The sequence below is a fragment of the Rhinoraja longicauda genome, chromosome 19, assembly GCF_053455715.1.
Source record: "Rhinoraja longicauda isolate Sanriku21f chromosome 19, sRhiLon1.1, whole genome shotgun sequence".
NCBI classification, from domain to species: Eukaryota; Metazoa; Chordata; class Chondrichthyes; order Rajiformes; family Arhynchobatidae; genus Rhinoraja; species Rhinoraja longicauda.
This window is the reverse complement of record NC_135971.1, coordinates 41343712-41415800: the sequence shown is the minus strand read 5'-3', so window position 1 is coordinate 41415800 and position 72089 is coordinate 41343712. Positions and strand designations below refer to the sequence as shown.

The 72089-nt window shown below is 45.0% G+C and overlaps 1 protein-coding gene across 1 annotated transcript; it reads left to right on the top strand.

The window, feature by feature from the left end:
- Window positions 1-22255: 22255 nt before the first annotated feature.
- Window positions 22256-60319, top strand: LOC144602798 (class I histocompatibility antigen, F10 alpha chain-like). The gene is made up of 6 exons (XM_078415925.1): window positions 22256-22352; window positions 40511-40771; window positions 43956-44231; window positions 47042-47308; window positions 50803-50910; window positions 56938-60319. The coding sequence occupies exons 1-6, from the start codon at window positions 22301-22303 to the stop codon at window positions 56976-56978; spliced, it is 1005 nt and encodes a 334-aa protein (XP_078272051.1). The 5' UTR covers window positions 22256-22300; the 3' UTR covers window positions 56979-60319.
- Window positions 60320-72089: the final 11770 nt, after the last annotated feature.

Here is a 72089-nt window from a genome sequence, read left to right as displayed (position 1 = left end):
CGTGGATCGGGGTTGGGGGCAATCCTTGATTCAGGTAGGCTGCAAGTTCCTGGGATTGGGATAATCGCCCGTGTGTGGGTGGGGGGTAATTCTCTGGGTTGGAGTAGGGGCATCTTGCAATGCTCAGCATTGGGATTGGGATAGCATTGGGATAAATCAATCCCTGATTTACATAGGATGCTCATTACTGGGAATGAGATCAAAATTGCCCGTGTGTGGGTGAGGGATAATTCCCTGGGTTTAGGGGAGGTGCATCTTGCGATATTCCACATTGGGATAGGGAACAATCCCTAATTTAGAAAGGATGGATATTTCTGGCATTGCAATAATAATTGCCCGTGTGCAGGTGGGATAATTCCCTGGGTTGGGGGGAGGGGCATCCTGCAATGCTCAGCATTGGGAGGGATATCTGCGGGATGGAAGATCGTAATAAATCCCTGATTTCAGCAGATGAAAATTCCTGGGATTGGGATAATAATCGCCCTTGTGCAGGTATGGTGGTAATACGCGAGTTCGGTATCTCAACTGCGCATGCCCAGGTCATAGGTCACTCGTGCTAAACATTCTCGCCGGCTGAGCTGCTGCGCGTATACGGACCTGCTTTTCATCCGTATTTTCCAGTTTTGCTTCTTCAAGTAAACACAATGCTGCTTTCAAAACTATTAACTAGGCGTATTTACGGTTAATTTGTACAAAACTACGTTGATTTTGTTGTTTTATTGCTTTGTGCTTCGGTGAGTGAGCAAAGCCATGCCAATTTTTGTTTGCATTGTAACTTGTACGGTATGTAATGGGCATGCTTACAGGACTCTATTTGACTTAACATATGATTGACTTTATTATATATTTTGTTTTATATGTTACTGGGCAAAGCCATGCACATTTGTGCAACTTTGGGCTGTGGGAGTACCACGTATCACCTGAATAAGTGGATGCAGAATGTGTGTGACAGCCACAACTGTCAATTTGCAAAGGGAAACTGTTTCTGCCCACCTCCCTTCAAACACTAGGAAAAAAACTACAGTTGCTAGTTTAAATCGAAGGTAGACACAAAATGCTGGAGTAACTCAGCGGGTCAAGTAGCACCTCAGGAGAGAAGGAATGGGTAATGATTCGGGTAAAGACCCTTTTTCAGAAGTCTGAAGCGAGATACCTAACTCGCTTATTCTCCAGACTTCTGAAGTAGCATCTCGACACAAAACGTCACCCATTCTTTCTCTCCTGAGATGATGGCTGACCCACTGAGTTACACCAGCATTTTGTGTCTACCTTCGATTTAAACCAGCATCTGCAGTTTATTTTCCTCGAGTTTGAAGGCAGGTGGGCAGAAACAGTTTCCTGTTGCAAATTGACAGTTGTGGCTGTCACACACATTCTGCATCCACTTATTCAGGTGATACGTACTACTCCCAGTCCAAAGTTGCACAAATAGACAATAGACAATAGACAATAGACAATAGGTGCAGGAGTAGGCCATTCAGCCCTTCGAGCCAGCACCGCCATTCAATGCGATCATGGCTGATCACTCTCAATCAGTACCCCGTTCCTGCCTTCTCCCCATACCCCTTCACTCCGCTATCCTTAAAAGCTCTATCCAGCTCTCTCCTGAAAGCATCCAACGAACTGGCCTCCACTGCCTTCTGAGGCAGAGAATTCCACACCTTCACCACTCTCTGACTGAAAAAGTTCTTCCTCATCTCCGTTCTAAATGGCCTACCCCTTATTCTTAAACTGTGGCCCCTTGTTCTGGACTCCCCCAACATTGGGAACATGTTTCCTGCCATGTGTCCAATCCCCTAATTATCTTATATGTTTCAATAAGATCCCCCCTCATCCTTCTAAATTCCAGTGTATACAAGCCTAATTGCTCCAGCCTTTCAACATACGACAGTCCCGCCATTCCGGGAATTAACCTAGTGAACCTACGCTGCACGCCCTCAATAGCAAGAATATCCTTCCTCAAATTTGGAGACCAAAACTGCACACAGTACTCCAGGTGCGGTCTCACCAGGGCCCGGTACAACTGGCTTTGCCAGTAACATATAAAACAAAATAAATAACAAGGTCAATCATATGTTAATTCGAATAGGGTCCTTTAAGCATGTCCATTACATACTGGTACAAGTTACAATGTAAAAGAAATTGTCATGATCTCGCTCACTCACCGAAGCATAAAGCAATAAAACCAACAAAATCATCATAGTTTTGTACAAATTAACCATATATACACCTAGTTAAGTTTTGAAAGCAGTATTTTCTTACCTTGAAGAAGCAAACCTGGAAAACACCGATGAAACGCAGGTCTGTATACACACAGCAGCTCGGCCAGCGAGAATGTTTAGCACAAATGACCTATGACCTGGGCATGTGCAGTCGAGATACCGAACTCGCTTATTCTCCAGGTTTGCACTGGGAGCATCCTGCAAGGACCTGCATTTGGAGGGAAATCCCCGGGATGGGAGATCTGGGGGGGGGGGGAGGGGCAATCCCTGATTTAGATAGGATGGAAATTCGTGGCATTGGAATAATAACCACCCATGTGCGGTTGGTGGGATAATTCCCCAGGTTTGGGGAAGGGGGCATCTTGCAATGTTCAACATCGGGATAGGGGGTCGGGATCAATCCCTGATTTAGATAGGATACAAATTCATGGGATTGGGATGTAAATGCCCGTGTATGTGTGGGGGATAATTCCCTGGGTTTGGGGTCGGGGTGTCTTGCAATGTTCAACATCGGGATAGGGGGTCGAGATCAATCCCTGATTTAGATAGGATACAAATTCATGGGATTGGGATGTAAATGTCCGTGTATGTGTGGGGGGATAATTCCCTGGGTTTGGGTTCGGGGCGTCGTGCAATGCTCAGTATTGGGATGGAAATCCGCGGGATAGTAGATTGGGATCAATCCCTGAATGAGGTTGATGCAAATCCCTGTGATTGGGATGAAACTGCCCGTGTGGGGGGGGTTAATGAATGGGGACGGGGGGGGGGGGCGGCTGCAGCTCCAGCTCCAGCCCGGTGGTCGCGGTGCAGGATTGGGACGATCCCGGATCCCTGGGCCCAGGGATGGGGTTTCCCGCGTATTTAGCGGCGTCTGACGCGCAGCCGCGGCCCCGGCGCTTTGTGGCGGCTCCGCTCCGCTCCGCTCCGGGCCCGGTCCGAGGTTGGCGCATGCGCTGCCGGCACACGGGCACCGCTCTCAGAGCCCCCGGGTCACCTACCGGTCAACACTGAGCGGCCCCGCCCCCCCCCGCTCTCTCTCTGGGTCACTCTCCGCCCCCACCCCTCGACATCCGTGTCCGGGCCGCCCGGTCTCCACTCTCCGGCCGCTCCACATGCGCACTGCCGCCGGCCGCCCTGCACATGCGCACTGCCGCCGCCCGCACGTCCCCGGCCGCCCTGCACATGCGCACTGCCGCCGCCCGCCCCCGGCCCGACCTGTCATGCGCACTGCCACCGCCCGCGCGTCCCCAGCCGCCATGCACATGCGCACTGCCGCGGCAACTGGTCGGCGCCGGGCACTTTCTCGCTCCCGTTGCATTGTGGGAGATCTCGCCGCCATTGCTACCCGGTCGCCGCCCCGCCGTGACCGCTGAAACCCGACGCCGAATCACTCCCAAGATAGACACGAAAGCCTGGAGGAACTCAGCGGGACCGGCAGCATCTCTGGATAGAAGGAATTGGGTGACGTTTCGGGTCGATGCCCTTTTTCAAACTCCCTCTCGTTTTAGTGTTTTTAGTTTCGTTTAAAGATACAGCGCGGAAACAGGCCCTTCGGCCCACCGAATCCATGCCGATCACCCGTACACCAGTTCTGTTCTGCACACTCGGGACGTGAGTCAAGAGTGTTTTATTCTCTAATGAACCAATTAGAACAATGAAATTCTTACTTGCAGCAGCACAACACAATATGTAAACATAGTACTCTGTAAACAATGTTATAAACAAAAGGAAAAGATTACGTTTTGAGTTGGGTCTGAGAAAGGGTCCTGAACGTCTTTGGAATGTGGAAGGAAAGAAGAGCACCCGGAGAAAACCCATGCGATCAAAGGGAGAACGAGCAAACTCCATACAGAGAGCACCCATATTCAGGATCGATTCCATGTCCCCGGCACTTTTAGGCAGCAACTTTACGGCCACTGTGCTGCCCCATAGTCTTGAACTGAATTAAAACATTGCTGTCAAGGGGGACATAGCGTGACTTAGATATTTAAGACTGAAAATGAATAGTTTATTATTTTTAGTAACCAAAGTTACCAACATTTAATTTTTTGAAATCAAGATATAGTGGCACTGCTGGTAGAATTGCTGCCTCACACCCAGAGATCTGTGTGCGATCCTGGAGAAGTGTCTCGACCCGAAACGTCACCCATTCCTTCTCTCCTAGATGCTGCCTGACCTGCTGAGCTACTCCAGCATTTTGTGATACCTGTCCTTGGGCACTGTCTGTGTTGAATTTGCACATTCTCCCTGCAAGCGTACAGGCTTCCTCCCACATCCCATAGACAAATTGGGTTTGTATGTTAATTTGTCTCTGTAAAATTGCCTCGAATGTGTAGGGAGCGGGTGAGGAAAGTGGGATAACAGAACCAGTGTGAATGGGCGATCGATGGTCAGCATGGACTTGGTGGGCCGAAGGGCCTGTTTCCATGCTAAATCTCCAATGGAAATATGCAAGAGACCAAAGTATGAAGATGCACTGAAAACCTAGAGGCCTGAAAGATAAGAGGAGGTAGCGTGAATGGTGAAATTCATGTTTCTTTTTCATTTACTCTGTTGATCACAGGTTAGCTGTATAAATCGCAAACTGGTTCCTGATTTGATTTTTGATTCTGGCAGTGAATGCCACATGCAAAATTTTAAAAAACAGCGTAAAAATTCCCCCACCCTCATCACCCAGTTCCTTTTTACTCCTCCATCCACTCATCTCCCACCCTTCCCAATTCTAAGTCAACCATTTTTATGCCCCCATCCTTGTTCATGCCAGCCCTGGTTCTACATTTTGTGCGCCATTCGCATCATTTTGTCTTCTGTATTCATAACCTCCAACTAACTCACCTGCCAATTAATCCCTCCTCACCTGGATAGACAAAAAATGCTGGAGTAACTCAGTGGGTCAGGCAGCATCGCTGGAGAACATGGATGGGTGACAGAACATGGATTGGACCGATCCAGGATGGGGAGGAATCTGCCTACAGATGGGAAGTGACACAGCTGGCATCTTGGTGCCATCGCAACAACCTGGAACTCAATGCTCTTAAGACAGTGTAACTAATTGTAGACTTTTGATGAGATCCCCCTCCCCTACACCCACTCACAATCAACAACACCACAATCACATCTGTGGTATTTATTCACAAAATGCTGGAGTAACTCAGCAGGTCAGGCAGCATCTCAGGAGAGAAGGAATGGGCGTCGTTTCGGGTCGATACCCTTCTTCAGACGCTCCTGAGAGCATCTCCTGAGATGCTGCCTGACCTGCTGAGTTATTCCAGCATTTTGTGAATAAATACCTTCGATTTGTACCAGCATCAGCGGTTATTTTCTTATCACATCTGTGGAGTCATTTAAGTTCCTTGGAACCATCATCTCCAGGGACATTAAATGGGTGGGGGGGGGGGCACCATCGACTCCACAGTCAAAAAGGCCCAACAGAGGATGTACTTCCTGCAGCAACTGAGGAAACACAATCTGCCACAGGCAATGATGGTCCAATTCTACACTGCTATCATTGAGTCTGTCCTCACCTCCTCCATCATGGTCTGGTTTGGCTCAGCCACCAAGTGCGACATCTGGAGGCTGCAACGGATCGTTCGCTCAGCTGAGCTTGTTGGCTGCAACCTTCCCCCCCATTGACGAACTGTGCAGTGCAAGGGCCAGGAAGCGAGCAGGTAAGATGATCTCTGACCCCTCTCACCCTGGCCACAAAATCTTTGAAGCACTTCCCTCTGGAAGGCGACTCCGGACTGTCAATGCAGCCACAGCCAGACATTAAAACAGCTTTTTTTGCACGAATAGTTGTTCTACTCAATAACCAAAGTCTGTAGTCTCTTTTTTTGCTCTGGTTTATTTTCACTTACATGTTTAGACCATAATATTGTATCTGTACTGTTTCGATGTGTTTATGCTTCATTCTTAATTGTTAAATGTATGTTTGTATTGTCATTTGTGAGCGGAGCACCAAGGCACATTCCTTGGAAATGCACATACTGGGCAAAGGAACTTATTCATTCATTCAGGACTTCGGACTGATCATCAGGGTCAGCCGATCACTTCCTAGCTCTTATCCCATCCCTTACCCTCAAATCTTTCTATCAGCTATCTCCACTCTATGCCATCGCTCTGAAGAAGGATCCTGACCTGAAACGTGATTTGTCCTCTACTTAAACAGATGCTGCCTGATCCAATGTTCCTCCAGCAGTTGTTTTTTAAAAATCTTTGCTTTGGACACTGGTTAGGATCTTGACCCCACTCATCGCCTATTCCTTTTCTCCAGAGATGCTGCCTGACCCATTGAGTTACTCCAGCTTTGTGTGTCTGTCTTCAGATTCCAAAGCCCTGCCTTGAACATTTACATGATTCAGGATGGCCCATTTCCTTTCTTTATTAAAAAATAAAATATATTCAGAAAGATATGAAAAAAAGAAATCCAAAATTGTACATGGGGTTTTATATTCACAATCTTTATCCATCTGTACATGGTGCTATCGGCTTAATAGATTCTATTATGACAATGCACCAATGTCACTCATGTGGCCTCTGAAAAGTACCCTGATATGTTTTGTGGGACTCTACCCCGCATTATCTAATATTGGCAGGGTGTGAAGGGCTCCAACCTGCAACATCGCTTGCCCATTCTCTCCACAGATGCTGCCTGACCCACTTTGATACTCAAGCACTTTGTGTTTCACTCAGGGTTCCAGATATGCAGTTCTCTGTGTCTCCTTAGATACCAGCCCTCCCCTACAAAGCCTTTGCATTGACTGCATGAACCAGGCCACTTAAACAAACTGGAGGAACAGCAGCTCATATTCCCCTTGGGTAGCTTTTAAACCAACAGTATGGACATTGAATTGTCCATTTTCAGTCAATCTCCAACTAACCCCCCCTTCCACACACCCTCTGTCTCTCCCATACCCTCTGTCTCTCCCATACCCTCTGTCTCTCCCATACCCTCTGTCTCTCCCATACCCCCTGTCTCTCCCATACCCCCTGTCTCTCCCATATCCCCTCCCCTCCCATGTACCCCATTGGACTCCCATCTATTTTTCCACACCCCTCTCCCCACCTGCTACATTCCTCCCTCCAGCTTCAGGGTCATATCAGGGTCAGTACAGGAGAAGTGGGCCATAGTCCTGTGCTGGACTGTCCAGTTTCCTCTGCTTGCCGGCCTGGTCTGAAGCGGGGTCTCAGCCCAACCCGTCACCCCTTCCTCCTCTCCAGAGGAGATGCTGCCTGTCCCGCTGAGTTACTCCAGCATTTTGTGTCCATCTTCTGCTCCATCAATGTCCGGCACGTGACGCCCGGCCCCGCCCCGAATCATCGCTGAATGGGCACCACGTGACGCCCCACCCCGTCATGAATGGAGATCACGTGACCCTCCCGCCCCAACCAATGAGGGAGCTAGTGGCACCTGCCGGCCCCGCCCACACAAATTAACCGACGTCACGTGACGTTCCCTACCCGTCACTGGATGGAGGATCACGTGACGTCCCCGCCTCGTGCCTGGGTGGAGGGCCAGGTGACGTCCCCGCCCCGTCATCAGCGCGGCCGCCACGTGACGCGACGCGCCGCCATCTTGCCGCCGCGGGCACGAGGCCGGTGGAGGGGGAGCGACGGCCGCCGGGAAGCTGCAGGTTTCAGCGCCGCTCCTGTCCGTCCGTCCGTCTGCGGGTCCGGGCCCGGCCGCGGGTCCAAGCGGCTGTGAGAAACAGGATGATTAAACCACCAGAAACAGGATACTGGAACAACCATTCTACCAAGGACAGGGCTATTAAACTGTCAGGGGTAGAGACAGGCTGGGTGATTGAACTGCCACCGAGTTCGTTGGAGCACTGAGAGTGTGGTACGGGGATAGAGGCAGGCTGGATAAAGGGCCATAAATTTAGGAGAGTGTCTAAGCAACAGGGATGGGTTGAAATGGGTTGTGAAGGTAACTAAGGGTCATGTGGATAACTACTGCGCTTGCTCAACGAGGTAAATGAATATTGCAAATACGCCCCTGAGTGGGGAACTGCCAATTACAATGCACATACAATGTATGATCTGGGGGGGGGGGTACCTGGGGGCGGTACAGAAGATTGTGCACCTCAGCGCTCTGATTGGAAGGAGCCCGAAGGGGAGGAGGATTCAGCAGAAGGGAGGGAGATTCAACGAAGTTGTCCTGTATAAAGAGAAGGCACTGTCTTTGTCTCGGTGTGTCTCGGTTTGGAGAGGCACCCGGTTCTGCAGACTCATGAATAAACTTCTTGTTTCCACGACTTTGTCTCTGGCATCGTGATTGTGAGCACTCACATTTACATCTCACAAGCTTGGGGGCTCGTCCAGGATCGCCACTTCGGCCGCTTGGCGGAGGCACGAAAGGAAGGGAAGGTGCACCCTGCTGATTTCAGCAGTCCCTGATCTCCTTGCTTGCCATCAGCGGTTTGAGCGAGTGATATCCGGACAAGAGACTCGTGGAAACAAGAGGGAATCCGGAATAACAGATCAGAGGGAAATTCCGATCGGGAGGATAATCAATCGAGCAATTTCTGTGCAGAGGACCCGGGTAAGAAAATTGACTATTAAGTATTACTCGGGCGATTGGGTTCTGTCGGACGGGAGAAGTCGGACAGGGATAACAGATCGGAGGGAAATTCCGATCGGGAAGATAACAGATCGGGAGGGGAGTTCCGATCGGGAAAGGGAGGGGAAGGGCGGTAAGCCCAACCCCCGCATTCCGCCTGATAGTCCGTTGGGGCGAATGCTGATTCTGTCGGACGGGAGAAGTCGGACAGGGATAACAGATCGGAGGGAAATTCCGATCGGGAGGATAACAGATCGGGAGGGGAGTTCCGATCGGGAGGATAACAGATCGGGAGGGGAGTTCCGATCGGGAGGATAACAGATCGGGAGGGGAGTTCCGATCAGGAGGATAACAGATCGGGAGGGGAGTTCCGATCGGGAAAGGGAGGGGAAGGGCGGTAAGCCCAACCCCCGCATTCCGCCTGATAGTCCGTTGGGGCGAATGCTGATTCTGTCATCACGAAAAAGTCGGACAGGGAGGATGGGTAATTCTTGTGTTAAGAATAATTGGGGGCAGGGAAAACCCAGGGATTGGAGAAGACAAAAATGATTCAGTTCTGTTATTTTGATTGACCAAAGGAACCAATAAAAGGGAGTTCAGTCTGGTGGCCACGACTGGGCTCCGATGAGGATTGGGTACGGCAGGCATTAAATGTGTTTGTTAATTCAAAAGCTTCCCCTAATCTGGAGGAAAGTTGTTATGCAAGCTGTTGGGTTCCCCAGGTAAGTTTACTAAAATCCAATTTGTGGAACAAGAGGTGAAGTACCTGGGCCACCTAGTTAGTGGGGGAAAGCGAAGGATAAATCTTGAAAGAATCGCAGGAATCACAGGCTTGCCGATGCCTCGGAATAAATATTAAAGGAATATAGTAGAACTATAAAAGATAGAAATAGCGTAATAGGTAGCATAGTGACTATAAAGACGGAACGGAGTGAGAACAAGGACTGGATTTAAACTGACTGACCAAGTGCACTAACATAAGACGAATACAATGAATAAAATAACTGCAGTTGAACTACTAAGTAGGAAGTTCCCCGTATCCAAAGAGGATATTTTTTAAAAAACACTCTGAGAAATGGAAAAAAAGGACAAAAAATTGGTTACGAAATGGCCCACGGAATGAAATAAATATGATATAAATTTTGATATAAATTTCGATATATTTATATTTTGATATAAATATGTGTGATGAAATGGGAGTGTTAATTCAGAACTATAAGCCTAAGGATAAATCAGAAACCCGAGTAACGAAAAAGGAAAAAGAACTAGACGTACTTAAATTGTTTAGAATAGAAGGAGAAAGGTTGAGAAAAGCATAGCAGGAAAAGAATACCACCCCAAACAAGGGTGAAAAATCTGAAAAACAGCATGAAAGTCAGGAGCTTCAGGAAAAAAAATCAACTCTATACCCCAGCCTAAGGGACCCTGGGAATTCCCCTCCCTATTCCGACCAGGACGGAACAAAGCAGTGCCCTTTGGTAAAAGGGAATAGTGGAGATAGAGGGAGAAGTCACAACTTGGAACGATGGGCAAGACATAAAGGAATATAGACAGAGAATAATAATAATAATAATGCATTACATTTATATAGCGCTTTTCATATACTCAAAGACGCTTTACAGGGATTTCTAGAACATAGGGAAGTGAATAAATAGATAGATAAGTAAACGAACAGAGAAAGGAGACAGAAGGTGAGGTGACCTTCAGTGGTTGAAGGCAGTACTGAACAGGTGAGACTTCAGTGATGTTTTGATTGTGGTGAGTGTGGAGGAGTCTCTGACGGTTTGGGGTAGTGAGTTCCATAGGGTGGGAGCAGCGATGGAGAAAGCCCTGTCCCCCCAGGATCTGAGTTTGGTCCGGATGTGGGGGGATAGGAGGTTGGCAGCAGCAGAGCGGAGGGTGCAGGTGGGAGTGTGCCTGTGGAGGAGGTCGGTCAGGTAGGATGGGGCCAGGTTATGGAGGGCTTTGTAGGTCATGAGGAGGATTTTGTACTGGATTCTCTGGGGAATGGGGAGCCAGTGGAGTTTGTAAAGGACGGGGGTGATATGGTCACGGATCGGGGTGTGGGTGAGTAGACGGGCAGCGGAGTTTTGAATGTATTGAAGTTTACTGATGATTTTTGAGGGTGCGCCATAGAGGAGGCTGTTGCAGTAGTCCAGACGGGAGGTGATGAAGGCGTGGATGAGGGTTTCTGCAGCTGTGGAGGAGAGGGATGGACGGAGACGGGCAATGTTTTTGAGGTGGAAGAAGGCTGTCTTTGTGATGTGTTTCATGTGTTTGTCGAAAGAGAAGGGGGCAGCGAGAAAAGGAAAGGATGAAGCAAGAAGCACGGGAACTGGAAGCAGGCAAAAAGGCTGCAGGACCTCAGGGACAGAAAGATTTATGGGACCTGTCAGGCAGCAAATGAGGAGTATGAGGGAGGCAGCAACACAGAATCACAGGCAAGTAATCAGCAGGCAGCAGAGAGAGAGCAAAACTGTGAGAATGAAGCAGAATTAAAAAAGTGATGGGGAAAAAACAAGGGAGTGTAGAAGGGAAATAGAGGCATCCATAAAGCGCTTAGAGATAGAGATAAGGGAGATGGAAAACGATATGGAAAGAAAAAGAAAGGAAAGCCAGGGGTACGCCCAGAGAAGAATGAGGTGGGAAAGTATACAGATAGAACCACAACAGGAGATGGTGAATGAGAGACAGGAGCTGAGGGGGAGAATGATGCCATTACTTTTGAAAAAGGCAGGACAAACCCAGTATATTCCTTGGGTGACCCAAGACCTAGAGGGGCTGAGAAACGCCTTGCCCAACATCTGTTTGTAAATGCGAAAAATGGGATAGCCTTCGGGGTATTGACTCAAAGGAGGGGGGGAATCGGCAGCCCGTGGCATTTTTATCAAAAATATTGGACCCAGTGTCACGAGGATGGTCTGTCTGTATACAGGCAGTGGCAGTCACAGCGGTCCTAGTAGAGGAGAGCAGGAAATTGACCTTCGGGGGGGTTTTGGTGGTCTCCACCCCACATACGGTGAGAACAATATTGGCACAGAGGTCTCAGAAGTGGTTGACAGACTCAAGGATATTAAAATATGAAGCTATCCTAATGGAAAAGGATGATTTGACCCTAATTACGGACAAAAACTTAAACCCATCTCAGTTTTTGTACCCGCCCGAAGAAAAGGAAAAAGGGACAGAGAAGCCAGAACATGATTGTAGTGAAATAATAGAATTAGAGACCAAGAGTAGGGAAGACCTGGAGGAACAGTCTCTGGCCGAGGGAGGTCGATGGTTTATAGATGGGTCATCTCGGTGCATAGATGGGAAACGACACAGTGGATACGCCATAATTGACGGGAATACATTAAGTGATATAGAGGCTGGGCGATTACCTGGGAGCTGGTCAGCCCAGTCCTGTGAGCTCTATGCCCTGATGCGGGCATTGGAGTTACTTGAAAGCAAAGAAGGCACCATATTTCCTGATTCGAAATATGCCTTTGGGGTGGTGCATACCTTTGGAAAGATTTGGAAGGAAAGGGGAATGATAACAGCGAGAGGAAAGGAGTTAGCACATGAACAGTTGATTGAAAAACCTTGGAATCATTAGCAAAGCCAGAGCAAATAGCAGTAGTACATGTGGCGGGACATCAAAAGGGAAATTCTCCAGAGGCCCAGGGAAACAGAGCCGCGGACGAGATGGCAAAGCGGGCGGCTCTACAGGGGACAGTAAAGATGATGTCTCTGATACCTCTCAGGGAGGGGATAGAGAAGATACCCGTGTTTTCCGAATTCGAGATAGGTAGGATGAATGAGTTGGGAGCGAGAATAGCAAAAGATGGACGGTGGTGGACACCGGATGGGAAGCAACTGCTAAATAAGGAGGTTATAAGAGAATTATTGGGGAGATTACATTCCCAGTCACACTGGGGGGCTCAGGCATTATGTGATACTCTTTTATGTACGTATGCTTGTAGGGGAATATATACTCTGGCTAAACAAGCAGTCTCAAGCTGTGTCATCTATCAGAAGATAAATAAGAAAGTGATGAGGGCAACGCCGGGAGGAGGTCAACAGTTAGCCATCAGACCATTCCAGAGAGTACAGGTAGATTTTACTGAACTCCCCAGGATACAGAAATGGAAATACCTCCTAGTGGTGGTGGCTCACTTAGAATTCGAACCGCCCCACGAAAGGATATAGCAGTATCCCCCTACGAAATGTTGTTTGGGTTACCTTATTTGGGAAAGATAGAAGGAATACCCACCCTAGAGGGTAGTGATGTTTTCTTAAGGAACTATGTACTGGCAGTATCTCGTTCTATTACAGAATTAAAAACCAAGGGGCTGCTGGCACAGAGTCCCCCTCTCGACTTTCCAATCCATTCTGTGAAGGCGGGAGACTGGGTTCTTGTGAAATCGTGGAAGGAGGAAAAATTGCAACCCCGTTGGACTGGTCCGTATTTGGTATTGTTGATCACGGAGACGGCGGCGCGGACGAAAGAGAAAGGGTGGACACACGCAGCGCGAATAAAGGGACCAGTGGAACCTCCGGCTGAGGAGGACTGGACAGTAAGGCAAGGGAGGAAACCACTGACTCTGATCTTTGAGAAAGGACAATTGAACTAGAAGATTACAATGCAGTGCGTGGCACTGGTGCTCATGATGGTTGCCAATGTAAGTAAATGCATGGACAGCTGTGATAAATGTTACCACCCCATCAGGTATGGCGGACAAACCAGAAGGTCTTTTACCTATCATTCTTATGCGCATGACTCATGTTATACCCATAGGACCAGAACCAGCTGTAAGGAGGTGGGGGTAGAATACTACTTAGTGCAGAATTTGGGATACACAGGAATGAGGATGTATAGCACCTGCCCCAGAGGGGAGAGATGGCTTTGCTTATGGAAAGCTGGGCAATGGGGACGGGGTCCCAGTTGTTGGAGGAATATTTAAACAAGGAAAAGGAAATCCTAATAAACTGGCTACGAACAAAAGAGATAACCCGACCAGCCCCACCAGTCCCACCAGCCCCACCAGCCCCAACTAAGAGACCTCAAGTACATGTATCCTTATACGAAGAGATACAGGAGCAGATAGAAATTCCTGAATTGGGAGGGAATCTCTTTGTGGACCTGGCTACCAGGATTGCTCAGACGCTGGATGTCAAGGACTGCTCATTTCATATTATGGGCCAGCCACCTGGGCTCAGGATGGTTCCTGGGGATATCGTACCCCGGTGTACATGCTAAACCGGATAATACGCTTACAGGCTGTATTAGAGGTGATCACTAATCGAACGGCTGCCGCACTAGAAATGTTGGCAAAGCAGCAAACGCAGATGAGAACAGCAATATACCAAAATCGATTAGCCCTGGAATACCTCCTAGCCGAAGAAGGAGGGGTATGTGGGAAATTCAACCTCTCTAATTGTTGCCTGAATATTGACAATAACGGACAGGCAGTAATGGACATATCCGAAGGAATCCGGAAATTGGCGCATGTTCCGATACAAAAGTGGAACTCAATTATGGGCATTGGATGGTGGGATTCCCTCCTGGGAGGATCATGGTGGAGAACGGTGGCACAGGTGATCTGATGTGCACTGGCTGGGCTGATCTTTATCCCCTGTTGTGTACCTTGTTTTAGGGAGCTCATAACTAGGAGCATAAGTCAGATGCAGGCTGTAGCAGTGCCAATGGGGACAAGAGGGGAGGTGCAGAAAATCATGATAATGCGGCCAGGGGAGGTTTTGGATTCCCAGAGTAAGGAAATTAGGAGAATGCTACATCAGTTGGAGACAAAGGAGTTTGAAAATGGGGTTTAATCAGGGAATGCGTAGCAAAAGAAAAAGGATGGATTGTGAGAAACAGGATGATTAAACCACCAGAAACAGGATACTGGAACAACCATTCTACCAAGGACAGGGCTATTAAACTGTCAGGGGTAGAGATAGGCTGGATGATTGAACTACCACTCTGCCGGGGACAGGGCTATTAAACCGTCAGGGACAGAGACAGGCTGGATGATTGAACTACCACCGAGTTCGTTGGAGCACTGAGAGTGTGGTACGGGGATAGAGGCAGACTGGACAAAGGGCCATAAATTTAGGAGAGTGTCAAAGCAGCAGGGATGGGTTGAAATGGGTTGTGAAGGTAACTAAGGGTCATGTGGATAACTACTGCGCTTGCTCAACGAGGTAAATGAATATTGCAAATACGCCCCTGAGTGGGGAACTGCCAATTGCCATGCACATACAATGTATGATCTGGGGGGGGTACCTGGGGGCGGTACAGAAGATTGTGCACCTCAGCGCTCTGATTGGAAGGAGCCCGAAGGGGAGGAGGATTCAGCAGAAGGGAGGGAGATTCAACGAAGTTGTACTGTATAAAGAGAAGGCACTGTCTTTGTCTCGGTGTGTCTCGGTTTGGAGAGGCACCTGGTTCTGCAGACTCATGAATAAATTTCTTGTTTCCACGACTTTGTCTCTGGCATCGTGATTGTGAGCACTCACATTTACATCTCACAATGATGATATGATTTTATTTTTCCTTCTCTGGCTTGAGAACTCTAAACATTGATCTAATTTGCTTCATAGTGGAGTCCCTTTATAAAATGGCCATCCACAGATATCTATCCTGTGTCCACACTGTTTCCCAAAGGCACCTCACCTATTTTAGCTCTGCTCTCAACAAGCATCAATCGCATTATCCCTCTCTCCATCTCTCTATCTATCAACTTCTCTCCATCTCATTATATCTCTCTCTATCTCCCTATCGCTCTCCATCTATTTATGTCTCCATATCTCATGCCTCAGCTTGATCTCTCTATCTCTCATCTCTTTCATTTTTGCAAAGTGAAATCATTAATCAGTCTGATAACACTGTGGGTGACTGAATGATGTCAGAGCATCAGTCCCTGAGGCATACCCCACTGATCACAGGCTTCCAATCTAAATAAACAACCTTCCACTACCACTCTCTGACTCCAACCACCAAACCAACTTTGTGTCCAATTGACCAGCGCATCCTGGATCCCATGTGTTCCAACCTAATGGACCAGCCACCCATGTGGGACCTTGCTGAAGGGTGGCATGGTGGCGCAGTAGTAGGGCCACTACTTTACAGCGCTAGAGACCCGGTTTCAATCCTGACTGCAGGTGCTTTTCTATATGGAGTTTGTACGTTCTCCCCGTGACCTGTGTAGGTTTTCTCCAAAGTCTTAGGTTTCCTCCCACACTCCAAAGATGTACAGGTTTGGACGTTAATTGGCTTGGTATAAAAGGTAAAATTGCCAGTGTACGTAGGGCAGTGTTAATGTGCGGGGATCACTGGTTGGTGCAGACATGGTGGGCCGTAGGGCCTGTTTCCTCGCTGTATCTCTAAACTAAACTAAACATAGACAATTTTAGTTTAGTTTAGTTTAGTTTAGTTTAGTTTAGAGATACAGTGCGGAAACAGGCTTTTCGGCTGACCAAGTTTGCGTCGACCAATGATCCTTTTACTTTGACACTATCCCACACACACTAGGGACAATTTACAAGCCAATTAACCTGCAAAACTGTGCGTCTTTGGAGTGTGGAAGGAAGCCGGAGCACCCGGAGAAGACCCACACGGTCACCCAACATACAAACTCCGTACAGACTGCACCCATAGTCAGGATTGAACCCGGGTGTCTGGTTGTATAAGGCAGCAAGTCTACTGCTGCCACCCCTAAGTATAGATATAGGGGAAGATACAGCAGCCTGAAAACCGTGACCACCAGATTCAAGAACAGCCTCCTCGCAGCAACCATCAGGCTCTTCCTTACCAACTATCACAGATGCAGCATAGAAAGCATACTATCAGGTTACGTCACAGCTTGGTTGAGGAATAGCTCTGCCCAAGCCCACAAGAAATGACAGAGAGATGTGGATGTAGCCCCGTCCATCACACAGACCAGTCTGTCCACCATTGTCTCCATTTACACTTTCTACTGCCTCAGGAAGGCAGCTAACATAGTCAAGGGCCTTTCTCACATACTTGTATTTATGTATACAGCAGCAAAAACAATGCTGTTCACCATAGCTTGGTGCACATCACAATAACAAACCTCAAGCTAAACCTTAAATGGTGAATTGTTGTCTAAATGGAGAGAGACTGTAAATGAGTGAAGTTCAGATGGGATCTGAGTATTCAAGTGCATGCATCAAAATAAGTCAGCAACAGGCCCAATAACCAGTGGAAATAATGCAGTCTTTACTGCAAAAGGAATGGAGTTGAAGAATAGGGAGGTTTTATTGCAATTATGCAGGATGATAGTGAGTCCATAACAGGAATACTGCACACAGTTTTAACATAAAAAACGGTATAGGAGCATTGGATGCAGACCAGATGAAATTCACCAGATTAAGTCAAGAGATGAAAAGCTTGTCCCATCAAGAGTGGTAAACAGTTTAGGTCTGCATTCCTTGGAGTTTAGAAAATGGTGAGTGACCTTATTCACAAATGCAATACCTTTGAGGGCTTTTCATGATAGATGTTGAGATGTTTCACTGGTGGGAAAGTCTAAAAACAATGGGATACAACGACAGAATAAGGGACCAGTTGTTTAAAACTGAGGTGCCTAAAAATTATTTCTATCAGAAGGGAGTGAATCGCTGGAATTCTGTGCCCAGTGGTGGTAGTGGCTAAGGCATTAGATATGCTTAAGAACAGATAGAGAAATCTTTGAATGATTCAAGCATTTGAGGGTTATGGGGTAATGGAACAGAGAAGTATTCTACTCCTGCTATATTTTCTTGTGTTCTTGAAGGTTACCCTCATAAATAAAGATAGAACCTAGAAACATAGGAAATAGGTGCAGGAGGAGGCTATTTGACCTTTCGAGCCAGCACCACTATTCATTGTGATCATGGCTGATCATTTACAATCAGTAACTATGCCAGCCTTCTCCCCATATCCCTTGATTCCACTAGCCCCTGGAGCTCTATCTAACTCTCTTTTAAACTTGCAACCAACAGAGGGGCCTCACAGTCGCACAGCAGTAGAGTTACTTCCTTGCAGTATCTGTGACTCAGGTTTGATCCAGACTATGGGTGCTGTCTGTACCAACTTTGTATGTTCTCTCTGTGACCCCATGGGTTTTCTTCTGGTGTTCCAGTTTCCTCCCAAATTCCAAAGACCTGCAGTTTTGTAGGTTAATTGGCATCTGTAAATTGTCCCATGTGCATTGGATAGAACTGGGTAGGCGGCACAGTGACGCAAGGGGTGACACGGAGGCGCAGTGGTAGAGTTGCTGCCTTACAGAGCCAGAGACCAGGGTTTGATCCTGTCCAAGGGTGCTGTATGTATGCAGTTTGTACTTTCTCCCTGTGACCTGGGTGGGTTTTCTTCGGGGGTTCCAGCTTCCACACTCAAAAGACGTACAGGTTTGCAGGTTAATTGGCCCCAAGTGTGTGTAGGATAGTGTTAGTGTGCGGGGATCACTGGTCAGTGCAGATTCGATGGGCCGAAGGGTCTGTTTCCCTGCTGTACCTCTAAACCAAACTAAACTTAGGAGCTGAGACCAACTGATTAGTGATCATCATATTGAATGGTGGGTCAAGTTTGGTGACTACTCCATGTGGCTGACAGCCTACTACTGTTCTGTTTCCTCGTGTTCTTGATGGTTCCCCTCATGGAAGCAACTAGAACTTGGAGGTCAAGGTTTCAAACTGAGGAGAATTTTTGGGGGTTTTCTCTAAGAAGATAATGAATCATGGGAATTTTCAACTGCAGAGAGTGTTGATTGATTATGTTACTGGGAAGGATGGATTTGTTTCATTGGGAAGCTGTGGGTTATTGGCTACAGGCAAGAATGGGAAGTTGTGGTCAAGTGTAGATCAGTCATGACCTAATTGAGCTGCAGAACAGACTTTACTCATGGCCAACAAATGCTTCATTGTTCTTGTGATTTCTACAATTAACCACGACAATCATTGCACTCTGACTTGTCTATGATTGCACTCACGTACGGTGTGTTATGACTGGATAGCATGCAAAACATAGTATTTCACCATCTTTTGATACACATTACAATAATAACCTAAATTAAACTAAACTAAACTTTAGGGAGAAGGAAGCAGAATAATGTGGCCTAGATCAGTGGATGAGTAATATGGACTAAAACATTGGTATGGACTAATTCTGCCAGAGACTTGTGGGCCTATTCCTGCTTCTCCTTTCTTGTGTTCAAGTATTTCATGTCTCTTGCTTACTGTGGTCACTGCTGTGAGTTATAACTTCTGTAACAAAAGTGAATTAGTTTAGCACTATCCAAGCAAAATTATAAGCAGACTTAAATCTGGTGTAGTGAGAGGGAAACACAGACATCTTTAGATTGATTGAAATGATTTTGGTTAAGAATTAAATTGAATTGAATAGAAATTAACATTTTGACTTTAGACTTCAGAGGAAACAGGCCCTTCGGCCCACCGAGTTCTCACTGACTCCCCGTACACACATCAACGACAATTTACAATTTTACCAACGTCAATTAACCTAAAAACCTGTACTTCTTGGAGATGTGGGAGGAAACCGGAGCACCTAGAGAAAATCAACACTGTCACAGCGAGAACATACAAACATCGTAGAGACAGCACTGGTAGTCAGGATCAATCCGAGTCTCTGCTGCTGTCGGCAGCAACTCTACCTTTCCGACACTGAGGATATCTCGAATTACAAAAGCAACATTTTGGGCTCACCACCAACCATGTGCATTCTATATATGGTACGTTAATATGGAGTTTATTGCATTGAAACAGGCCCACAAGCTTGCCCTGTCATTCAATACAATCCCTTAGTCATTCCTGATCTGATTTAATTGGTGAGCTCGCAAACGAAAGCTTTTCACTATATCGCAATGCAAGTGCCAATAATAAACCAATACCAATGCTATTGTGTAAGTTCTCCCCATATCTGAGAGATAGGTCCTTACTAAACGTGTAGACACCAGTGTCGTCTATATCCACCACGATGCGCTGCACAGTTTCAATGTCCAAACAAGCTTCCAATATAACTTCTTCACAGAATTCCATTTTGAGTTGAAAGATACAATATGGAAACATGCCCTTCAGCCAAGCATACTGATCATCCAGTCACCCCATCACACTAGTTCAATGTTGTCCCACTTTCTTGTCCATTCTCTACACAAGCTAGGGGGAATTTACAGAGGTCAATTAACCAACAACCCCACACATCTGTGGAATGTGGGAGAAAACCAGAGCACCTGGAGGGAACCCAGGTGGTCACAGGACGAACGAGCAATATCTACACAGACAGCACCTGAGGTCAGGATCTAACACAGGTCTCTGGTGCTGTGAGGCAGCAGCTCTACCAGCTGTGTACTGTGTTTGGTTTCCTTATTTTTGTTCCGCATTGGAATGATTCAAGTCAGGATATGCAATTGGATTTATGGGTCTCCTGAACCATAGAATAACGTTAGGAGCAGTTAGCAGCATAAGAATGGAGCGTTATCTGAAACGTAATTACAGTTCTAGGCAACTACGCCCTGCCATATGTTATCTATTCCATTCGCTATAGCGTGCGAAAAAAACAAAGTGCTGGAGTAACTCAGCAGGTCAGGCAACATCTCTGGAGCACATTGATGGACACTGTTTCAGATTGGGATCTTACTTTAGACTGACTATAGTGGGGATAGGAAGCTGGAAGGGAGATGGGGAGGGGGCAGACAAAGCCCGGCAAGTGATAGGGAACTAAAGGTGGGGAGAGGGTGGGGTTAATTGGCAGATGGGTGGATAAAGGCTATAGATGAAAATGAAATGTGTAGGATGGAACCGAAGATAGACACAAAATGTTGGATTTACTCAGCAGGACAGGCAATATCTCTGCAGAGAAGGAATGGTGACATTTAGAGTCGAGAGCCTTCTTCAGACTGTCAGGGAAGAGGGAGATACACAGATAAAGAATTGGTAAGTGTGAAAATTGGACAACGGGAGTGGTGATCAGGAAAAATGTAGAATAGATGATTGGTAGCTGGGAGAAGGTAACACCAAACCAGACAGGGCTAAAATGTCATCGGAGACAGTAAGACTGGTGGGAGAACTGGGAAGGGGTAGGGATGGAGAGAGAGAGAGGGAAAGCAAGCGTTACTGGAAGTTAGAGAAGTCAATGTTCGTACCACTGGGGTGACAGCTGCCGAAGCGAAATATGAGTTGCGGTTCCTCCAATTTGCGCTGGGCCTCACTCAGACAATGGAGGCCCAGGACAGAAAGGTCAGTGTGGGAATAGGAGGGGGAGTTAAAGTGTTTAGCAACCGGAAGACCAGGTAGGTTTAGGCAGACTGAGCGGAGGCGAAATAATCGCCCAGCCTGGCTTGGTCTCGCCGATGTAGAGAGATTGACACCTGGAACAGCGGATACAGTCGATGATGAGGTGCAAGTGACCTCTCTCTCCCCTGAAAAGACCGTTGTGGTCCTTGGATGGAGTCAAGTTGGGGGGGGGGGTGGAATAAGGACAGGTGTTTCACGTTGATTTCTTGCTCAGGGTTCACAATTTGCAATTATTGTATCCTTGTCTCAGACATTTTGTATTTTCATCTCTGGCCTTTGCCCGATGATCTGCCGATTAAATCAACTTCCCTTCACCTGTATCCATCTGTCGCTTGCCAGGCTTCGTCCTGCCTCCACCTCGCTTCCAGCTATCTCCCCCGTCTGCCGTCACCTATCCTTTTTCTCCAGAGATGCAGCTCGACCCGTTGAGTGACCCCAGCACTTTGTGTCTGTCGTCGCCTATCCATGCTCTCCGGAGTTGCTACCTGCCTGCTGAGTTTGGATCTTATAGAAACTTACAACATTCTTAAGGGGTTGGACAGGCTAGATGCAGGAAGATTGTTCCCGATGTTGGGGAAGTCCAGAACAAGGGGTCACAGTTTAAGGATAAGGGGGAAGTCTTTTAGGACCGAGATGAGAAAGTTTTTTTCACACAGAGAGTGGTGAATCTGTGGAATTCTGAAGAAGGGTCTCGACCCGAAACGTCACCCATTCCTTCTCTCCCGAGATGCTGCCTGACCTGCTGAGTTACTCCAGCATTTTGTGAATAAATCGATTTGTACCAGCATCTGCAGTTATTTTCTTATAGGTAGTTGAGGCCAGTTCATTGGCTATATTTAAGAGGGAGTTAGATGTGGCCCTTGTGGCTAAAGGGATCAGGGGGTATGGAGAGAAGGCAGGTACAGGATACTGAGTTGGATGATCAGCCATGATCATATTGAATGGCGGTGCAGGCTCGAAGGGCCGAATGGCCTACTCCTGCACCTATTTTCTATGTTTCTGAGTTCTACCAGTGTCTTGCTTAATTGTAAATCGGCATCTGCACCTCCTCGTGTCTCCATTGCAGTGAATTGTTCGTGCTGGTCCAATGACCTCGCTCGACAACCGGTGACGATGAGTGGTATATTTATTCTGATTGCATGGTGAGGTCCTGCTTTGATGGACTGTTGGTGAGGTTTGGCTCAGTCGCTGCATTTGACTGTAAGAGGCCGTGCGCGGAATGGTTCTGTTCCTCTTGCTGAGTTTCTTCCGCGTACAAGGGGCTCTAGCCGGTAAGTTAACGATTCTCGTTTTATTCGCTACTGGCTAAAGTGTCTTGACTTTATCTCAATCTGGACAGGAGGCGACTCGGTTTAAACAAACGCGCATTACACATTCAGTCTGAGGTTCATGCGAACGTTAAAAGGGTTTAATCACCCTGTTTCAGGACAAACCAGACTGGAGATTCTGCTTTGATTTGCACCATACCCGGTTTCCGTTGTGTAAGAAGGAACTACAGATGTTGGTTAAAGCTGATTTTAACTCGTGTAAAACAAACAGATGCGACGCGGTTCGAAACAAAAACATCTTTATATCAAGTTCTTGTTGTAAGAAATGGGATTACGATGTGGGAGAGGCGGGAAGCAGGAAAGGCCGTTGTTTGACAGGATCAAGTTCCAGATTATGGCCAACTGTCGAAAGAGGACGAGGCACAAGTACAACGCAAAATCAGTAAAAGATCAACACACACTCTGCATCTTGCTATTGACTGAGCGATAACTCCAAACGTGCGGTCGTCACGTTTACGTTGTATATAAATGATTTGGATAAGGGGATTGAAGGTTTTGTGACCAAGTTTGCAGATGATGCTAAAATAGATGGCGCCTATTTTAGGCAGTGAAGCGGAAGCAAGGACTAGGACAGGTTAGGAGAGTGGGCAGAGAAGTGGCAGATGACATTCAGTATAGCAAAGTGTGGAGTCATGCATTTTGGTAATAAGGATGTGCTGACTCTGGAGAGGGTCCAGAGGAGGTTTACAAGAATGATTCCATGAATGAGTGAGTGGGTTAGCATATGATGATCGTTTGACAACACTGGGCCTCTACTCGCTGGAGTTGAGAAGGTTGAGGGAGGAACCTCATTGAAACTTACAGAATAATGAAAAGCACAGATGGAGTGGATGTGGAAAGAATGTTTCCACTGGTGGGAGAGTCTAGGACCAGAGGACATTGCTTCAGAATTAAAGGGTGCCCTTTTAGAAAGAAGGTGAGGAGGAACCTCTTTAGTCAGAGGGTAGTTAATCTGTGGAACTCATTGGCACAGAGGGCTGTGGAGGCCAAGTTGGTGGATATTTTTAAGGCAGCGATTGACAAATTCTTGATTAGAATGGGTGTCAAGGGTTATGGGGGTGAAGGCAGGAAAATGGGATTAGGAGGCAGAGATCAGTCATGATCAAATGGTGGAGTGAACTCGATGGGCCGAGTGGCCTAATTCTACTCCTGTAACGTGAACTTGTCATTGGTAAGAGGGGAAGTGAAGCCTCCGTCTTATGAACATTTCCCCATCTTTTCACATTTACTTTGAGTCATGCAGCAGGAAAACATGCACCTCGGCCAAACTCATCCATGCTGACCAAGATGCCGCATCTAAGCTACTCCAATTTGCCCGCATTAAGCTGATTTTGTTCTCAAACATTCCTTTTTTAAATGTATTTTTTCACATATATATATAGTTTCCCATTGGGTTCTTGTTAAATCTCTTCCCTGACAATAGAATTCCAGTTTCCAGTTTAGTTTATGGTCATGTGCACCGAGGTACAGTGAAAAGCATTAGTTGCATGCAAACCAGTCAACAGAAAGAAAATATATGATTACAATCAATCCATTCACAGTGTATAGATGCATAATAAGGAAATAATGTTTAGTGCAAGGTAAAGCCAGTAAAGTCTGATCAAGGATAGTCCGAGGGTCACCAAAGAGGTAGATAGTAGTTCAGCACTGCTCTCTGGTTGTGGTAGGATGATTCAGTTGCCTGATAACAGCTGGGATGAAACTGTCCCTGAATCTGGTGGGGTGCGTTTTCACACTTATGTACCATTTGCCTGAAGGGAGAGTGGAGAAGAGGGAGTGGCCAGGGTATGATTCATCCATGATTATGTTGCTGGCCTTGCTGAGGCAGCGGGAGGTGTAAACAGAGTCAATAGAAGGGAGTCAGGAGGAATGGATGGGTAGTGGAAAGTAAATAAACATTCACTTCCTGGTTCTGATCATGTCCAACCCACTCTTCGAGGTAATACCCTCTAATCCAGGCAGCATTCTGGAGGCAGGTAAATATTTGAGGAACTGGGAACTAAGGGCTGTGGTAAACTGGCAGAGAGAGAGAAAGAAAGCTTTGGATAAATTAACTGTGACCATATTGAATGATGGTTCATGCTTAAGGGGCATAGTGGTCATCTCCAGCTCCTATTTTCTTGTGCTGATGATCTGCGCTGATTAACACAGTCACGTTTCTACTTGGAATAATTATAGTAGATATCGCATATGGTATCGCCCTTCCTCACACAGCATCTGCCATTCCTTCTGCCACACTAAATTATCATATTGGAACCAATTTGACACTTGGGTGTCTGAATGCATTTCGCAAAACCGAATAATGTCCCAGCCCTACATGTCACCCGTCCATGTTCTCCAGGGATGCGGCCTGATCCTTTGAGCTGCTCCAGAACATTTTGCCTTTTCTAATAATGGTCTCCCTGCACACTCAAACGTACCCCCCCCCCCTCGTTTGGCCATTTATAATATCAAAGTAATGCAAAAGTGGAAGTTAAAATAGAAAGGAGATAAGGAAGAATTTCTTTAGTCAGAGGGTGGTGAATCTGTGGGATTAATTGCCACTGATGGCTGTAGAGGCCAAGTCATTGGGTATGTCAAAGCGGAGATTGACAAATGTTTGATTAGTTAGGTTTAGTTTTTAGTTTAGAAAAACAGCACGGAAAAAGGCCCTTCGGCCCTACGAATCTGTGCTGACCAGCAATCCCCGCACATTAACGCTACCTACGCACACTGGGGAAAATTTACACTTGTACAAAGGCAATTAACCTACAAACCTGCACCTCTTTGGAATGTGGGAGGAAACCGAAGAACTCGGAGAAAACCCACGAGGTCACGGAGAAAACGTACAAACTCCGTACAGACAGCAGCCGTAGTTGGGATCGAACCCAGGTCTCCAGCGCTGCATGTGCTGTAAGGCAGCAACACTACCGCTGCGCCACTGTGCTGCCAGATTAGTAAGAATGTCAAAGGTCACAGGGAGAAGATAGGAGAATGTGGTTGAAAGGGAATGATAGGTCAGCCATGATTAAATGGTGGCGTAGACTCGATGGGCTGAACAACCAAAATTCACAGTTTAAAAATAAGGGTTCAAACATTCTTATGGCACCAAAACACGGTGACAATTGTGTATTGCCTCGGTTAGGTCTGCCATATGATTTTACCGAGTTGTATGTGAAACAAAGCATTTCGCTGTACCTAGGTGCATGTGAAAATAAATACCAATGAATCACTGAATTCAGTGTAGTAATGAGATGAGATCTTTTCACCCAGAGGGTAATCAGTCTTTCAAATTCTCTGCCCAAGAAGGCTGTGGGCATTCAGTCAATCAGGTGCGTGAGGCAGGGATAGGAAGATGCTTGGATACAAAAGGAATCGTAGGTTAATTCGGAAAAATGGTGTTCTGCTACAGGATCAGTTATGATCTTATAGAATATCAGTGATTGGGGACAAAGGATGAATGGCAACCTTTAGCTTGTGTTATATTTGTTCACACTCCACAAGAGAGTCAAGAAGGAGAGAGAGTCAAAAGTGTTCAATTGTCATGTTATGACTACAAAACAATGAAATGCTTGCAGCAGCATAGCAGACCTGTAAGACAATACAAACAGATAACATACTAAAAGTTCAGTAAATTGATAATTCCAATACTTATGCAAATACACCTTGAATACTTAGTTCAGCCAAAGACAGTCCATTGGTCTGCAAGGTCCAACTTGACACATTACCTTTCCATGCTCACCAGCGATGACGCCTGATCTGCTGAGTTACTCCAACAATTTGTCTTTTTTTTATTCATTATTCATAGTTGAGTTTAGTGTAGTTCATTGTTCAATATGGGAAGAATTTAATAATCTTGCAATCACATTCCAGCACGCATCTATGGAGCCATACGAAACAATGACATTATCCTTCGATGGTAATAATCTAAATTGGTGAAAGGAGAAGCAGACAAAGATATAAAGAATAACATATTTATAGCAGTTCCAATGTGGGAAAATGCTACAATGAGATTTGTAAGCACATTATTTTGTAAAATTTTACTTTGAGCAGTGTCATGGCATTACATGACAATTAGTAAAATAAACATTTAAGGTGCATCGTGAAGGAAAAATAAGAGGCTGGGATATTTAGGGAGCAATTCTACAACTTAGGCCTGCTCTTCAGATGAAGTACTTATATTTGTGAATAATCAGGAAGTTACACTGCCCCGTTCATCATGGGGACTGACCTCCCCCCCCCCCCCCCATCGAAGGGATCTATACGAGACGCTGCCTCAAAAAGGTAGTCAACATCATCACCCTGGCCACGCTCACATTACCTCCTACCATGGGGAAGAAAGTATAGGTGTTTGAAAACCATGACCTCCAGGTTCAAGAATAGCTTCCATCACCATCACGCACTTGAACACTACACAACACCAACCTCAACTGTGAAATTATATGGACTGTCTTTGGTTGCACCAAGGACTTTGAGATTTTGTTTGTATCAGTATTGAGTTTAGGAATATAAGAAAATAACTGCAGATGCTGGTACAAATCGATTTATTCACAAAATGCTGGAGTAACTCAGCAGGTCAGGCAGCATCACGGGAAAGAAGGAATGGGTGACGTTTCGGGTCGAGACCCTTCTTCAGACTGATGTCAGGGGGGCGGGACAAAAGCCGTCGAAGAGGGAGGAGAACTTCTTCAAAGTGGACATACCTTGATTTGTGTATTGTGTGTACAGACCTGTTATCCTGCTCTAAGTAAAAATCTTTGTTCCATTTCTCTGTGTATGTGTGTGCGCGCGCACACACACACACACACACACACACACACACACGCGCACACACGCACACGCACACGCGCACACGCACACACACACACACACGCACACACACACACACACACACACTTTTTGGTGTCGGGGAAACAGACATAGTTTTAAAAATATATATATATGACAATTAAGCACTCAACTCTTGACTAAAACACAAAGATGGATTGCATCGCTGGGGAAAATGCAGGGCGAGGAGCTGTGTAGAAAGGAACTGCCGATGCTGGTTTGAACCAAAGATGGTCAAAAAAAGCTGGAGTAACTCAGTGGGTCAGACAGTGACTCTGGAGAAAAGGAGTAGGTAATGTTTCGGGGCAAGACCATTCTTCAGACTGATAATCAGGGGAAAGCGAAATGAGAGATACAGATAGTGGTATAGAGAGATATCAGAACAAATGAATGCAAGATATGCTTTGAATGAAAGAGCTGTTGGTCTTAGATATTTAAATGCAGCTCCTCAGAGTTTAAGGTATGAATATTTTCCAATCAGAAAGATGATGAGTGAATGGGATGGAGCAAGTTAGCACAATGATGACAAAATCTGAAGAAGGGCCTAGACCTAAAACATCACCCATTACTTCTCTCCAGAGATGCTGCCTGTCCAGCTGAATTACTCCAGCATTTTGTATCCATCGCTAAGTGCTGGAGTAACTCAGCCGGCCAGGCAGCATCTCCGGAGAACATGGGTAGGGTCTACAGACTGAAGAAGGGATCTTGACCCGTAACATCTATCCATCATCACATATCCATGATCTCCAGTGATGCTGCTTTACCCGCTATGTTGCTCCAGCACTGTGTGTCTCTTTCTTTGTAAACCAACATTTGTCATTCCTTGTCTCCACAATGTAAATTGACTGTCATTTGTAGGTAATGATAGAATCTGGAGAGAGATGATGGGAATTTGGGAAGAATAAGAATGGGTTGGTCGAGAGTAAAGAGAATTTAATTGTCATTATACTGGCAATGGAACAATGAAATTCTTAAGCACATATTAAATATACACCCGTCCGTGATGGAATAAATTAATATTAGTAATACCAGGTAACCAGACCATAATAGTGCAAAAACAAAATGTCCTTACTGCAACCAAAATAAAGTCCATAGCAGGTCAGAGTTGTTGAGGTAAGGTTGTGGTTAGTGTTGTGCAGTGTTTAAAAGCCTGCTGCTGGTGACAAAAAGCTGTTGGAGCTCACAGTTCTCAGACTCTCTAACCTCAAAGGTAGTTCATTGGTATTTTATTTGTGGCATGTGCCAAGGAACAGTGAAATTCATTTTTGTATACAGTTTAGTACAAGTATCACTATAGATAAGCCCTTAGATACATCTTAGAAAAGCATCTCAGATACAGTACAAGTGTATAGCAGTAATACGCTGAGACAGTATACAGTGTCACCAGTTTTTGGTGCCATTTTCAAGTCCCAGTTGTTGTAAGTAGTAACAGGGTTCTTGCCCTGACCATGAGGCCCATTGTCCCAGCGTTGTTACAGGGTCAGCCTGGCCAAGCGAAGCTGTGGTGTCCTCTACTGCTGCAGGGCACAACTGGTCCATGCGCCCTGCCTCTTGGAGCGGCGTCTGGAACAGCCAAGCCCCAGGCTGCTGCAGAACCTCCAGTGCCCACTCCACCGTAGGTGCAGTGCACTCCCTCCTGCAGGCAGTCTGCCTATAAGCCATCCATCTGACTCCTTCCACTCTGGGTGGGCGAGCCGGGCCTTCCAGTTGGGTCCTCTATCCTCGGTCCACAGCGATCAGGAAATCGGCCCATGATGGATGGACCAGATCTTCCGGGCAAATTCCCGGTCCAGGGTGGCCGGCCCTGAGAGTATGGCCAGGGTGGTGTGGGTCTCTGATGATATTAGCTGTCTTTCTGAGGCAGCACCTCCTGTAGATCCATTCAATAGTGGGATGGAATGGTATGAAGTGAGTGCATCATGGTCAGAATGGACTCTGGTGGCTGAAGGGTCTGTTTGTGTGTCTCTGTGACTCTATGTGTGGATAATGCTTCGAAAGTGTAAGAGTACGCGAAGGTGCATTCTAAATAATGGCATGCACATATCATTGAAAACAGGGCCCTCAATGTATTGATTTGTAAAATGCTAAATCATCATTTCATTGCAGGGGACTAGAGTTTAATGCTCGGCAATCCAAATAAACACTTGTTCATGTCTATGGAGAGTTTTGCAGACTGCTCCGATTACAAAAAATTAATACATAAAGGAAGTGGGGTAGATACATGAATGTATATTCCTCCTATCCAGAGATGCTGCCTGCTCCGCTGAGTTACTCCAGCATTTCGTCTCTAACTTTGGTGTAATTCAGCATCTGCAGTTCTTCCGTCCCCAAATACAAGAAGGGTCCTGACAATGGGTTCTGTTTGTATGGAGTTTATACGTTCTCCCTGTGACCATTCGGGTTTCCTCTGGGTGCTCCGGTTTCCTCCCACATTCCAAAGATTTGTGGGTTTATTGGCCTCTGGAAATTGCCCCTACTGTGCAGGATGTGAAACAGGGAGAACATAGAACTAGTGTATGGGTGATTGATGGTCAGCGCAGACTGAGTGGGCAGGAAGGCCTGTTTCCATGTTAATAAAGATTGGTGAGCATGATACCAGAATTCAAACGTTACAGAGAGACAAACACATTTTAGTTTGTTCAGACAGGAACACCCAAGAATGTTTTTATTCAAAGAGAACAACAAAGTAATAAAGGTTTGCAGGTACCAAGTCCAACAGTGAGCAAAGCTTAATCTAATCTTATACTTAGAACATTGTAGAAGTAGGGCATTCAGCACAGGGAGGCTATCTCATTTGGGGGGGGACGAAAACAAAGGGGGAACTGTGGGGGTGGGAGCGCCACTGAGAACGAAGGGGGAACTGTGGGGATGGGGTCTGCTGCCATGTGCGGCAGCAGGCAGTGGATAGGATCGTTCGGTACTTTTGTAACTTTGTCTGCGCCAACACATGGCGACGCTTGTGTACTGCCCATGTTCACTTTAGTTTATTGTCACGTGTACCGATGTACAGTGAAAAGCTTTTTGTTGCGTGCTAACCAGTCAGTAGAAAGACAACACATGATTACAATCAATGCATTTACAGTGTAGAGATACATGATAAGGGAATAATGTTTAGTGCAAGGTGAAGCCAGCAAAGTCCGGTCAAGGATAAGCCGAGGTTGTATGGAAAACAAAGCATTTCACTATACCCAGGTACCCTAGGTACAAGTGACAATAAAATATAATTCCTTCATTCTTTCATTCATCAGTCCTACCCCCCCCTGTCCCCAACTTATTTTCCATAACCATGGAACAGTGTCACACATGACTGCCAATGCTCCTTTGATTCTTTTTTTTGCCATTAACCTGTGATGAGCTGGTTAATGGGTTTTGTGAAGTACAGCACAGTGGTGCAATGGTAGAGTTGCTGCCTCATAGCGCCAGAGACCCAGGTTGAATCCTGACCTCGGGTCCATCTGTGGAGTTTGCACGTTTTCCCTCTGACCATGTAGGTTTCCTCCGGGTGATCCGGTTTCCTCCCACACCCCAAAGACATGCAGGTTTGTAGGTTAAATGGCCTATGTAAAATGCCCCTGGTGTGTAAGTAATGGATGAGAAGGTGGAAAGACTAGTGTGAATGGGAGATCAATGGTCAGCATGGACTCAGTGGGCCGAAGGGCCTGTTTCCATGCTGTAACTAACCTAAAAACCAATAAGATTACCGATGTATTGCAAGCGGCTAGTTAAACTACTGAAGACGGGTCCTGACTGAAAATGTTACCTGTCCATTCCATCCACAGGTGCTGCCTGGCTCACTGAGTTCACTGCTCACTGCATGCCAAAATGTTCATAGTTTGCAGAGTTGTAAATGATACTAATTCATTAATGCATGCAGGAATAGTAATAAAAATGCAGAAAATGTTGGCAATATGCAGCAGGTCAGGCCACATCTGTGGGAAGGAAAGCAGAGCTAATGTTTCAGGCCAGAGACCCTTCAGGACTGGAAAGGAGGAAAAAGAAGAAACGAGGAACTGAAGATGCTGGTTAACAAAAAAAAGAAACAGTGCTCGAATGACTCAGTGGGACAGGCAGCACTACTGGAGAACGTGGGATAGTGATGATTCGGGTCGGGATCATTTTTCAGACTGATTGTGGGGCAAATAAAGCTGGAAGAGAGGAGGGGCAGGACAAAGTATGGCAGATGATAGGTGATAGATACCACAACGAGAGAGCAGCCCTAAACTATCTGCCTCATTGGTGACCCTCGGACTTTCTTTGATCGGACTTTACTGGCTTTACCTTGCACTAAATGTTGTTCCCTCATCATGTATCTCGACACCTTTAGTGGTTTCATTGTAATCGTGTATTGTCTTTACGCTGGCTGGTTAGCACGCAACAAAAGTTTTTCGCTGTACCTCGTTACACATGACAATAAACTAAACTAAAATGTTGTAGAGAGGGTTTTCCGACAGGCAAATGGTTGGACAAAGGCCAGAGAAGAAAAGGGATTAACGAATGGTGAATTGTGAAAATAGAGGAATGGATAAAGGTGACGGGGGAGGGCAGAGGTAGATGCAAGTTAAGATGGGGCACAGGGGAGGGGAAGAAATGAGGGGTTAGGTTTACAATCTATTTGTAAACACAGAACAATGCTGCACAAGGCAGGATGTATAGGAAGGAACTGCTGATAACCAAAGAAAGACACAAAAAGCTGGAGTAACTCAGCGGGCCAGGCAGCATCTCTGGAGAGAAGGAATCGGTGACGTTTTGGCTCCAGACCCTTCTTCGCCCATGAGATCTAGGCCGACTGTGATGCCTGTTTAAATTAATTCCACGTCACCATGTGGTCTATACCCCTCTATTTCCTGCCTGCTCATGTGTGTGTGTCTGTAAATCCACAACAATTGTGCTGTAGTATTGGCATTCACGTGTCCTAGGAGTGTGTTCCAGGCACCTACCACTTTCTGTGTCCCAAAGTAGCCTCTTTTGCATCGGCATAGACTAGACGACCATTTAAAAAAGCACTTGCATTCTGTCTGTCAATGCCTGCTGGTACTCCCAGCTGCTAGCCCTTTTAACTCTCCTTCCCATTACCAGACCGACCTTTCTGTCTTTAGCTTCCATTGCCAGAGTGAGGGCACATGCAATCTGGAGGAACAGCACTCCATATTCTACTTGGATAGCTTATATTCCAATGATATGAACATTGAATTTTTCAATTTGAGCCAATACCCTCTCCTTCCTCCCCTCTCCCGCTCCCACCCCCACCCTTCCCCCCACTTCCGCTCTTTCCTGTCCATCCTGATGTGCACCTATTTCTCCCACTTCCTCCCACCCTCCCAGTCACTCAATTCCTTTTCCCTTTGATTACGCATCCCCCCATCTCACTTCTCTCATTGTACTTTCATCCCCATCTTTCTCCTCCCCCTGTCTCCTTCCACCTATGGCCCTTCCTCTGGCTTTAGATTTTGCTCATCTTATCTCGTTACCTGACACCCTTTGCCTCCTGTCTAAGAAGGAACGGCAGATGCTGGTTTAAACCGACACAAATTGGTGGAGTAACTCAGCGGGACCGGCAATATCGCTGGAGGGAAGGAATGGGTGACGTTTCCAAACATCATCCATTCCTTCTCTCCAGAGACGCTGCCTGCCCTGCTGAGTTACTGCAGCATTTTGTGTCTATCTTAGGGGTAGAGATTTTTCACCGCGGTAGTTATCTGGAATGAGCTGCAGGGGAGATGATGGAGGCAGATATAATCACTATGTCTATAAAACATTTGGACTTTTGGTCGGAAAGACAGGGAGGGATAAGGGCATAATTCATGTAAGTGTAGATAAGCAACACAGTCAGCGTTGTTGTGTAGACAAGTGTAGACAAGATGGGGCAAAAGATCCTGTTTGTATGCTGCACGATTCAGTTTATTTTACGATTCTTTCTGTGGTTTTCATGTTGCTATCTCTATTAACCAGAATAAGCACTGAAAATGACTATCAAGCAGTATACACTGGAGAGAACACGGCCTAAACCAAAGGAAGTGTGATAAGTAAGATACGTTATTTAGTTTTTTTTAGTTTAGTTTAGATATATAACGGGGAAACAGGCCCTTCGGCCCACCGAGTCTGCACTGACCAGCGACTAACCCGCACACAAACACAATCCTACGCACACTATCCTCTGCACACAAGGGACAATTTTACACATTAATCAAGCCAATTAACCTACAAACCTGTACATCTTTGGAGTGTGGGAGGAAACCAAAGATCTTGGAGAAAACCCATGCAGTTCACAGGGAGAAGAGAATTGGCCTCCACTGCCTTCTGAGGTAGAGAATTCCACAGATTCACAACTCACTGACTGAAAAAGTTTTTCCTCATCTCAGTTCTAAATGGCCTAACCCTTATTCTTAAACTGTGGCCCCTTGTTCTGGACTTCCCCAACAATGGGAACATGTTTCCTGCCTCTAACGTGTCCAACCCCTTAATAATCTTATGTGTTTCGATAAGATCTCCTCTCATCCTTCTAAATTCCAGTGTATACAAGCCTAGTTTGGGCGGCACGGTGGCGCAGCGGTAGAGTTGCTGCTTTACAGCGAATGCAGCGCCGGAGACTCAGGTTCGATCCTGACTACGGGTGCTGCACTGTAAGGAGTTTGTACGTTCTCCCCGTGACCTGCATGGGTTTTCTCCGAGATCTTCGGTTTCCTCCCACACTCCAAAGACGTACAGGTATGTAGGTTAATTGGCTGGGTAAATGTAAAAAAAAAAAATTGTCCCTAGTGGGTGTAGGATAGTGTTAATGTGCGGGGATCGCTGGGCGGCACGGACTTGGAGGGCCGAAAAGGCCTGTTTCCGGCTGTATATATATGATATGATATGATAGTTGCTCCAGTCTTTCAACATATGACAGTCCCGCCATTCCGGGAATTAACCTAGTAAACCTACACTGCACGCCCTCAATAGCAAGAATATCCTTCCTCAAATTTGGAGACCAAAACTGCACACAGTACTCCAGGTGAGGTCTCAGTAGGGCCCTGTACAGCTGCAGAAGAAACTCTTTGCTCCTATACTCAACTCCTCTTGTTATGAAGGCCAACATTCCATTGGCTTTCTTCACTGCCTGCTGTACCTGCATGCATCCTTTCAGTGACTGATGCACTAGGACACCCAGATCTCGTTGTACGTCCCCTTTTCATAACTTGACACCATACTCTGCCTTCCTATTCTTGCCACCAAAGTGGATAACCTCACACTTATCCACATTGAACTGCATCTGCCATGCATCCGCCCACGCACACAACCTGACCAAGTCACCCTGCAACCTCATAGCATCTTCCTCACAGTTCACACTACCACCCAGCTTTGTATCATCTGCAAATTTGCCAACTTAGTGTTGTCTTGTTTTGTTTGGGTGCAAATTCTATGGGAACGCTTTCCCAAAAATGTTGATAATGAGGTAGAAACGAAGAACTGCAGATGCTGGTTTGTACCAAAGAATGTCACAAAGTGCTGGAGTAACTCAACGGGTCAGGCAGCATCTCTGCGCTGCCCTAGCAGCTGCAGCTCACCTGTAGTCCGTCTGTCTTTGTGTTTTATGTTGTTTTTTTGTCTTGATTGTAGTTTTTAGATGTGATGTAGTTTTTTTGTGGTTGTGTACTATGTGTGGTGTGGGTGGGGGGGGGGGGGTGGTGAGTGTGAAGTAATCTCTTCCGAACGGAGACGACACATTTTTCTGGGTGTTGTCTCCGTTCTCGCTGCGGTCTACCATTGGCCAAACACCTGGAGCTGGCGGCCTCCACCTGGGACCACCTGGGCTCTGGTTCGCAGAGCCCGCGGACCGGACTTACCATCTGCGGAGCTGGCTGCCTTCGGAGGCTGTGGGGGCGCTGTGAGTGCGGCTGCGACTTGCCTCCGGAAGGCTTCGGCGCGGGCCGCGTGGATGTCGGAATCTCGCAGGCCCCTGGGTGGGGGCCGACATCGGGAGCTCCGGCAGCGGCAGCGTCTTCGCCCGCCCCGAATCGCGGGGCTTGGGTCGGCCCGCTGCGGACCTTTCACGGTCCGGCGCGGCCTGGAACGTGGCAACTTCAACAGCCTGACCGCGGGAGAAGACGGCAGGAGAAGAGAAAAGACATTATGGCCTTCCATCACAGTGAGGAGGTGACTGGAGGAGACTCACTGGGATGGATGTTTCTTTTTTTTTGTTTTGTGTTTGAAACGTCATCCAGCCTTTTTCTCCAGAGACATGTTGCCTGACCCACTGAGTTACTTTAGCACTTTGTGCTCAAGGTTGATAATGAGTTGTTCAATCCTGATGTTTTTGTGTGATGTTTATCTCTGCATGTTCCCAAGGGTAGACAGTGAGAATTAACAGTGGAGAAACTAGTTTAGCAGGAAATCTGTGGTATTTGATGAAGTGTGAATGTGGGGCCTCTCCAGTGAGATGATAGGGGAAAGCTCTGACAAAGGGCAATGTGGTGAGCTATTAGAAGGTCATCAGGAAGCAGAAGGTAAATGTTACATTGGTATTTTTACAGTCTGCTATTGATGTACTGGCGTGGTGCAAACCGATTTGGACAACCTGTTTTATAATTGCTGCTCAAGACGATTTAGAGATACAGCGCAGAAATGGACCCTTCAGCTCACAGAGTCCATGCTGACCAGCAATCCCTGTACACACGAGGGACAATTTATAATCTTTACCAAAGTCAATTAACCTACAAACATGTATGTCTTTGGAGTGTGGGAGGAAATTGGAGCACCCAGGAAAAACCCACGCAGTTACGGTAGAACATTAAATCTCCATGCAGACAGCACCCATGGTCAGGATTGAACCTGGGTCTTTGGTGCTGTAAGGCAGCAACTCTACCACAGTGCCACTGTGTCACCCTGATTAGACTAATCAACTGAAGGTTATGATTTATAAATATGACGTGGTGCAACTAATTGAGCTGTGGAGAGTGCAGCACAGAAACAAGCTTCTTAAAGGGTTGACGGTGGATATGCAATGGAAGGCATTTAAAGACCGCATGGATGAACTACAACAATTGTTCATCCCAGTTTGGCAAAAGAATAAATCAGGGTAGTGCATCCGTGGTTAACAAGGGAGATTAGGGATAGTATCAAAACAAAAGATGAAGCGTACAAATTAGCAAGAAAAGGCAGCCTACCAGAGGACTGGGAGAAATTCAGATTCCAGCAGAGGAGGACAAAGGGCTTAATTAGGAAAGGGAAAATAGATTATGAAAGAAAAATGGCAGGGAACATAAAAACCGACTGCAAAAGCTTTTATAGATATGTGAAGAGAAAAAGATAAGTTAAAACAAATGTAGGTCCCTTGCAGTCAGAAACAGGTGAATTGATCATTGGGAACAAGGACATGACAGACCAATTGAATAACTACTTTGGTTCTGTCTTCACTAAGGAAGACATAAATAATCTGCCGGAAATAGCAGGGGACCGGGGGTCAAATGAGATGGAGGAACTGAGTGAAATCCAGGTTAGTCGGGAAGTGGTGTTAGGTAAATTGAATGGATTAAAGGCCGATAAATCCCCAGGGCCAGATAGGCTGCATCCCAGAGTGCTTAAGGAGGTAGCCCCAGAAATAGTGGATGCATTAGTGATAATTTTTCAAAACTCTTTGGATTCTGGAGTAGGTCCTGATGATTGGAGGGTAGCTAATGTAACCCCACTTTTCAAAAAGGGAGGGAAAGAGAAAACGGGGAATTACAGACCAGTTAGTCTAACATCGGTAGTGGGGAAAATGCTAGAGTCAGTTATTAAAGATGGGATAGCAGCACATTTGGAAAGTGGTGAAAGTCAGCATGGATTTATGAAAGGTAAATCATTTCTGACGAATCTTATAGAATTTTTCGAGGATGTAACTAGTAGAGTGGATAAGGGAGAACCAGTGGATGTGTTATATCTGGACTTCCAGAAGGCTTTCGACAAGGTCCCCCATAAGAGATTAGTATGCAAACTTAAAGCACACGGTATTGTGGGTTCAGTATTGATGTGGATAGAGAACTGTCTGGCAGACAGGAAGCAAAGAGTAGGAAAAAATGGGTCCTTTTCAGAATGGCAGGCAGTGACTAGTGGGGTACAGCAAGGATCAGTGCTGGGACCCCAGCTATTTACAATATATATTAATGATTTGGACGAGGGAATTGAATGCAACATCTACAAGTTTGTGGATGACACGAAGCTGGGGGGCAGTGTTAGCTGTGAGGAGGTTGCTAGGAGGCTGCAACGTGACTTGGATAGGTTAGGTGAGTGGGAAAAGGCATGGCAGATGCAGTATAATGTGGATAAATGTGAGGTTATCCACGTTGGTGGCAAGAACAGGAAAGCAGAATATTATCTGAATGGTGGCCGCTTAAGAGAAGGGGAGATGCAACGAGACCTGGGTGTCATGGTACACCAGTCATTGAAAGTAGGCATGCAGGTGCAGCAGGCAGTGAAGAAAGCGAATGGTATGTTGGCATTCATAGCGAGGGGATTTGAGTATAGGAGCAGGGAGATTCTGCTGCAGTTGTACAGGGCATTGGTGAGACCACACCTGGAGTATTGCGTGCAGATTTGGTCTCCTAATCTGAGGAAAGACATTCTTGCCATAGAGGGAGTACAGAGAAGGTTCACCAGATTGATTCCTGGGATGGCAGGACTTTCATATGAAGAAAGACTGGATAGACTCGACTTGTACTCGCTGGAATTTAGAAGATTGAGGTGGGATCTTATAGAAACTTACAAAATTCTTAAGGGGTTGGACAGGCTAGATGCAGGAAGATTGTTCCCGATGTTGGGGAAGTCCAGAACAAGGGGTCACAGTTTAAGGATAAGGGGGAAGTCTTTTTGTACAGAGATGAGAACGGTTTTTTTCACACAGAGAGTGGTGAATCTGTGGAATTCTCTGCCACAGAAGGTAGTTGAGGCCAGTTCATTGGCTATATTTAAGAGGGAGTTAGATGTGGCCCTTGTGGCTAAAGGGATCAGGGGGTATGGAGAGAAGGCACGTATGGGATACTGAGTTGGATGATCAGCCATGATCATATTGAATGGCGGTGCATGCTCGAAGGGCCGAATGGCCTACTCCTGCACATATTTTCTATGTTTCTATGTTTCTAAGCCCTTTGACCCACCAAGTCCTTGCTAACCATTTTGGTACCCGATCTCTTTTAATCCTCCTGATATTTGCAATACCCAACCCTCGATTTTACTATTTAACGACACACGGAGTAATATATTGTGAACCAAATAACTGTCGTGACTTGCCTTTGCGGGTGGAATATCTGAATATCATATTTCCAAATGTTGATCAGTATGGGCAGGTGGGGCAGCGATAGAGTTGTTGCCTTAAAGCGCCAGAGCCCCGGGTCCAATCCTGACTATGGGCGCTGGTATCACAATCTCTTACCTCGATACCTTCGATTTGTGCCAGCATCTGCAGTTATTTTCCTACACAACCTGACTTTGGGCGCGTTCTGTATGGAGTTTCTACATTCTCACCGTGACCTGTGTGTATTTTCTCCAAGATCTGCGGTTTCTTCACACACTCCAAAGACAAACAGGTTTGTAGGTTAATTCGCTTGATATAAATGTAAATGGTCCTTTGTGTGTAGGATAGTGTTAATGTGCGGGGATCATTGCGGACTCGTTGGGCCGAAGGGCCTGCTTCCTCGCTGTATCTCAAGGTTCAAGGTTTCAAGGTCAGTTTATTGTCACATGTACCAATTAAGATACAGTGAAGTTCGAATTACCAAACAGCCATACTATAAAAAAGCAACACAACTACATAAAGGTTAATGTAAACATCCACCACAGTGGATTCCCCACGTTCCTCACTGTGATGGAAGGCAATAAAGTCCAATCTCTTTCCTCTTTATTCTCCCGCGGTCGGGGCAGTTGAACCACCCGCAGTCAGGGCGCTTGAAGCTCCAGCGGCCGGCGGTTTAAGCTCCTGCGTCGGGACGGTCGAAAGCTCCTGCAGCTTGGATTTCCCCTAAGTCGGTCTCTGACCAGGGACCGCAAGCTCCACGTTGTTAGAATCCACATGCACCCACGGTGGAGCTCCGAGGTCGATCCCTGGCAAACGGATTGCCAGCTCCGTGATGTTAAGTCCGCAGGCTCCCACGATGGAGCTCCCGGTCGATCTGCAGCAAAGGCCGCCAACTCCTCAATGTTAGGCCGCAGTGCGGACGGTGATATGATGCAGAAAAAAAATTGCATCTCCGTCGAGGTAAGAAATTTGAAAAAGCTTCCCCCAACTCCCCCCCCCCCCCCCCCTCACCTCCCACATTAGACAAGCAAAAGAACACTAAAAAACATACATTTAACACAAACAAAGCAGGTACAAAGAAGGAAAGGACAGACAGACTGTTGGTGAAGAAGCCATTGCTGGCGCCACCCGGTGGTTCAAACCCAAGGTTTCAAGGTCAATTTATTGTCACATGTACCAATTAAGATACAGTGAAATTTGATTTATCAGACAGCCATACAAAGTGAAAAGCAACGAGACACACAACCATTTAAATTTTAACATAAACATCCACCACAGCGGATTCCACATTCCTCACTGATGGAAGGCAATATTGTGCAAACTTCTTCCTCTTTGTTCTCCCGCGGTCGGGGCAGTCGAACGATCTGCAGTCGGGGCGATCAACGCCCTGCAGCTGATGATCGAAGCTCCTGCGTCGGGGTGATTGAAGCTCCCGTGTCGCGGTGGTTGAAACACTCTCCGCGGCATGGAGCTCCCGAGTCGGCCTCTTCTTACCAGAGACCGCGGGCATCACAATGTTAAAGTCCTCATGCCCTGTGGTTGGAGCTTCGATCCCCAGCAAAGAGATTACAATCATAGAGCATAGAAACAGGCCCTTCAGCCCAGCTTATCTATGCCGCCCAAGATGCCCCACCTACCCTTGACCCACCTACCTACATTTTAGTATAAGAAAATAACTGCAGATGCTGGTACAAATCGATTTATTCACAAAATGCTGGAGTAACTCAGCAGGTCAGGCAGCATCTCGGGAGAGAAGGAATGGGTGACGTTTCGGGTCGAGACCCTTCTTCAGACGCTTAGTTTAATTTATTATTAATGTCACGTGTACTGTTTTACAGTGAAAATGTTTCTTGTGTGCTATCCAGACAGCGAAAAGACTATACATGATTACAATGAAGCCATTCACAATGTATAGATACAGGATAAAGGGTATAATGTTTAGTGCAAAGTAAGTCCGATTGGTGTTTCGCAGATTTCTCTCCAAACCTTTCCTGTCCATAGAAATTTCTATTATTTGACAATATTGTATTATTTGATTCATGCCTAGGGCCTCACACTCTGATCTATTACTACACCCTGAACCACGCGAGTACTCATCTACCAGAATACAGTGTCGTGGGAGTTCTGGACGGTTGTGAGATACAGTATTATGACAAAAACATGGTCATTACAGTTCCAAGACAGAAATGGATGGCGGCTGCATTTGACAGGCGCTACTGGGTGACAAATACAGTCGATGAAAATGGTTTCCATGGAATCATCAAAGGGCAAGTCGATGAATGGATGCAGAGGCATAACGAAACAGCAAGTTAGTCCATTCATTTGAATAGATTTGGATTGTGATCAATGTAAATTTAAAAAATCTCAAATAAATTTCTCACTGTACCAGGTTTGATCCTGAACTCGAGCGAGTTTACACGTTCTCCCTGTGACCACACATATTTCCTCCAGGAGTTCCGGTTTCTTTCATCCCATATCTTGAAAACGTGAGGGTTTGTAGGTTAATTGGGCTGTGTAAGGTACTCTCGTTGTGCTGAGAATGGGTGAGAAAGTAGGATAACATAGATGTGTAGGAAGGAACTGCAGATGCTGGTTTATAGCGAAGATAGGCACAAAGTGCTGGAGTAACTCGGCGGAACAGGCAGCGTCTCTGGTTAGAAGGAATGGATGACCTTTCGGGTCGAGACAATAGACAATAGGAGGAGGCCATTCGGCCCTTCGAGCCATGCACCGCCATTCAATGTGATCATGGCTGAGTGTCTCCCCTGTCTGAGGAAGGGTCTCAACCGGAAACGTCAACCATTTGTTCTATCCAGAGATTCTACGTGTTCTACTGAGTTGCTCCATTATTTTGTGTCTATTTTGGGATAACATAAAACTAGTGTGAATGGATGATCGATGGTCGGCATGGACTTGGTGGGCTGAATGGCCCGTTTCCATGCTGAGTCTCTAATCTAAGAACTGCAGACCCTGGAAATGTGAAATAAAATCCAAAAATGCCATTGGCTGATGGCTTAATCGTCAGCTTATCATCATGGCAACCTGGCATTACCCTGTGAGGGATACTCCCTATCAGGGATACTTCCAACCATACCTCCCACTCCTGTATGCAACTTACACATTTTCACAATTCTGAAGCATTAATTCTGTTTCTCTTACCATAGGTTCTGTTGAACCTGCTGTGTTTCCAGCATTTTACAAATTATTGAAATGTTGGTGGCTTATTGTTAAAATCCCTTGCATACCTCACCAATTGTCTTCACTTTTATTGACTGAATGTTGTGTGATATATTTAAAGGATAACCTAAAGGGCATGGTGGCGCAGCGGCAGAGTTGCTGCCTCACAGTGCCAGAGACCTGGGGTTGATCCTGCCCTCAGGTGCTGTCTGTGCAGAGTTTGTACGTTCTCCCCGTGACCTGTGTGGGTTTTCCCCGGGTGCTCCGGTTTCCTCACGCACTCCAAAGGCATACAGGTTTGTAAGTTAATTGACTTTGATAAAGATTATAATTTGTTCCTAGTGTGTAGGCTAGTGCTTGTGTATGGGGATCACTGGTCGGTGCGGACTCTGTGGGCTGAAGGGCCTGTTTTCGCACTGCATCTCTAAATTATCTTGAGCAGCAATTGTAAAATAGGCTGTCCAAATCCATCTGCACCACTCTTGTCCATTGATAATATTTGCCATTGGACATGTTTTATATTGTAAGTCAATAAGTCCTATCACCAATACAGTGTTAATTCAATGACATTCGTAGTGTATCATTGAACAAAGGAGGACTTGGCATGAGGGAACCACCGTGAGGGGGGTGGGGGGAGGTGGAAGAACAAAGGAAGACCTGTAGGATACTTTATAACTTTGTCGGTGTCCTTCATGTGAAGACTCTTTGCATACCTTGGGTATGCAAAACAATGAATTTCAATGACAGAGGGAATGAATCACCAAGGTGGCTAAGGAAACGTCAACAAAATGTACCAGCATCAAAACTGAGCTACGCGTGCACCTCGAGTACAAGTAATTCGGAATGGGATCAACAAAGAATGTGAAGCAAATTGGCCAAAAGAGGAGCTGTGGACATGGATTAAGTCAGGCATTAAGATGTGTAGGGATTGTATCTGGAGACACAGAGACATGGTCAAGCCAGTCTCGCCACAAGCATCAATGTCATTCCTTGCCCAACAAATCCACTCATGGGGTCATCTCAACCCCTGCACCCCACCCCTCCTCCTCCAGCAAATGGCTGCCCAATTCCAAACTACCTGGTGGGTATGAGGTTTTCGGAAACATGCTCAACAGGTAGCTGAGCGATGTGCAATGTGCCAGTATAACAAATCATGACTTGCAAACGGTAATGCCAACATTAGGACCCCCAGCAGCAGCTGGCCCACTCCAGCACCTACAGCTTGACTGTGTTTCTCTTTCAAAATCCTAGGGTTTTATTGACGTTTTTTAGTTTAGTTTAGAGATGAATCCGCGCTGACCAGCGATCTTTGGTTTCCTCCCATACTCCAAAGACATACAGTGACTCCTATGATTTATGTATGAGTTATTTAATCACCAGTTCAAGTGAGGATGAAGGTGGAGGATGGCAAAGGAAGGTGAGCTTGCATAACCAAAACGGTTGTAACTTTAGTCAAAAAGAAAAAAAGTGCATGCCAGGTTCAGGAGGATGAAATCAGACAGGAGCTTTGAGGAATGTAAAGAAAGGAGGGAATAACTCAAGTGGGTGAGTAGAGGGTGGCTCAGTGGAGCAATGGGAGAGTTGCTGCCTTACAGTGCATGCAGCACCGGCGACCTGGCTTTGATCCTGACTACGGGTGCTGCCTGTACGGAGTTTGTACGTTCTCCCCGTGACCGTGGGGGGTTTCTCCGAGATCTTCGGTTTCCTCCCACACTCCAAAGACATACAGGTATGTAGGTAAATTGGCTTGGTATAAATGTAAATGGTCCCTAGTGTTGGCTGAAGGGCATGTTTCTGCGCTGTATCTCTAAAGCTTAAAACTACAGGGGCCAATAGAGACCACAAAGTGGGTTTGGCGAGTCGGATTGCAGTAAGTCCCACATCTTTTTCTATCTATATTTAAAACACGAGGGAGAAGGTGGGATTGCTCAAGGATATAGAATGGATTATGTGCTTGGAGTTTGTGGATGTAGGCGAGGTACAAAACAAATACTTTGCATTTGGTTTCACCAAGAAAGACATGGAGAATAGAGAGATCAGTGTGGAGAATACTAACATGCAGGGGCACTATGAAGTTAAGCAAGAGGAGGTGTTGGGGTAACTTGAAGAGCATTAAGGTGGATAAATCCCCAGGATAGAGGAGTGTAGCGGAACGACAAATATTCAGGCTGTAGTTCAGTGACCAGTAGAGTTCTGCAGGGATCTATGCTGTGACCTTTGTTACTTGCGACATATATAAATTACTTGGAACCAGGTGCTCAGAAATTACCCCAGTCATAACAATTAATCAAATCATTATTTTGTTTTTCTTTCAGATTATCACTATGTTCAAGGGCAGTTTGGTTGTGAGGTGAACGATCGCAGTCCCAATGTAGGGATATTGAAGTTGGCTTATGACGGAAGATATGCATTTAGTTTTGATAAGGACAAACTAAAGTGGACGGTGCATGATCCAGTGGCTGAGTCCTTCAAAGAGAAATGGGACAAGAATGAAAAAATGAACCGTTATTTCAAGAGCTTGTTAGAAAATGACTGTGTGGATTTATGGAAAACATACTATGCAATTGGAAAAACATACCTGACCAGAAAAGGTGAGTTCGCAACAAAGAGTGTTGTTTTGTGATGGTAGGCAATGAGAAATATTTCACTCTGAGGCAATGAGTAATATTATCTCTGACCCAATAATGACAGAGGGAAAGGTCGTTTGGCCCATTGAGTCGAAGCTAGTTTTCAATGCAATGTCACCAAACTGTTCCACAGCTCTCTCTCTCACAACTTGCGCTCAGCTCCCTCTGATTCTCCTTTCAATCAGCTGCAGTATGGATAATTTGAAATGTCCAACTAACTCACTGGCATGTCTTTGGTATGTGGGACAAAACTGGAGCACATGGTGGAAGCCAACTGAGTCATCAGGTCATTAGTGATAGGAGCAGAATTAGAACATTCGGCCCATCAAGTCTACTCTGCCATTCAATCATGGCTGATCTATCTCTCGCTCCTAACCCCAGTCTCCAGCCTTCTCCCCATATCCCCTGACACACATACTAATCAAGAGTCTATCTATCTATGCCTTAAAAATATGCATTGATGGCCTCCACAGCCTTCTGTGGCAAATAATTCCAAGATTCACCACCCTCTGACAAAATACATTCCTCCTCATTCCCTTCCTAAATGAATGTCTTTTAATATTGAGACTATGACCTCTAGTTGTAGACTATCCCACCAGTGGACACATCCTCTCCACTTCCATTCTATCCATGTCTTTCACTATTTGGTATGTTTCAATGAGGTTCTCCCTTATTCTTCTAAACTCCAACGAATGCAGGCCCAGTGCCATCAAACGCTCATCATATGTTAACCTGTTTATTTCTAGGATCATTCTTGTAAATCTCCTCTGGACCCTCTCCAGAGCCAACACATCCTTCCTCAGATACGGTGCCCGAAATTGCTCGCAATACTCCAAGTGCGGCCTGACCAGTGCCTTACAGAGCCTCAGCGTTACACCCCTGTTTGACAGGGAGAAAGTATGATTGATGTCTTTCATATTACTTAACCATGGCTTTTCTTGACCACAGTTGACAGCCCCTAATGGGTTCTATATCACACATCTCTATAGAGCACAGTGTTCAGCTTCAGAGAGCAAAATGTAAACGAGATGTGCAGATCAAGACCTAGAATGCACTACCAGGAGTGGTGGTAGAGGCGGACATGATAATGGTGCTGAAGAAGGTTTTGGACAGGCTGATGGAGATGCAGGAAATACAAGGATATGGATCACATGCAGGCAGTGGAGATTAGTTTGGGTGTATTTTAGTGATAGAGTATGGAAACAGGACCTTTGGGCCACTGTTTCCGCACAGACCAGCAATCGCCCGTTCATTAGTTCTGTCCCACAAGCTAGAGACAATTTACAGAAGCCAGTTTCTCCTCAGTTATCAAGTTCCCAAGTAAGCCATTTGGTCCTCAAACCTCCCACCATTCAATATGACCATGGCTGATGTTCTTCAGGCCTCTGCTCCTGTTCAGTGCCAATTCCTCATTGCTCTCAATACCCCGATCTTTCACTACCACCACATTAAATACTTCCAATGATCCTGCATTCACAAATCTCTAAGGTAGAGATTGCCAGACGATGACCACTCTCTGTAAAAAGAGATTTCTAAACAAATGACTGCTCCCTTTTATCTCGTAACTTGTGTCTCCTATTGAAGACGAGTGAAAATACTTCCAATTTTAAGCGTGTCCACTCCCCAATTGGCCTTTATTTTGTAACTTGTCAATTATTTATCATTGTCAATTTTAGTGAAAACATTTGCTGTTGGTATTGGTTTATTATTGTCACGTGAACTGAGATAAAGTCTAAAGTTTGTCTGTGTTATCCAGACAGATCATACTACACGTAACAACAATCAAGCAATCCACAAATAGAACAGTGCAAAGAGAAAAATATTCAGAGTGCAGAATATACAGTTACAATATATTGTAGTCTCGCCAACTTCTACAGATGCACCATAGAAAGCATTTTATCAGGATGCATTACAGCTTGGTTTGGAAACAGCTCCATCCAAGAAATTGTAGCGAATTGTGGACGCAGCCCAGATTATCACACAAACCAACTTCCCTTCTATTGACTCCATTTATACAGTACCTTATGCTGCCTCAACAAGGCCAGCAGCATAATCAAGCACAAGTCACATCCTGGCCACTCCCTCTTATCTCCTCTCCCATCAGGCAAATGTATAGAAGTGTGAAACGCACATCACCAGATTCAGGGACAGTTTCTTTCCAGCTGTTGTCAGGCAACTGAATCATCCTGCCATAACCAGAGAGCAGTGCTGAACAACTATCTACTTCAGTGATGACCCTCACACTATCCATGATCTGACTATGCTGGCTTTCCCTTGCAATAAATTTTATTCCCTTATCATATATCAGTAGACTGTAAATGGATCGATTGTAATCATATATTGTCTTTCTGCTGACTGGTTAGCGTGCAACAAAAGCTTTGCACTCTACCTCGGTACATGTGACAATCAACTAAACTGAACTAATAGCATTACAGTTACAGAGAAACTGCAGATCAAAAATTGTGCATGGTTCACAAATGTTAGTTGGTAGATCAGGACAACACCTTATCTTACATGAGAATAATTCAGTGGTCCGATAACAGTGGGGAAGAACCTGTTCTTGAATCGAATGGTACGTGCTTTCAAACTTTCTTGTGTACTGTCTTAACAGTACCATCTCTTTGCAACCTCGTGGTTGGGTAATGGTGATGAAAGAGGCAAAATGGGGCGGATGTAGACAGTCGCTTGGTGGTTGCAGTGGGCTGAAGAATATTTTGTGGTGGGTGACTGCAAGTTTTACTGAAGGTGAAAATAACCAACTTACTGTCTTGTAGTTTCCCCTGAGGTCTCTCTCGCTGCCCGCCCTGATGATCATTCAGTCCTGTACTGCACTGTGTTTGGATTTTACCCACCGGCCATCAATGTGAGCTGGTTGCAGAATGGTCAACATATCTCTGAGACCAAATCTTCTGGGGTCGTACCCAACAGCAATGGAACATATCATCTAAGGTCTGTCCTTGAGTATGATCCATATGATGGGAAACAGTATTCCTGTCATGTCGATCACAGCAGCCTGCCCGGTGGGAAGACCATCATCTGGGGTAAGGACGTTAAAAATTATTTCATAGATAGAAGAAGCTGAAGTATTAATGAAACAGTTTATCATTATCTTCTGTCGTTTCCATTTTAATAATTGTGACTGAATCCCATATTCCAAGATGCTTAAACTTTCTTTGTGTAGTGGTGTTGCCCGAAGCCATCATGTAATCAGCACCCACTCTCCACAATGAGCAGAAGACTTTCTCAACGGAAAATATATCAAAAGTAAATAAATAGCTAATATACAAGGAAGGAGCATTTAAGATTCTCAGTGGTGGAACTGAAATCAATGAAAAGTGTGTTTTAATAAAAAATGAATAACAGCAAGGCACTGAGGGAGTACATGCCCCAATCCGAATCAATGGTGCGAAGTGGAAATGATTGAGAGCTTCGGGTTCCATGGCATGAATCTATCCAATATTCTGTCATAAACTGACCACATCACCAAGGAGGCTCACTGACACCTCTACTTCCTCAGGAGACTGAGGATATTCATTATGTCTCTGGTGACTCTTGCAAACATCTATAGATGCTGCTGGAGAAAGCATGTTGTTTGGTTGCATCACAACTTGATTTGGGAACTGCTCTGCCCAAGACTGCAAGAAAATACAAAGAGTTAAACATCATCAAACAGACCAGACTTCCCACTATTGACTCAATATACACCAGGTTGCCTTGGAAAACGAGACTTATCCCACCCTGGCCATTCCTCCTCCTTCCTGCTCCCATCAGGCTCTAGGTACAGAAAGTTGAAAATGTGCACTACCCGACTCAGGAACGCCCCCTTTCCATCTGTAATCAGGCTTTGGAAGTGGCCTTGCATAATATTGGTGTAATGTACGATGCACCTCAACCTCATTGTGCACATTGAACATGAACTATGGAACTGATGCGTTACAATGATGAGAACTCTATTCTGTACTGTGCATCTTCCTCGTTGCTCCATCTATTGTATTTGAGTTTATTTATGTATAGTATTATCTGATCCATTTGGATAGCATGCAAAAGAAACCTTTGCACTGTATCTTGAACTCTGGCAATAATAAAAGTAAACCTAATGAAGTAAGTTCTGTGATGCAAGTTACAGCTTCTGTAAAGAAAAATATTACCATCTCACTTGACCTAACCAGTATCGTCAAATGCCCGTACATCAAAATCTACCGATCACACCTGCCCACCAGATAGGTCTGCCTGACCAGCAGCGATCGTACTAGTTTGATTCCAGCTATTCTGCACTGACCGACACAAATGCTCACTTTTGAAAACGTTTCCTCCCTCGAACAATGCACAACTAAGGAATTTGATGTTTCACTCTAAAGACGGTTGACATACTCCAGAACTTAATTTCCAACCTGTCTATGTATCATCAGCAATCTAGGCCACAGTGCCAGCACGCCCTTCATCTGCTCTGAATACCAACTCTAAGTAGTTGACTTTCATGCACTGGTTGCAGTTTCTCAACCTGAACGCTCCTTTAAGACAACTCTCTACTTGCTCTAAATTGTTTTGCCATTCATGCTAATTATTACCCCCAATGTCATAAGCCATGTGCCTTTACATCACATGATCAGATACCTGATGGAAATCCAGATATATTGTATTTCTTTTGTTTCTCAGCCCTGTTGTGCTACCTATTCTGCTGAGTATTTCCAGCATTTTGCCTTTGACTTTTAGGCTTTTCACACCTGCAAACTACTGCTGCTCGATTATACATTATCTATGGGTTCCTCTTTATCCACTCTGTTGCATTTTCAAGGAATTCTAATCAATTTCTCAAACAAAGTTTTGAAGAAGGGTCCCAAACCGAAATGTCGCCTGTCCATGTGTAAGAAGGAACTGCAGATGCTGGTTTACAGCGAAGATGGACACAAAATGCTGGAATAACTCAGCTGGTCAGGCAGCTTCTCTGGAGAAAAGGAATAGGTGATATTTCGGGTCACGATCCTTCTGACTGAGTCGATGTCCGCCAGAGATGCTGCCTGTCCCGCTGAGTTACTCCAGCATTTTGTATCTATCATGTACATTCTTTCCACTGACTGGTTAGCACGTAACAAAACCTTTTCACTGCGCCTCAGTTATAGAGTCATAGAGTCATAGAGTCCTACAGCACAGAAAGAGGCCCTTCGGCCCATCGTGTCCGCGCCGCCCGTTACCAAACACAGTCTAATTTTAATCCCATTTTCCCGCATTTGGACCGTTGCCCTGAATGTTGTAACATTTCAAGTGCCCATCCAAATGCCTCTTAAACGTTGTGAGTGTTCCCGCCTCCACCACCACCCCAGGCAGTGAGTTCCAGACTCCAACCACCCTCTGGGTGAAAAAGTTATTTCTCACATCCTCCCGAAACCTCCCTCCCCTTACCCTGTATCTATGTCCCCTCGTTGTTGAACCTTCCACCAGTGGAAGAAGTTCCCCGCCATCTACCTTATCCATGCCCCTCATGATCTTGTACACCTCGATCATGTCCCCTCTCAGCCTTCTCTGCTCCAGGGAAAACAACCCCAGTCTGCTCAGTCTCTCCTCATAGCCGAGGCCCTTCATCCCTGGCAGCATCCTGGTGAATCTCCTCTGCACCCTCTCCAAAGCTATCACATCCTTTCTATAATGTGGTGACCAGAACTGTACACAATACTCCAGCTGTGGCCTCACCAGTGTTCTGTACAATTCCATCATTACCCCCCTACTTTTATATTCGATGCCCCGGCTAATGAAGGCCAGTAACCCATATGCCTTTTTAACCACCCTATCCACCTGTCCTGCTGCCTTCAAGGACTTGTGTACCTGTACTCCAAGGTCCCTCTGTACCCCTGTCTTCCCTAGGGTCCTTCCATTCATGGTGTACTCCCTCTCCAAGTTATTTCTGCCAAAGTGCATCACCTCGCACTTTTCAGGATTAAATTCCATCTGCCACTGCTCCGCCCATCTGACCATCTCATCTATATCTTCCTACAGCTTGCAGATCCCTTCTTCGCTATTCATGTGACAATATACTAAACTAAACTAAAGCTTTTGTGAAAATCAGTATCTGCAATTCCTTCTTTCTTCAATTTTCCTGTTAATACCCTGTTAATGCACTTTATTGTTTTGCTATTAATTAAATGTTCTGCCATTACTTAAAAGAATCCAGCATTTTCCCCAAAAGAAGTGTTAGATTATATAGGGTTAAAGCATTCTGCTTTCAATTCACCTTCTTTCTTGAATTAAGTTGTGGCTGTGAAGGTGCCATAGATCACAGAGTTGTACAGAACAGATGTTGGCCATTTGCCATGGTGTGGAACTACATGATTCAAAACAACATATCATCTTATATACCTTGAAAATCTCCATAGATAGACACAAAATACTGGAGCAACTCAGCGAGTCAGGTAGCATCTCTGGAGAAAAGGAATAGGTAGCATTTTGGGTCGAGACCCTCTTCACCCTGAAGTCTTCCGACAGTGCCAATCTACACAGCTTAACACTTGATTTGTAAAATTATGCGTTTCTTATTTTTCAGAAGGAAATGGGAGGAAAGACAGGCACATAGGCCTTATTGCTGTGTGTGTGCTGATATTGCTGGCTATTGTCTTGACAGTAATTGTTTGGTGGAGAAAAAAGAGGAAAGGTAAGATGGGAAAATAGTGATGCACTGTTGCTAGTAAAGGTGTTAGACTTGAAGACATTATCGACCTCAAGTATGATAAGGCAGCAGTGACACCTGAAATAGCTTGACAGTCACGACTGTCAACACACCTTTGTGCTGAGGTTAAATGTTTCTAATAATCAGATGTCTGAAAATTGTTCATGTGAATTCAGAGTTTAAAAAATAGTTAAACGTAATAGATTCACTGCACCAAATCCTAGAAATATCATTGAATCATTGAAAACTACAGCATGAAAGCAGTCTTTTCTGCCCAGAGAGTCCATGCCAACCTGTTCTCGTGAATTCTATATCATTGCACCTTCTCATCCAGTCACCCACTCACTAATGGCAGTTTACGGTGGCCAATTAAACTACAAACTGACGAATCTTTGGGATGTGTGAGGAAACCGGAGCTCCTGGAGGAATCCAATGTGGTCACACGGAGAACGTGCAAACTCCACATGGATGTCACTCAAATTGAACCCGAGTCGCTGTGAGGCAGCAGCTGTACTAGCTGTGACAATGTGCTGCTCTGTTGGGGGCTCGCACTGTTCATAATCCAAGTCAGCTACTAGGCAGATTGGTTGCAGTTTAACATTTCCTAGTTTAGTTTACTTTAATTTAGAGATTCAGCGCGGAAGCAGGCTCTTCAGCCCACCGAGTCCACGCTGACCAGCGATCGCCGCATATTAACACTATCCTATAAACACATAACAAGCCAATTAACCTACATACCTGTAAGTCTTTGGAGTGTGGGAGGAAACCTTAGATCTCAGAGAAAACCCACGCGGTCACGGGGAGTACGTACAAACTCTGTACAGACAGCACCCATAGTCGGGATCGGACCCGGGTCTCCGGCGCTGCAAGCGCTGTAAGGCAGCAACTCTACCGCTGCGCCACAGTGGCCGCCACCCTGGCCACAGTTGCTGGAAGACTCAATATGAAGTGGGAATGTGAGTAATGGTGGGAGAAATGGTTCAAGGTGGAAAGCCGAATGAATGAGCAACAACATGACATGTGGACTATAGTGTGAAACAGGGCAGCACAGAGCCATAGACCTGAATTCAATATCGACATCGGCTGTTGATTCTGTACAGTTTGCATGTTGTTCCTGTGACCAAGTGGGTTTCCCCAGGTGCTATGGTTTCCTCCCACATCCCCAAAAGTGGTTTGGTAAGTTAGTTTCCCCCTAGATTGTGCATGATACAATGTGGGGAGAGCTGATGAGAATGTGGGACAAATGTAGGATTTATGTACAAGAATGGTTGGTGTAAACTCAGAGGGCCAAAGGCCATGTTTGTATGCTGCATATTTCCATGACTCTCAATGATGAAGATGAAGATGAATATTTTTGAATTATAAGATTGGGAAAGACTGAGGGACAGTGCCAGAGTAACTCAGCAGGTCAGGCAACATCCCTAGAGACCATGGAACGGTCATTCTGGTTCGAGACTCTTCAGGCAAATTAACATGATTATTCCTCCGCTTAAGTCTGATAGAAGAGTATGGATGCACCTCAACCACTGACTTGCTCAACAAGTGCCTCAATGAGTGGAATTAAAGTACGTTTGGAGTAACATGCACCAGTCCTTAAAATCTTTCATTTCCCAAATCCCAAGAGAGCTGGATGATCAGGCTTTTAGTGTGAATTCAAAGTCATCTATATCACGGGTTTCTTGCCTGTGATCACGTTGTTGTAAGAGATATTTTAGCGATGAATTGCAGTTCACCTTTCCCCTGTCTAAAGGAGTTATTGTATTGAATATTGCATCATAACAAGTGGAAGGGAAAGTCAATGTAGGATTTAGAGTTTGAATGTAGGGCAGCATGGTGGTGCAGCTGGTAGAACTGCTGCCTCGCAACCCCAGAGACCCAGGTTCAATCTGGACCTCGGGTACTCTCTGCGTGGAGTTTGCACGTTCTCCCGGTGAGCATTTGTCTTCCTCAGGGTGCTCGGTTTCCTCCCATATCCCAAAGACGAGTGTGTTTGTAGGTAATTAGCCTCTGTAAATCACCCTGAGAGTGTAGGGAGTGGATGTGAAATCTATTATGAATGGGTGATTGGTGGTTAGTATGGATTTGGTGGCACAAAGGGCCTGTTTACAAACTGTATCTCTGAAGTAAACTAAATTGGAAGTCAGAAGGTGTTGGCTGATGTATCTTTACACCAGCTGCAAATGTCATGAATTGAGAATTGATTGCAAATGTTATAGAATATTATGAACAAAACTGGATGATCAAAATGACAAGAAGGATGAAGAGCAGAGTGTCCATTGAAATAACAGAAATGCTGCTTTCTCTAGCACTTGGCCTTGGCTGTGTAATATTTCCTCCTCAAAATGCAATGTTCCCAGGAACTGCTTGTCTGTGCCTCCAGTCAGCAAGTATATTTCCTCAAACACAGGTTCTGCTTTCATGGTATCAAGATGTCTAACAGTTCCAGCACCCAGATCAGAACCAAGCCATTTCCCACCTTGCCAAAGCTATGAAAGCATCAACAATTTAGTCATTGAACATCAACGCCATGCACATTTGACGTGAGGCAATGGTTTTAGCTTATTATCACTGTAAACGAGTCGTGGTCATGGGTTTGCCATTGTGGTCACTATTAGTGAGGGTGATTAACTAATATTTAGCAGTGAAACAGAAAGGAATTGGCTTTTCAAGCCCACGGCGCCATAGAGTCATATGGCATGGAAACAGGCCCGTTGCCTCAACTTGGCCATGCCAACAAGGAGTCCATGTTTAACTAGACCTCTTTGCCTGCAATTGACCCATATCTCCCTGAACCTTTCCTATCTATGTACCTGTCCAAGTGTGTTTTAAATGGTTTTTTTTAGTATCATCCTCAACTACTTCCCTATGAATGTTGCTCCATATTTCCACTTCCCTAGTAATTCTTTTCCCTCTCAACTTAAACTTAAGTCCTCTGGTTCTTGATTACACAAGGCTGGTTAAAAGATTCTATGCATTCAATCTGTCTATGCCCCTTGATTTTATAGACCTCTCTAAGATCACCCCTCAGCCTCTTGCCTGCTAACGAATAAAGTACTATCATAGACAATAGACAATAGACAATAGGTGCAGGAGTAGGCCATTCAGCCCTTCGAGCCAGCACCGCCATTCAATGCGATCATGGCTGATCACTCTCAATCAGTACCCCGTTCCTGCCTTCTCCCCATACCCCCTCACTCCGCTATCCTTAAGAGCTCTATCCAGCTCTCTCTTGAAAGCATCCAATGAACTGGCCTCCACTGCCTTCTGAGGCAGAGAATTCCACACCTTCACCACTCTCTGACTGAAAAAGTTCTTCCTCATCTCCGTTCTAAATGGCCTACCCCTTACTCTTAAACGGTGGCCCCTTGTTCTGGACTCCCCCAACACTGGGAACATGTTTCCTGCCTCTAATGTGTCCAATCCCCTAATTATCTTATATGTTTCAATAAGATCCCCCCTCATCCTTCTAAATACCAGTGTATACAAGCCTAATTGCTCCAGCCTTTCAACATACGACAGTCCCGCCATTCCGGGAATTAACCTAGTGAACCTACGCTGCACGCCCTCAATAGCAAAAATATCCTTCCTCAAATTTGGAGACCAAAACTGCACACAGTACTCCAGGTGCGGTCTCACCAGGGCCCGGTACAACTGTAGAAGGACCTCTTTGCTCCTATACTCAACTCCTCTTGTTATGAAGGCCAACATTCCATTGGCTTTCTTCACTATCTGCTGTACCTGCATGCTTCCTTTCAGTGACTGATGCACTAGGACACCCAGATCTCGTTGAACATCCCCTCTTCCTAACTTGACACCATTCAGATAATAATCTGCCTTTCTATTCTTACTTCCAAAGTGAATAACCTCACACTTATCTACATTAAACTGCATCTGCCATGTATCCGCCCACTCACACAACCTGTCCAAGTCACCCTGCAGCCTTATTGCATCTTCCTCACAATTCACACTACCCCCCAGCTTAGTATCATCTGCAAATTTGCTAATGGTACTTTTAATCCCTTCATCTAAGTCATTAATGTATATCGTAAATAGCTGGGGTCCCAGCACCGAACCTTGCGGTACCCCACTGGTCACTGCCTGCCATTCCGAAAGGGACCCATTTATCCCCACTCTTTGCTTTCTGTCTGTCAACCAATTTTCTATCCATGTCAGTACCCTACCCCATTACCATGTGCTCTAATTTTGCCCACTAATCTCCGATGTGGGACCTTGTCGAAGGCTTTCTGAAAGTCGAGGTACACCACATCCACTGACTCTCCCCTGTCAATTTTCCTAGTTACATCCTCAAAAAATTCCAGTAGATTTGTCAAGCATGATTTCCCCTTCGTAAATCCAGGCTGACTCGGAATGATCCTGTTACTGCTATCCAAATGCTCAGCAATTTCGTCTTTTATATTTGACTCCAGCATCTTCCCCACCACTGATGTCAGACTAACTGGTCTATAATTACCCGTTTTCTCTCTCCCTCCTTTCTTAAAAAGTGGGATAATATTTGCTATCCTCCAATCCACAGGAACTTATCCTGAATCTATAGAACATTGAAAAATGATCTCCAATGCCTCCACTATTTCTAGAGCCACCTCTTTAAGTAACCTGGGATGCAGACCACCAGGTCCTGGGGATTTAATCAGCCTTCAGTCCCATCCTCTCCCTGAATCTCAGGCCCTGTTAATGACCCCTATAGTGGGATGACCAAAACTTACAACAATTCTCCAAACGCTGCCCAACCAACGTCTTGCACCACAGGAGCAGATCATCCCAAAGTTTTTATTCAGTACCTATATTATTCAGACGGCCAGAGAAGGTTGTGCTGTGAGGGGAAAATTACATGTCATTGATGTTCATGATTATTCTGTTCTTTGTGCCTGGCCATTTTAACTTTGTCCCATTTTACTTTGTTTATGATATTGTACAAGATTTGCAATCACACCTCCTTATTGGCTAAAGTTATCCCAATTAACTAAATGCCTAATATGGCATTTAACTTATTGCACATATTCAGTGCAGGGTAGAAGCTGCAGCTTTTCACAAAGGGCAAGTTTATTTTACATACTATGTGGTTGGTGCCTGGAATGCACTGCCAGGGATGGTGGAGTTTGGGGTGCACCTTCGTGGGTGCATGGAGATGCAGGGGCTGGAGGGACATGAATCACTTGCATGCCGTTGCTGCCTAACTGGTGCCTGTCCGACTGATCTGGAGGAATTTCAATGGGACCTGGTGGTCAAAGTGGCTGGGAGTACTTCCTGGGACCCAATGTGTTGAATTCTCAGAATTTTATGATGCATGGGAATGCCCCTGAAATAGGGGAACAGGCCCTACGGCCAACAATGTTTGTGCTGAACATGATGCAAATTAAGGCAGAGTGGTGCAGCTGATAGAGCTGCTGCCTCACAGCGTCAGAGACATGGGTTCATTCCTAACCTCGGTTGTTGGCTGTGTGAAGTTTGCATGTTTTCCCTGTGACCACATGGGTTTCCACTGTGCTCCAGTTTCCACACACATACCAAAGATGCCAGGGTTTATGAGTTAATAGGCCTCTGTAATTTGACCCTAGTGTGGGTGTGAAAGTTGGATAACATAGAACTTGCATGAACTAAACTGATTGAAGGAATATTATGTTTCTTGTTTAGTTTAGTTTAGAGACATAACGCTGAAACAGACACTGAGTCCGCACCAACCAACGATCACCCACACATGCTAGGGACACAAGCCAATGAACCAACAAACCTACACATCTGTTTTTGGAATGTGGGAGGAAACTGGAGCACCCGGAGAAAACCTATGCAGTCACGGAGAAGATAGAAACTGCACAGACAGCACCCGTAGTGAGGATCAAACCTGGGTGTCTGGCGCTGTGACATTATGTCTTGAAGGAAAATGTTATGTGGGATGAATCAACAGTTGAAGTGAATAAACAAATTGCATCTTTCTGAGTTCTGTTCTCTGCTGTGCCATTTCTCAGTTCTCTAATATTTAATTTCCCTCCTCAGATTATCAAACTATTCAACCAAACCAGAACAGGCGCTGCTAACCAATTGCTGAATAGAAGATTTCATGGATGTGATTGAAATGCAGGAACTGAAATATATGGAAAAAGTTAAATTAAATTGACTAAACATGACAGAATTTCATAATAGACTGTCCTGTATTTGTACAAATTAGCGCTACGCAATAATTGATGCTGATCACAGCTGATCTGACTTAGGCCTCAACTCCTTTACTGTGCTTATTCCACATAGGGTACAATTCCCTGTTCTTTTATATATATCCGATTTCTCTTGAAATACCTCAAATGTTCTAACCTCCTTTGTGTCAAAATGCAGCTGCTCTGCAAAATGGATGACCAGTCTATGCTACTTTCTCCAATGTAGAAGTGGCCACATTGTGTACACTGAATGCAGTGGACAAGGTTGGGCGAGGTGCAGCTGAACATCTGTTTCACATGGGATTGTCTTGTCCCTTTGTTTCCCCTTTCCACCATGCATTATCCATCAATGCACCACCCCCATCGTACCTCTTTAATACCTTCATAAGGTTAACTTTGATTCGTGTCAACACCAAGGAACACAGAACCAATGACTTCAGCCATTCATGGTAAGGCAGCACTTGATTATTCCAGGATGTTCGTCTGGGTGATATCCAATATCAATATATCCTTTCTTAAATCTGAGGACCAAAGTGTACACAGTGCTCATGATGTGTCCTTCGCCAGATCATGTACCATAATTACAATAGTAACCTACTTTTGAATGCCAATATGCTATTTGCCTTCTGTGTTGTGCTGCATCTACCTACTGCTGTTTTTTTTAGCACTTTGAGCACTTGAATCTCTTGTACTGTACTCATTTCCAATCTCACTCCATATAGATAATAGCTCCCTTTTGAATTGCTCTTACCAAAGTGCATGAGCACATATTTTCCATTATTAAACTCCATTTGCCAGGTTTATAGACAATAGACAATAGACAATAGGTGCAGGAGTAGGCCATTCAGCCCTTCGAGCTGAGTCATAGGGCCACATAACATGGAAACAGGTAGTTCAGCCTAATGCTACAAGCTGAACAAGATGCTGCATCAATGTTAGTCACATTTGCCAGCATTTGGCCCACAGACCTCTCAACATGTTCTATCCATGTACGTGTCCAAGTGTCCAAGAGAGAGCTGGATAGAGCTCTTAAGGATAGCGGAGTGAGGGGGTATGGGGAGAAGGCAGGAACGGGGTACTGATTGAGAGTGATCAGCCATGATCGCATTGAATGGCGGTGCTGGCTCGAAGGGCTGAATGGCCTACTCCTGCATCTATTGTCTGTTGTCTTTTCAATGTTGTTATTCTACCTTCTCAAGCAGCTCATTCCATACACCCATTAACCACTGAGTGGTGAAAGTTGCCCCTCAGGTTCCCACTGAATCTTCCTCCTCACCTTAAACCTGTTTTTGCTGGTTCTTCACCCTGGGTAAAAGAAACTGTGCATACCCCTGATCAATTGCCCTCGTGATTTTCGATGGCTCTATAAGATCACCAATTAAAAAGTTTCAATTATAGATAGAATGAGACTTGGTGCATATTTCCAACAAGAATTATAGACTAAAAAAGGCCAGTAGAAGTAGTTAGTTAGTTTAGTTTATATGTCATTCCACTCCTTAGAGATCATGCAACGAATGGGACGAGTGCCTCCGGGGGCCATCGTGCAATACAAATGCAAAACATATAGACAGGATGACAGTGCAGTACAATACAAAACAGTACAATACAGTTAGACACTGCAATACAATACACATAGACAGGACATTGAAGCATGTAAACAGTAAAAGGTAAAGCATTGTAAAGCAACTTGGTCAAACAGCATCTGTGGAGGCAAATGGAATATACCAACATTTCAGATCAAGGCACTGCATTAGAATTGAAAGAGAGGATGGCAAGATTCTAACAGTTTGAAGGAGGAATGGGGCAGAACCTGGTAAGTGACAGGTTAAATTGGGTGGGAAAGGGATGATGGGCAGTTGTAGCAAGGTTAGTGTAGGGGTGGTTGTGGGAAAACAAATGAACACCCGTCGTGTGGATAAGCTGAAATATAAAAACTTAATATTCATACCATTGGCTTGTAAGTCCACCCAGGTGCACTATCAGATATTTTGCTTAAAATTTTCAGTGCCGAAGGTTAACAGCAGACGGGTCAGCGTGAGAGTGGGAAAGGGTGTTAAAATACCATACAACAGATCTCAGCATGATCTTTGCTTCAAAGGGTATGTGCTCTACAAAATGGTTGACGTTTCAGCTAGTTTCTCCAATGTAGAGAAGACGACAGTGTGAGCACTGAATGCAGTAGATAAAGTTGGAAGAGGTTCAAGTGAACCTCTGTCTCACTTGGAAAGTTTGTTCTCCTGTTGTTCACCTCTTCCTCCTCTTCTACCTGTTTCCATCTACCCATTATCTTCTCCCCACCTTGTTCGACTTTTGACCTACCTGGTTGCTATGTATTCCTCCCTGGTTGCTATGTATTGGCAATCCATCCTCTTCCCTTACAGGCCTGGTGCAGGTTCTTGACCCTATTTATGACATAACCATTTGTTCCAATAATTTTGCTTGAGCCATTGAATTTTTTCACCCTTCTGTTTCGAGATGCAGATTCCATTAACTGCAGTCATTATTGGATCGAATATATGTTGTTTTAACACTGCATTTAGTTTAAGACTCAGCACCGACAAATGTTGTTACAGAATGCTTGGTTATTTGATGATTTCAAAAAGTCTTGATTGTTTGTACTTTGTACATTTCTAACCTAATGCAAATAATTTATCATCCATAATTTATCACCCATATCACCCGGGCGGCACGGTAGTGCAGCGGTAGAGTTGCTGCTTTACAGCGAATGCAGCGCCGGAGACTCAGGTTCGATCCTGACTACGGGTGCTGCACTGTAAGGAGTTTGTACGTTCTCCCTGTGACCTGCGTGGGTTTTCTCCGAGATCTTCGGTTTCCTCCCACACTCCAAAGACGTACAGGTATGTAGGTTAATTGGCTGGGTAAATGTAAAAATTGTCCCTAGTGGGTGTAGGATAGTGTTAATGTACGGGGATCGCTGGGCGGCACGGACTTGGAGGGCCGAAAAGGCCTGTTTCCGGCTGTATATATATGATATGATATGATAAGAATATAAAATTATCCACAGTAATTGGTGTTACGGTGATCAAGTTCATTTTACGTGGCTACTTTGCTCTTGAGATTTCACCGGATAATAGTTGCCTGTAGAATGTGCTTTATGACCAGACCGTTGAGTGTAAGAATTTTGAAAATAGATGGGCATTAAATGGAAATAAACACATTGGACTGCACCCTGTATTATAAAACTTCATTTTGCAAAGTAAAGCCAAGATATATATGGTCAATTAATATTCAAGGCACAAAATTAAATTGTTGTTAAGAAAATGTATTGCCTCCATTTATTTGCAACAGCATCAATCACAGTTATCCGTCTAAGTTGATTTTGTATTTTTTAAAGAAAGAATGGAAACAAAATGATCAAAAATGAATTGGCAATCAAAGTAATACAAGGTTGTAGTGGAGACAAGTGTGTAGGAACAGGCCGCTCTGCCTATCCTATCAATACTGGTGCCTACGGTCCACATGAGCCTCTTCCCACCTTATGCGATCTGCAAAATGGTTGGCAAGTCTATGCTGGATTCTCCAATGTCGAACCCACTGTTCTTTTCTCTTTTGTGTTTGCCCAGCCTCCCTCTAAATGCTATTCGTTGATCTGGTGCCTCATTCTCACCAGTCATGGGTGGGAGGGGAGGGCAGGGAGCATTCTCTGTCGAATTCTCTGCTGGATTTTATTGCATAGATGTGCTGAATTCTGCTCTTCTCCACAATTGGAAAAGAGCTACTTCTGAAAGCGGTGGTGGGCAGGGGGCGGAAGACTTGCCCGGGGCGATCCGATTACCATGTTTTGGTTATTTTCTCCAAAAACATTTTTAATATAGGTTAGTAGATTTTCAGTGCATTGCTTATAAACACAGTAGTATTCATTTTTGCATCTTGAGTAAACACATTGAAATAGCAATGTGTTCAGAACATTATTTCTGATATGTCCTCACGTTGTTAACACTGAACCAATATATGCATCTGTCTTATCTGCATAAAGGCGTAGGCACCAGGGTCTCTGTTCCCTTTAAGCAGGCCCAGTTATCATGTTCTTCGAAGCAGAGGAAATGTGGCCAGGATAAATACAAAAATGTTGAAATGTATAAAATAAAAGCGATAGGAATTCAGGAATTTGAGCCACAACTATTATTCAACGTGATCAATTGTGACCCAAATTTTGTCCATTGATCCTTTATTTCTCGCGAAGGTACACAAAATGGTGGAGTAAGTCAGCGGGTCAGGCAGCATCTTTGGAGAAGGCCTCGACCCGAAACATCACCCATTCCTTCTCTCCAGAGATGCTGCTTGACCCGCTGCACCATTTTGTGTCTACCTTCGATTTAAACCAGCATCTGCAGTTTTGTTTTCCTTTTATTTCTCCACATCATTTCTGATCCTTTGACCATACAAATAACATATAACTCCTTGAATAAATTTAATGATCTGTGTTCAACTGCTTCCAGTGGTATAACATTCCACAAGTTCATCATTCTGTGGGAGAAGTAATCGCTGTTCATCTCAACTTTTTGCCTGATGTTCAGATTGTGACCACTGGGTCCTGAACTGACCCGATATCCCTCTTGAATATATGTGTGTGTGTGTGTGTGTGTGTGTGTGTGTGTGTGTGTGTACTTGTATATATACACACAACTTTTTTTTTCTCATTTATTATAATGTTTACAGTAAACGATGTTTACATATTCTGTTGTGCTGCAGCAAGTAAGAATTTCATTGTTCTATCTGGGACATATGACAATAAAACACTCTTGACTTTTGACTCTCTTGAATCTGCACAGTCCCATAAGAATTTTATTGTTAATTTTAAATGGTCCTAATCACTTTAGAGCTCGGACTGATGTAAAACTAATTGCCCTAATCGCCATTCATTCATTAGTCCTCCCATCCCTGAAATCTGATGAACCATCACAGCACTCCCTCCATAACAAGAACATTCTTCCTAAGATCAGGAGACCAAAACTACAGATGCCATGGTATTGGCAAGTACATATCTCAGAATAACATGATGTATCTTTCAAAAGGGATGAGGAGTAACTTCTTTAATCAGAGGGCGGTGAGGCTGTGGAATTCACAGCCACAGACAGCAGTGGAGGCTGAGTTATTGGATATTTTTAAAGCACAAATTGACAGGTTCTTGATTAGTAAGGGTGCCAAAGGTTATAGGGAGAGGGTAGGTGATTGGGGTTGAGAGGGAATGATTACTCAAGCATGGTTGAATGGCGGAGGGGTTTCAATGGTTTAATTCTGCTGCTATGACACGACCTGAAATAAAATACAGAAAGGCATAGCTGATACTATGTTCGGATCATTTTATTATGAAGGCTGTTATACAATTTGCCTTCTTAAATTACCCAATGCACCTGCACGCTTGGTTTCAGTGAATGTTGAACAAAGGATTCCTTTATTATATCTAATTCAATTCAGATAATTTGACTTCCTGTTATTCCCACCAAATTGAATAGCTTCTTATTTATTTATGTTATGTAGTAGGTGCCATGTATTTGCCCACTCCTTGCACACTAATTACACAAATCCTGTATTTAAAAAAATATTGCTCCTGCCTGTACACCTCCTATCCTTCCACCCACCTTTGCCATGGTCAATATATAATAGCAATGATTCTACTAACAAGTATTTGTTTAGAACGTGGTAGGAAAGTGGAAAACTTTCAAAAGTTGCAGACTTCACACAGTCAAGATTCAATCCAAAATTCAGGAGCTGTGTAATTGCAAAGGTCATGACTGCATCAATATGCCACAAGTGTGTTTGTCTTGTCCAATCCTATTATTCTTCTCCAAGTGCTCTCCTTTTATGTGTTTTATCATGGGCGACAGCATTCTCAATATCATTGAAGACAGACTGGCTGTCTATAATTCCCTGTTTTTCTACACCTCCCCAGATTTTGAGTTTTAATCCATTATTTCCAATTCATTAGAATCTCTCCTGAATCTGAAATATCATTCCAATTCATCCACCATTTCTATAGTCACACATTTAGTTCTCGTAGCTCTGGAAAACTATCAATCATTTGATCCACTTTCATCTCCCTTATTAGTTCTTTATCAATACTGGTTTTTTTTGGTTCCTCCCTCCTGCTAGACTCCATCTACCCCAACATTTCTGGGAGGTTGTGATGATAGAGCCATAATATTGTGTTTCATTCTGGTGACTTCATTTTGGAAAGGATACAAATGCTACACTGAATGGATCACATGTTATTCCATTAAATATACAATAAAGGGTGGATCAGAGAGGCAGCGACTGTTCCATTTAAAGAGAATTCTAAGCAGCGATCCTATAGAATATTATATAATAAGGGATGGGAAGAATGGAGAGGGAGGCTGTTCACGTTGCTGGAGGGTTTGAGGGCTAGATGTCACAGGGAGAGAGGATAAGGATTTTTACGCAACGCCCGTTTGGAATTTCATATGTATGGTATGTCAATGTGTGTTCATTATGGTCTTGATGTATTAGAAAAGTTAAACAGGCTTTTCACCGAAGATGACATTTTCCGCTAACAGCACCGTATGATAAGCAAGTAGGCTGGCTTCAGGAAACAATTAGATGCTTGAGAAAATGCCTGGGCTCGCTTAGAATAGCTGGGAAATTATGGAGCAGCCTACAAGGATATTTCGCTAAAGGATGAGATAAAACTTTCTTTCTCCGACACATGTAGGAATAGCTCGTTGCTTCATTTAAGGCAGAACCTTTGAAGGACAGTCACGGCCCGCAAAATCGCCATAATAGCCATCATAAATAGTCTCCAATGCGCAGAAGACTGGGAGACTTGGTGGTATTAGCTAGCCCTAGGAGTTCTATCTAACTCTCCTTTGAATGCATCCAATGAATCAGCTTCCACTGCCTTCTGAGGCAGAGAATTCCACAGATTCACAACTCCCTGTGTGAAAAAGTTTTTCCTCATCTCAGTTCTAAATGGCCTACCCCTTATTCTTAAATTGTGGCCCCTGGTTCTGGACTCCCCCAACATCGGGAACATGTTCCCTGCATCCTTCGTGTCCAATCCCTTAATAATCTTATATGTTTCCATAAGAACCCCTCTCATCCTTCGGAATTCCAGTGAATACAATCCCAGTCGCTCCATTCTCTCATCATGTGACTGTCCCGCCATCCCGGGAATTAACCTCGTGAACCTACGCTGCAGTTCCTCAATAGCAAGAATGTCCTTCCTCAATAGTCGTAGTACACTGCAAACAAATATAATCAACGAGAGGAAAAAAAAAGTTCAGTGTGTGTATATGTGTGTGTGTGTGTATGTATATGTGTGTGTGTGTGTGTGTGTGTGTGTGTGTGTGTGTGTGTGTGTGTGTGTGTGTGTGTGTGTGTGTGTGTGTGTGTGTGTGTGTGTGTGTGTGTGTCTCTGTGTTTGTGCCCTAACATGGAAGCTGCAAGTGCTTATGTCCTTGGAAGATAGGGAGAGATTACTTAAATAAAATTAAAATTTGTTGTGGATACAATAGAAGAGAATACTCATTTGGACCAATATTACTTTTGGCCACTGAATGGAAGATTATAATAATTTTCCTCTGGCCATTGGAATCAACAACCTTTCGCTTTCGAAGCGGGCAATGAGTGTTATTCTCCCTTTGAAGTCTACCATGTAAAAATAGCAATGGCAAATTGGCCGCCATTCTGATTTGGAAATATATCGCTGATCCTCAGTATTGCAAATGCAGAAACGTCCCACGTCGACAGAATATTGTACTAGCACCAGGAGGTCTTCAGCGGACCCAAATAATAACTTTACCCAGTAGTCAAAGGCAAAAAGAAACTTTTAATAAAACCTTGCTACCTGTTTAACGTAAACACTGGGTGCTGCAATGGATAAATACAACATTTGGTTTATTATTGACACGGGTAACTAGATACAGTGAAAAACCTTTTGCGTGATATTCAGTCAAATCATTCTATGCATGAATAAAATCAAGCCATACATAAGTAGTGTAAAGATTTTTTTTAAACAGGATACAGAATATAATGATACAGCGTTCTGACGCTGCGCTTACAGCAAATGTGCAGACAAAATAAGAGTACAAATGTGCATTGCATAACGTCGACGTGCTCGGCGATTTGCAACGGTGCATAAAAGGCTTCTGTCAAAGATGATTTTCCCCACGGTTGCAAGAAGCTGATATCAGAATGAGATGAATGAATTCATAATGGGACGTAGAGAGGGAGCAGGAAAATGCTGTGGTGAGAAGTTTCGTGCATTTTAGTATGTTACTTTCTGTTCGACGTCAGGACGATAATATTTCGACTTTGTGACATCACACAGAAATACGGATAGTCACTGACAATATTAAAATCTGTTCCATCGCATTGAACACGAACGAATAACATTAGCAAGATATGAACAAAGAACAATCTATCGGAGGAACTCTGTGGATCAGGCAGCGTCTGTGGTGGGGAGGGACAGATGAAGTTTCGTGTCGAGATCCTTGTGTTCCTTCAGAAATGTGTATACTTTTGCTCAAGATTCAAGCATCGGCAATCTCTTGTGCCTCCATTTGCAAGACAGATTGAATAATGAAAGGCCTGGATAGAGTGTATGTGGAGAGAATGTTTCCAGTATTGGGAAAGTCTGGGACCAGAGGCCAAAACCTCAGAACGAAAGGACGTAACTTTAGAAAGATGAGGAGGAATTTCCTTAGTAGGGGATGGTGAATCTGTGGAATTGGTTGCCAAAGAATGCTGTGGAGACCAAGTCAATTAATATTTTTTTTCAGGTGGAGATGGATAGATTCTTGATTAGTACGGGTGTCAGTGGTTAAGGGGAGAAGGCAGGAGAATGGGGTTGAGAAGGAAAGATAGATCAGCCATAATTGAATGGAGGATTAGACATGATGGGCAGAATGGCCTAATTCTGCTCCTACAATTTATCAGTTTACGAACTGATGAAGATTGGTTGTGTTATGTTCCTTGGCTTCTTCAGGTTATTTGATAAGTGTTTCAGAAATGCTTTCGTGGAGTTGCTCATGTTCGAAACACAAACGGCATGCCGACAATGCTCTGTTCAAACAATTTTTATTATGCGACAAAAGGTTAATGGTTTTACATAATAGATTATGACAAAAGGCTACGTGATCTCTGGTCCGAGGTTAGAACTAATTTATTCAATTAAAGTAAAAGGATATTTCACAATATTCGTCAGTGATTCTCTGAACTTTGCCTGAGCCACTGCATAAATAAATGTGTTTGTGCACGAACTCATGCATTGCAGCATGTACCCAGTGTGCTCCATAATTGCGAAAGGATCGTTGTAATCTGTGTCCATGAACTCAACGCCGGCAAATTGTGTGCATATGTAATGTACAAATGTTACCATCCATAGCAGTATAAAACTGCTTGAGATGGAGAGCAGTAAGATGATCGATTTTCTGCGGTTTACTATCTCCGGATCAGGGCAATCCTCGCTTCTCCCCTCCCCCCGTAGACCCTTCCTTATCCGACTAGCTTGTAAAATATGTCTGGTGGTCAAGGCATTAAGCAGCACAATCAAAAGGAAAGGTACCAACGGTGTTCAGGTGATGTCGAAGAAGAAGTATGCAACCCATATTGGTAAACTGGAGAGGTTTGACTTCACTTTGCAGAACCATGGCACCTTGTCAATGATCTCCAGGTGTTCGTTCTCAAAATAAATTGGGATGTTTTCTACAAAGCTTAATCCAGACACTGCCACTATAACTATAACGGCAGTTCTTTCGGTGCAATATATTACTCGCAACTTATGACAACAAATGGCGATGTATCGATCAATTGTGAAGGCAACAGTTAGCCAGACCGAACAATCAATGGCTGCAAACACCAGGGCAATTTTAAGGCTGCAAACCGGAGTATAATGCAGGAAGGAAAGCGGGAAATACATATCATTAATCTCATATAATATGACATCAAATATTATCACCAGTAGGTCTGCAACAGCCATGGCAACCATGTAACGTGTGATGCATTTGGAAAGACCACAGTTCCCACGAGATAGAATCACAATCGCCATAAGATTACCTAGAAGATTAGAAAAATGCGCAGTCACAGAGAATAACCGCTTTGGACAAAACGTTACTTGGCGATTAATTGCAAATCATTCATAAATATAACACAACGCATTGGAGTAACTCAGTGGATCAGTCGGCATCTGTGGAAGGAATGGATTTGCGACGTTACGGATCAGGACCCTCCTTCAGCCTTAAGCCTAATCGGCAATGTTGCCGACAGAATCAAGAGTCAAGAGTCAAGAGTGTTTTATTGTCATATGTCCCAGTGAGAACAATGAAATTGTTACTTGCAGCAGCACAATAGAATATGTAAACATATTACACTGTTATCAATATAATCACAGAGAGAAATAAACGTTCAGTGTGTGTGTGTGTACATACATGTCCACCCATACACCGTCCGAAGAAGGGTCTCGACACGAAACGTCACCAGCGGAGTGACTCAAGCTTTTTGTGTCTATCTTCGGTTTAAAACAACATATGCAGTTATTTCCTACACACACACACGCACATACACGCACACACACACACACACATACACACACACGCACACACACACACACACACACACACACACACACATACACACATACACACACACGCACACACGCACACACGCACAGACAGACAGACATACAGCGCGGATTAACACTATCACACGCTAGGGACAATTTTCACATTCACCCAGTCAATTAACCAACATACCTGTACGTCTTTGGAAAGTGGGAGGAAACCGAAGATCTCGGAGAAAACCCACGCAGGTCACGGGGAGAACGTACAAACTCCAAACTACCGCTGCCCCACCGTGCCGACAGACAGACAGACAGACGGACGGACGGACGGGCGGGCGGGCGGCAGGCGGGCAGGCAGGCAGGCAGGCAGACAGACAGTTGTCGCTGGACCCGCATTGTTTTACTCAAGATGTCAGAATCTGCAGACTCTTATGTCTCCAAACTATCCCTGTTGCCACGCGGTTGATTATCCCTTTGGTTTAGTTAAGAGGGTGAACTTAATTTGGATGAAAACGGAAATTAGGAACCACGAGTTAGTTTAACGCAATCATTTTATTTATTCTAAAAGGTAAATGATCGCCATGAAGCGAATCAGCGTTTTCCGGCTAACAAAACATCGCACAAGTTAACTGTTAATCTTAACACTGGCTCCTGGAGAGTGCATTTGGTGGAATTTGAACAAGTGACATATTTTCTACAGTTGACGATCTTTTCTTCTTGAATCATTTAAAGTAATAACAAAACATGGAGAGACATTACATTGGATTTATGATGTTAGACGGGATATAAAAATCACGCTTCACATTGACACTTTGCATTTTCATCAGCGTTAATTCGAGGGTTCTCGTTTGTTTCAATGCTCCACTATCTGCCTCGATATTTACCAGCATGAGGACTGGATTACAGGGCATTCGCTGTGGTTGAACGGACTTGGATTGTATTCTCTCCAAAGCCACAGGTAGAGCGGAGTTCTGATATATAGTACACAGTATTTTTAGATGTAAACGTATGGTAGGCAGTTGAAATCTTTTTTTCCCCTCAGGGTGAAGGTAAAGGCGAAAGGGCATAACTTTAAGTGAAAGGGGAAACGTTTTGCAGGGAGGGTGGTTGGTGCCTTGAACGCGCTGCCACGTGTGGCGATGATAGGTCAACGAATAATGATATTGAAGAGGGTTTTAGATAGACACGTGGGTATGCAGGGGATGGATGATGTGCAAGCATTAGGTTAATTTATCTTCGCATCATGTTCAGCACCGACATTGTCAGCTGATGTGCTGGACTGTTCCATGTTCTGTGTCTCCGACATGAAAAATGCCCAGAAGAATCACCAAGCACTCGAGATCGCGCAATGGTCTCTTTAACAAACGCAATAAATCGAGAAATGAACTATTTGCCGAAAAGATCCCGTGTTCTGCATGGAATGAATATAGAAATAAACAAAAAGGCAATGCTACGGCGGTTATGGGAAATTTCAATATGCAGGTAGACTGGGAGAGTCAGGTTGGTACTGGACCCCAAGAAAGGAAATCTGTAGAGTGCCTCCGAGATGGATTCTTAGAGCAGCTTGGAGTGGAGCCTACCAGAGAAAAGGCAATTCTGGATTTAGTCTTATGAACCGGATTTGATAAGGGAACTCGTGGTAAATAAACCAAAGCGACCACAACGCGATAAGTTTTAATCTGCAATTTGAGAGGGATGAGGTGAAATCAGATGTGTCGCTATTGCAGCTGAGGAAAGGTGACTACAGAGGCAGGGCGGGAAGAGCTGACCAACGTTCACTGGACATGGACCCTAGCAGGGATGACGGTGGAACATCAATGGCAGGGATTTCTGGGAATGACCCGGAAGATGCAGGATCTTATTTCTAATTTTCTGCACGAAACTAATTTCCCCTAATAAATACCGATCGCCAATATGTGCATATCCGTTTTGCCTGCATCTCATCGTTCCAGTACTGGAGCAATCTGATGAGAAACGAATCGCAACATCTTATTCTCATAGAGGGAATCACATTTCTTCTTCGTGCATACATGAAACGCATTTTTAAATGAAAAATATCAAAACTATGATAGACACAACAAGCTAGAGTAACATAGCGAGTCCGACAGCATCTAACACGCGGATTACTCTGGTTTTGGTGTCTGTCTTCGGCTTAAACATCTGCAGATCCTTCCTACACTTCAAACCTATCATTACTCCAAAGACGTACAGGTATGTAGGTTAATTGGCTGGGTAAATGTAAAAATTGTCCCTAGTGGGTGTAGGATAATGTTAATGTACGGGGATCACTGGGCGGCACGGACTTGGAGGGCCGAAAAGGCCTGTTTCCGGCTGTATGTATATGATATGATATGATATTGCAGGGTTTCAATCTTTCTGATAGTTTCACTCGCATTGCAAAACTCGCGAGTTTGACAGTTTCGAGACGGTAACTTCTTTGTTTCCGTTTGCTTTTTCTGTGGTAGAATCACGAAGTCAACGAATAACAACTTCGAATTTACCTGGAATGCCAATGAGTGCGAGAATTGGATAGTAAATTTCCTCAATCTGTGGGATTATAGATCGCTCCATTTCGTTTACTGCTGAACGTTTCGATGTGATGACATATGATGAGATCTTTGCAATGGACACAAGTTGTACATTTGAGCACTGATACACGGGGTCAGAGCCGCTTCATTAATGTGCTGAAGCAGATGTTGCAAATTATACCTTCAGCACTTCTGCTTGAACACGTCGCCGAAACAGCTATTTTTATTCAATTCCTCAGAGGGAAAATATCCCTGTTTCGCAATCTCATGTAGCCATAGTAACCGTTAAGCCTTTAATCTCGCATTTTCTTTCCTCCTTAAAGTGAAATTTTTGAGTCTTGCAAAGATACAAATCAAACTTTTACTTATTTTCGACCTAATAACCGTACATAGATGGACACAATATATGCTTACTGATTATGTACTAACAAATATTTATAGAGGTGCGTGAATAGGATAGGCTGAGAGGGACATGGGCCAAATGCAGACGGGTGGGACTGGTGTGGATGGGGCATGTTGGTTGGAGCGGGCGAGTTGGGCCGTTGGGCCTGTTTCCACGTTGCATGAACCTATATCTCCAGGATTGAATTAGTTTCATTTAGATTCGGAGATACACAGCTATGTTTTTTTCCAGCGGATGAGCCTTTTTTTGAAGGTATTACAAAATGCTGGAGTAAATCAGCAGGTCAGGCAGCATCTAGGCGAGGGAATGGGTGACGTTTCGGTCGAGACCATTCTTCAGACTGATGTCAGGGGGCGGGACAAAGAAAGGATATAGATGGAGACAGGAAGACAGTGGGAGAGCCGGGAAAGCGGGGGGGGGGGGGGGCGGAAGAGAGAGACAGAGGAACTATCTAAAGTTGGAGAAGTCGATGTTCATACCACTGGGCTGCAAGCTGCCCAAGCGAAATATGAGGTGCTGTTCCTCGATTTCCTGTGGGCCTCACTGTGGCACTGGAAGAGGCCCATGACAGAAAGGTCAGACTGGGAGTGGGAGGGGGAGTTGAAGTGCTCGGCCACCGGGAGATCAGGTTGGTTAAGGCGGACTGAGCGAAGGTGTTGAGCGAAATGTTCGCCGAGCCTGCGTTTGGTCTCGCCGATGTAGAGAAATTGACATCTAGAGCAGCGGATACAATAGATGAGATTGGAGGAGGTGCACGTGAACCTCTGTCTCACCTGGAAAGACTGTTTGGGTCCTTGGATTGAGTTGAGGGGGGCGGCAAAGGGACAGGTGTTGCATCTCCTGTGGGTGCAGGGGAAAGTGCCCGGGGAATGGGTGGTTTGGGTGGGAAGGGACGAGTGGACCAGGGAGTTATGGAGGGAACGGTCTCTGCGGAACGCAGAAAAGGGAGGAGATGGAAAGATGGGCCCAGTAGTGGGGTCCCGTTGGAGGTGACGGAAATGTTGGAGGTTGATTTGTTGGATACGCTGGCTGATGGGGTGGATGGTGGGAACGAGGGGGATTCTGTCCTTGTTATGAATGGGGAGAGGAGGAGCAACAACTGAGCTGTGGGATGTAGAAGAGGCCCTAGTGAGAGCCTAATCTATAATGGAAGAGGGGAAGCCCCGTTTCCTGAAGAATGAGGACATCCCTGATGCCCTAGTGCGAAACACCTCATCCCGGGCGCAGATGCGGCATAGACGGAGGAATTGGGAGTAGGGGATAGACTTTTTGCAGGAGTCAGGGTGGAAAGAGGTGTAGTCCAGATAGCTGTGGGAGTCAGTGGGTTTGTAGTAGATGTCAATCACTAGCCAGTCTCCTGCGAAGGAGACGGTGAGGTCCAGAAATGGTAGGGAGATGTCGGAGATAGTCCAAGTAAATTTTGGAGCAGGATTGAAATTGGTGGTGAAATGAATGAAGTCAGTGAGTTGTGCATGGGTACAAGAGGTAGCACCAATGCAGTCGTCGATGTAGTGGAGGTAGAATTCGGA

Excerpts from the sequence above, each read along its gene's own strand:
- LOC144602798 (XM_078415925.1), top strand. The coding sequence starts at position 22,301 with ATGGTTCTGTTCCTCTTGCTGAGTTTCTTCCGCGTACAAGGGGCTCTA. Across the intron at positions 44,232-47,041 it reads AACATACCTGACCAGAAAAG|TTTCCCCTGAGGTCTCTCTC; the intron begins GTGAGTTCGCAA and ends ACTGTCTTGTAG. Across the intron at positions 50,911-56,937 it reads GTGGAGAAAAAAGAGGAAAG|ATTATCAAACTATTCAACCA; the intron begins GTAAGATGGGAA and ends TTCCCTCCTCAG.